Here is a 72,089-nt window from a genome sequence, read left to right on the forward strand (position 1 = left end):
GGCTAGACTGCAAAATACATGGAAGACATCGACATGAGGAACAGATGGAAAGGAGGAGGATGGCAGTTAGAAGATAAACATTTAAGCACCTACTGCATGCTAGTCACTATGCTAAGTGCTAGGGATATAAAGGCAAAAGAAAACTCTTACTCTTGAGGAACTCACAGTCTATTGAGTGAAACAACATGCTGACAACTTTATACAAACTATACATACAGGATAAATTGAAAATAATCAATAGAGGGTTTAAAGAGGATTACAAATGGCTTTCTGTAGAAGTGAGATTTTAGCTGGAACTTGAAGGAAGCCAAGGAGGCCAGGAGGCAGAGATGAGGAAGGAAGAGTATTTCAGGCATTGGGTGACATGCAGTGAAAATTCCTAGAGTCTAGAGACAGAAGCATCTTGTTAGAGAAACAACAAGGAGGTCCAGTGTCATTGGATGAAAGAGTACATGAAGGGATTGAAGTGTAAGAAGACAGAAAAGGTGGGGATGAGGGGGAAGACAGAATTAAAAAGGGCTTGAAAGCTAAAAAAATAGGATTTTATATTCCATCCAGGAGCACCAGATTATGTTGGCCTTGAGGCCTTGGCTGTCAGGTAAAAGAGTTGGAATTTATTCAGGAACAATAGAGAATGACTGGAGATTTTGGAACACAGTAAAAATACAATCTTATTCTAAATTATTAAATTAAAGTGAGTGACTCAGTCGATGTTCTCTATCTTCACAGAGACCACAAGAATACTCAATATGTACTATGTATATATGTATGTAAATATACACACATCCATATAGACACTATATGTAGACATATGCAGATGTATACATATATACAACATATATATACAGAATAATAATGACATTTTATATTTGCATAGCAAAGAATTCACCAGCCACAGAGGTAGCTCAGCACAGAAAACCTTTCTGGAAGAGGTTATGAAACCTCATTCCTTGATTACATTTTGAAGCAATATTTTAGTTGGCCACCACTCCATGATGGATTAGTATAGACAGCACTGTATTGCCACACATCTGGAGATGCATTTTTAAGCCTCTCCATGCTATGGTTCCCAGTCCAGAGGATTTCTATCCAAGGCAGAACCAGATGACAAAGTCGGTGACTTCGAGATGTGTTCTTTGAATGATCTGATAAATCAAGAATGCATGTACAAAGGATTTCTTAAAATCCCAGAAGAGAGCCAGAATTTCCACTAGCTCCATAATTTGTTACAGCTTCCTCGGTGTAATATCCAGTGGTTGGTTGGGAGGGGGGGAGGAGGATTTTTTTTTTCTTACTTAAAGGACTCATGATTTCAGCAGGGAGGGTCCTCCTTCCAAAGATGCACATCAAACCTCCTCTGTACCTGAGCAGACACTTTCCTTTAGTTCCTGTGGCTAAAACCAGACCCATATATCCTTCCCCTCTTTATTGTTCAGTGCACAAGTGCATACCTAATGATGACCCTCTCAGAATTTCCTAGGGCTAGTCCTCAAATGCAAGGCACAACTCAAAAGATTTCTAGCTTGTGAAGGACTTGGATCCTTCTGGGATGACCAAGGCCACAATGAGGCATCAGAATAAGACTTTTTGTGAAAGATTACTTTCACCCCTCCCCAACGGCCCCAATCCCACTTACTCAATAAATTCCATTGGCTCCATATTACCTCCAAGATCAAACACCAAATCTTCTGTTCATCGTCAGAGCCCTTCACAATCCAGTCCCCTCCAACCTTTTCTCAGCCTTCTTACAGCTTACTCTCCAATAGACTCTTCTATCCAGTGACACTGGCCCCTGGCTGTTTCACATACAAGACACTCCATCTCTCAGCTTGGAGCATTTTCTCTGGCCATCTCTCATTCCCTCCTCTGCTCTGACTACTGACCTCCCCAGATTTCTTTAACTCCCAACTGAAATCCCACCTTGTACAGGAAGCCTTCTCTAACCCCTCTTAATTCCAGTGCTTTCCCTCTTAATTATTTATTTATCCTGTGTGTGTCTCATATATGTGTATGTGTGTACATATATACATACATATTTGTTTGCATGTTGTCTTTCCCATTAAATTGTGAGCACCTTGAAGACAGGGACTGTTTTGTTTTGTTTTTTTAACTCTTGTATCCTCAGTGCTTAGCACAGTACCTGGGACAAAGTAGGAACTTAATAAATGTTTATTGCAATTACAATAGTATCATCTAAGATCACTGATCACAGATCACCATAACAGATATAATAATTATGAAAAAATTTGAGATATTGTGAGAATTACCAAAATGAGACACAGTGAGCATTGGAAAAATGGAGCCAATAGAACTTGCTTGACACAGGGTTGCCACAAACCCTCTATTTTTTTTTAACGCAGTGTCTGCAAGGCACAATCAAGTGGAACACAATAAAAATAAAAATAAATGTTTATTGACTGATTGGTAGTCATACATGTAGAGATAATTAAACTCATGAGAGTTTGAAGAGGTCACCAAGAAAGCCTACAGAACGCAGAGATTCAACCTCTAAGCTTCCCATATATCTGCTTCTTTCTCTCCAACTTGATTTGTTTCTACCTCCACAACATTTCTTTCACACACTACCTTCTTTCCATTCATATATAGCCACCACTAATTCAGTCTTTTATCCCCCCTTGCCCAGGCTATAATAATGATAATAATAGCTAGCATTTATATATAGGTTTACAAAAGGCTTTACAGATATTCTCACTTAATCCTCTCAACAACCCTGGGAGGTAGGTGATATTTTCCAGAAACTGAGGTTGAGTGAGGTTAAGTGACTTGCCCAAGGCCACACAGATAGTAATGCCTGAGGTTTGGATTTTAAACTCAGATCAATCTCACTCCTATTCCAACACTGTCCACAAGCCAATAGCCTGAGTTTAGCCCCCTTCCTCATTGCTGATCTAGACTTATAACAACCTCCTAATTTGGTTTCCCTGCCTCAAGCTTCTCTCCCTTTCCATTCTAATCTCTCCACAGATATCAAAGAGATATACTCAAAATGGTTTGCTATTACCTTTAGGATCCAATAAAAACTTCTCTGGGATTTCAAGCCTTTCACAATCTGGGTCCAGCCTTTCACACACTTCACACATTTCACACACTACATTGTCCTTTTTGCCATCCACCAGCTCTAAATGTCTCTGTGACTGAACAATCACCCATGACTGGAATGCATCCTCAGCCTCACCTCTGCATCTTAGAAACCTGTTTCCTTTGAATCTTAGCCCAAGGGCCATCTTCAACATGAGGCCTTGCCCCTTCTTTATCCCTACCTCAACCCCAGTTCAGTCATTCCCTCCCGAATTACATTGTATTATGATAAAGGATAAATTTACATGATGTATGTTTGCACTTATAGAATTCCATAAGGCCAAGGATTATTTCACTTTTGCCTTTGTATCCCCAGCATCTGGCACACAGTAGGTACTCAATAAATGTTTCCTAACATCTCTCTCCAGTTAATAATTATCATGGTTAATATTTACTTAGTGCTTACCATGCACTTGGCATTGTGCTAAGCACTTTACAATTATCATCTCATTTGGTCCTCACAACAACCTTCAGAGACAGATGCTATTACTTTTTATAGATGAGGAAACTGAGATAAAGGTTAAGTGACTTGCCCAGGGTCACATAGCTAGTTAAGTGTCTGAGGCTAGACTTGAATTCAAGTCTTTCTGACTCCAGGCCAAATGCTCTATCCATTGACTTGCCCTTCTCCTTTATTTATGTAATCTTTTAAATTTAGGTTATATATCCATTTGGACCTTATAGTTTATGATATGTCTTTCTGTAAAACTGCTTTCCAGTTTTCCCAGAAGTTCTTGTCAAATACAGGAACCCAACCCATACAGTTTCTGTTTAGGGGTTTCTCTAATGGTCTCATGTCATCCTTGTGGACAAGATAGAAAAATATGGGCTAGTAAGGTGGATTCAGTCATTAAAGGCCTTTGAAGGGGTTTGTGCTTGTCCCAGTGCTGTTTTAGCTTTTTTTTTTTTTTTGGTGAGGCAATTGAGGTTAAGTGACTTGCCCAGGGTCACACAGCTAGTATGTGTCAAGTGTCTAAGGCCAGATTGGAATTCAGGTCTTCCTGACTCCAGGGCCTGTGCTCTATCCAATGCACCACCTAGCTGCCCGTTTTAGCATTTTTATCAGTGATTTGGATAAAGGTATACAGGCCATGATTGTCAAATTAGCAGATGACACTAAGCTAGGAGGAGGGCCTACATATGCATGACAGAATTAGAAACCAAAAAGTCTTAGACATGAAAGCTGAGTTGAATGTGATAAATTCAATAGCAGTAGTATAAAAATCTTAGCCTTGGGTTCAAAAAAACCAACTTCACAAGTACAAGATGGAGAGGTTGGGCCAGACAAAGTTTGTCTGAAAAAGATCCAGGGGCTTTAGTACACAAGCTTAATAAATCAACAAAATAATATGGCAGTCAAAAGAACTGATTTTAGGTAGCACTGAGCAGCACTGTGAAGATCTGTGAAAGTGACATCTAATTCTGCTCTACTCAGACCACATCTAGTCCTGTGTTTAGATCTGGGTGCCCCAGTTTAGATAGGTTAGTGAAATATCTGAAAATACTGAGAAGCAAAATAGTAAAAATGCAATAATTTGTCTCAGGGGCTATTGGCTTCTACCTCATTGGAGGTACAAAGGTCTGATGACCCCTTATCCATTATGTTGTGGAGCAGTTCCTTGTTCCAGCAGGGGTCAGACTAAATGCCTCTGATAGCTCTCCCAAGTTGGAAAACTGTAACTAAATACAGGAGAAAGAGAAGAGAGCCTTTGCTGAATTGGCAAAGGTGAGGGAACGACTAGAGGATCCGAGATGCCAAGACAGAATACACCGAATACAAGAATATACTGTTTGAATTATAAAACAGCAGTGGAAAAAATAGCACCTTCCAGAGCTCCATGAGAAAAGAAAAACCGTATTGTAGAGGGATAGGGTAAAAGAAGATAGAAAATAGAGTAAATATCATGGGGAGGGAATAAGATGGAGGGAAACGGTTAATGGTTAACAATGATTGTGAAAAATTTGGATGCAGAAGCAAGCGTAATGTAAGATGATGATGATGGATTGATGGTTGGAGGAAGATGAGGATTAAGATTGATGAGGACTTGAATGAAGAAGGACTGACAATGAGGATTGATGGATGATTATTGATTGATGATAGCAAAATATGTGGTACTTTGCTGCACTATTGTGAAGAAAATTCTTTTGTCAGGTATAAGGTACTATGTAAATGTTATCTGTTACTGTTGTTGCAACAATCAATTTCATGGGTTTATTGTGAGGAAATCTCTTTAAAGTACTATATAAATGTATTTTACTTTTTTTTAAAAAAATGAGCAGGATGCTATCAGAAAGATCTTTAAGGACCTGCATGAGCTGATGCAAAGTGAAATGTACCGTATACAAAATAACAGCAAATTATGAGATGATCTGCTGTGAATGACTCAGTTATTTTCAGCAATGCAATAATCCAAGACAACTCAGATGGTCTTAAGAAAAATGCAATCCATCTACAGAAAGAACTGGTGGTATTTGAATATAGATTGAAGCATAACTTTTTTGTTAGTTTATCTGAAATTTTGTTTTTGTCTGTTTTCTTTCACAACCTAGCTAAGGTGGAAATGTTTTGCATGACTGCTCATGTATAGTTTATATTGAAAAAGTTCTGGGGTAGGGGGCAGAGAATTTGGAACACAAAGTTTTAAGAACTGATGTCAAAATTTGTATTTTACATGTAATTTGGGAAAATGAAATTCTAAACACAGAAAAGCAGTACTGTAGGTAGCAGCCACTGTTAACCCAGAACAGCTAGCTTGGTTACTGTCTACCTGCAGCGGGCTCAGTGTGGATGGGGAAGGAAGTGTGAAACAGGATGCTAGAATGTATAAGGAGAGCTTGTATATTGAAATGGCCATCAGAGAAACAACAGAAATACTAGATTAGGGAAATAGATCCTATGTGTCATTTAATTTCTAGATCTAGTCCCATTTTGGTTAAAGGAAATGGGGGGGCAGCTAGGTGGTGCAGTGGATAGAGCACTGGTCCTGGAGTCAGGAGGACCCGAGTTCAAATCCAGCCTCAGATTACTTCACACTTACTAGCTGTGTGACCTTGGGCAAGTCACTTAACCCTCATTGCCCAACCAAAAAATAAAATAAAATAAAGGAAATGGGTTTATTTTCACAGAGAAGACAGAGAAAACTAAATATTAATATTCAAGTAGCAATGGGTAACGTCTGTTTTCACTATAAAACAGTTCAGTTTTTAAAGTAACATTTAAATTTGACATTAGGAACACTTAATTCTAAGGATCATAAGCCAGAAGTAATGAAGTCTCTGGACATTTCAGAGAAAGGGATTTTTTCCTGGTGGGAGGAAGTCTTGTCTAGGCACCTCTCAGATCCTTTTTGCCCCCTGATCCTTTTGGCCTGTGATTCAAAGAAATAAGAGAGAGCAAGGGAGATGTATGTACCCAAATTCTAAAGTAAAAACATTTGATGGCCAAGTTCATAACCTTGGAAATGCATGTCAGACAGGTATCTTGCCATGTGTTTTTTTTTAAATGAGAAAAATGCAAGAAAGTATAAGAAAATACAATTGACTGCAATCTATAAAAAGCTTCAAGTTAGCTTTTGACAGATATTATTGAAAAAGATGTAAATTGAGCTGAATTTAAAATTTGCAGAGGGATTTTAAGGTTTGCAGAGCTCTTATTTTTCCTACCTCTCCAATACATACTGGAAATAGCATCCCCCATCTTATACAAGGAAACTGAGGCTGTTGTGACATGGTCATGTAGCTGATGTCTAAGCCATAATTTGAATACAGGTCCAACTCTAAACCTGCATTCTTCTATTTCACAGCATTATTGTAGAGAATCAAAAGAAATAACAAGTATATTTTGAAAAATGCAAACCCTTAAGCATTATTTAGCATTTTGTTGCAAAGGGTTCAAAATTCTTTAAGTTGTTCTTACGGTTGAGGTTTTCTCCATACCCCCAAGCAAACCAAAGAACCAAGGACACAAAGACCTTTTCTCTACTTGTACTTTTGCATTAGAACCAGTCAGGGTGGGTGGTTGTGCCAGAAAGTTCTAGTACAATTTTCCCCTAGCCAAAAAAGTACTTATTACTGATGGATAAGTGTGATTCACCAGTCAAGATAGAGTGCACATGGAATTCTGGCTCCCGGTCCAATAACCTTTCCATTAATTTATCCTGCTTCCCTTGTTCCTTGAACCAAGGTACATGGGAAATTTCAATACCTAAGCAACAAAGCTGAAGACAAAATAGATAAGGATGCTAAGTTTAAAATATTATTTAAAAGGTCAATTATACGATGAAAAGCATATGCCAAGGGAGCCTAACATCTATCTAAGGAGTGGTGAGGGGACCAAGTACTCCATATAGTTAAGTTATAGTTATGGTTTAGGAGATGATAGATGGGAAATCAACCCACAGATTCCACAGGACTTATACAGAACAGGGTTCCATTAAAAAAAAAAAAAAACAACCCACAAGACAGATGTCTCATCCATTCATTTTCAAATTGTCAAACTGGGATCACATAAACAGCACATTTCTCATTTTTATTTCAACATTTAAGATATTCACAGATGGAGTATTATATTCAGGGACATCTCCATGGCAGACAGTACCAAAGCATACAGACATTCCACAATGGTTGACAAACTGATTTTAGTTACCAGATTATACATTTGTAATTTGTGAATTTGCACCCCCTAGAGATAGCATTCTTATCATATTTTATCCAAACAATTTTTTTAGTTCTGAGTGTTTTGCTGGCCTCATTTCCATTAGAAGAAATACCTGAAAAGGAGTACAAGGTACAGGCATACACAAATTGCATTTACATTTTCCATTGATGATTTTCCACCCTATTTGGCATGTTTATCAGATATAAATCATACTGTACACATCAATGATAAACTATTAGACCAGTGTGAACCATAACCTATACCATGTAGTATATTCAGTCAATAGTTTAAACATTTTATTCTGATTTTATTTTGTATCACCAAATTCTAAATGTGGTTTCTGAGTTGTCAATCTACCACATTGATTTACCCAACTCTTTATTCTTTTGAACACTGGATTTTATTAATATTGTATAGCATTAATTTTTATGTGTTATATGTCAAATGCTCAAACCACCAAAGCACAATACACAACTGTCGAGGCACAATACTGCCTAAAAACTCAGTAAAACTGACAATGTGCATTAGTCACCAGCAACCTGTTTTTAGAGCTATTTCAAACACTTCCAGACTGCAAGGAATACTTCAGAAAACCGCTCACAATTTTACAAACCTCTTACATTTTGGAATAAGGTTACAAAGATATTTCTCTTTCTTCATTAGTATAAATATCCTTCAAACTTTTATATAAATACACTTTCATGGATTACAGAGCACTTTCCTTACAACCAGAAATGAACTATTATCATCTCCATTTTACAGGAGAGAAAACTGATAGACAAAGAGGTGACTTGCTCATGGTCAGTGTCAAAGCCCAAAACTGAACCCAGATTATAGGATCAAAGCTTTAGAAGGATTTCATAGTCATCATCTAGTTCAAGCCCCTCAATCTTGCAGATGAGAAAACTAATTCCACATCTAGCACTTTCTCCATTACAGGCTACTGCTTCTATTTAAAAAAAAAAAAAAAGGCTGAACATGATAGCATCTTTAAGAGCTGACATAGTAGGTGGTTTTCTCTAAAAGGCATTTTGTACTTATAAACCATAAAAGGATAATGCATCAGGGAATTTTTTGTTGCATTAATAATAGGTTCACACACTGGAGCAATAGTGCAATTTACTGAGGCCTAAATGTCAATACATCAGTTCTTTAAGTATCATACTTACTTACAGGGCCAAATTTTACTTGTCAGGAGATTTTACTTTGAAGAATATTTAATAAGGTAATGTTTCCCTTTAACTTGTCCCAACACCCTAACCCACACAAATGATAATAAAATTAACTATGTATTGAATACTTGGTTGGGTGTATTTGATGTATTAACAGATATCAAGTTATTACTAATATCAATGCAACTACTTGTATGTATAAGTATTTTAACAAGTGCTCAACTCTTAAATTACTGATAGATTTCAGCACCATCTTCACAATAGCAAAATATATTAATGTCTTAGCTTACAAATCCATTTAAAGCTTTGAAATACACCATCTCATTATTCCCTACCAACCAAACAAGTCTTTAGCTTTAACAACTCACTCTTGTTAGTCAGAAAGGAACAATTCTTTTAAATCTTATTTCAGATAAGTTAATAGGGTTAAATGCTTCCCTCCAAAAATTGGGCAAAATTTCCATCTAAGATGAATACAATTTGAATGTTTTGGTCTATTTCATAGGTAATATATAATTTCCTCATTCCCCCAAAGTATGTACTTAATCAAAATGTAACGCAAGGTACTATAAGAATTCGTCTAAAAAGTACAAAATCTTACTTTAAAAGAGTAATTGTTTATTGGCCAGATATTCTTTAAATTAAGCTCTTGACTAAGCTCTTCAATCTATTTTATAAAATGCTTTCTGGACTGCAAACCAAATGAATACACTTAATGGGGGGGGGGGGTGGCGCAGGGTCCTAGGCATTTGCAGAGAACCAATGAAACAATGTCAAATATCTAAGCCGGCTGATGGTGGCAGCCATTCAGGGTTTGCTACCAAATCCAAATCTACTTTATCAACAAGAATTTGTTCTTAAAACAATATATGTGAGTAAATCATGATAACATCGTTATACAAATTGATCTTAAAGTGCCACCACAGTAAAAGAATTTCATTTTTCATTGTCCTACCTGAATGTATTTTCTATCCTAAAAACATGACCAAGTTTGGATCATTCAAAATATAAGTATTTTTATCCCTAGTGGCCTTCAATCTAAAGCTAGATGACCATTAGTCTCCCCTTTTTTTCTAACTACTCATTTACATTTCCCTTTAACACACACAAGATTTTTCACAAGAATTGCATGGTTTCACACACACCCCTATCAATGCCCTCTTCAGATCTTAGAACTATTGTGTCCATTATCAAAGTGTTTGTGCATTTCCTATTGCACCATTGCTGTGCCTCCCTCTTCAGACACAAAAGGAGCTAAAAGCTAAGTGTAGGTCAATCAAACCCACTTAGGTGCATGTTGGCACTTAAGTGCATGGCCAAAACAGTATCATTCCCAACAAATTAATGTGGGAGAAATCCTAGAAAACAAGTATCAGCCTATTCTTAGAAAAGTTTACTATCATAATATAGCAACATGGCTATGTGTGATTATTTCTCTGATGACAAAGCTTACATACTATCGTACTCTCAGATGACAAAGTCTATATACTATCCATACTCTCTGTATCTAAAATAAAGTTAGGACCAGTAAACTTTCTGGATTTTTATTAAATCCTAGTCTGAGGTAATTTAACAATAATATCTGATTTTACAGACATCATCCTAAAATCTGTAAACATCATTTAAAAGTAAAGGCAAATTAAGATTTTTCATACGATTTTCTGCAGATTAAACAAGGTGGCTTGGCAACTACACAAAACTATGGGATAATTAACATACTTTCTTAGAGTACATATAAGCAATGTTCAATTTTAAGTATAAAGCACTATTTATTACAGTAAAATTAATTCTAAGGCTTCCATATACAGTGTTTAAAATTGACAATCAGTACCTTAATGAGTCATACCTTAGTATTTCAATACTACCAAAGTCTCTAAAAACTAATATTATATCAATTAAGGGAAAGAAGTGAAATTAAGTTTCAAAAAGTCAAGCCACTCTTAGGAAAAGATGAAAGAAATAAAGGGGGAGAGAAGTAAAATTATGACAGCTGAAAAAAAATTAAGTCAAATCAGTTTTGGATATTTGGATATTTTGAAGAAAAAAGATAAGCTCTAGCTTTCATAAATCAAATGTTTATTGTTAAATTCAATATTATTCAATGCCTCCTTAACATTAGTTGAGCTGAAACTAAAAGATCTACAAATTGTTAATATTGGCCTTACCGGTAACCAACACCTCTGATCAAAAAAGGCCACGACAGTTAGATTTTATTACTTGATTTTATTTTACACCAGGTGGTGGATGCAAAGCATTTCCTTTTTAATAAAGTATAGACAATTAGCTTCACTCAGAATACACTTTTAATGCACATTTAAAAAAAAGGTTTCATCTTACAAATTGTTTTGCAATCCAAATATACAATAGCCTGGAAAACAAATAGTTTAGAAAACAAAAGCCAATGTAAAAAGACTGATTAAACAACTAAAACAGTACAGGTTTCATATGGCTCTGATTTTACAGTTTTCTTACTGCATCATCAATATCAGAAATCTGTTCCTTCAGCTGGCTCCACTGTTCTGGATTTAAAGAAATACCTAAAACACGTTAAAAAAAATAGTTAAAATTTCTTTTCAGTGCAGATCTTTATAAATGAAATTTTATAACAAACATCACAATTTAAATTTTAAATTAAAAAAACAACTTTATTATTGCTATGTAGTACTCCACAAAGCCTTCTCTGGCCAGGCCAAACAGAGCATAATTGCTCTTACACACCAGCTCTACTTTGATGACTAGAATATCTTTCAATTTTTAAAAACATTCCTGTGCAATCCTGATAAGAAATCAGAGCAAATAATAATATGCAGCTATAGCACAGTCATCAGGAAATTAGCAAACCAAACAGGCATGCACAAATTTGCTGAGTAACAACCAAATCCAGTACCAAGCAAAGTTTTCTCCAAAGGTCCCTAGGAACCTGGGTGAATCATTTAGTTTTAGTTTAGTTAGCCCCTACAGTACCGGCCTCAGACCAGAACTCTTTGGACATCTCTGATGAAGCTTACTTCAGGCAGGGAGACCAGAAAGTGCAGGACACATTAAGTTGTATTTCTGAAAACTATATGACACAGTAAATAGTCACATTTCGCTAAGTTCTGAAGGCTACAAAACTTAGCAGTACAAATGAAGGGCCGGTAATCACCCTAGACAGATGGTAAGGAAAATAAACTTCATTTTTACTATCATATCTCCAGAAGTAGGGTAAGCCAATAAAAATATATGGTACACTAGCAAATTATCATATTTTCTATTAACTATCACCATGGATACAATTAACTATTAGAGCTATACATTTTCACCTTGTCTAAATTTGGATCAAGGCAAGTACATCTGTTTCCATCTTACTCTCCAAACCTCCAATGCTTAATGCATTAATTCTATGAGTAAATAAGTGAAGAAAAAAATGAATTCTTAAGACTTCTGTATACAGAGCAGAAATAACAAAACTGTGAAATGCATTAGGGAACTAGGGAAAGACTATTTAAACTATTCAAATAGTTTAACATTTGTAGCAACAAAAATTTTGACGGTAACATGTCAAACTGACTACTTGTGAAAGAAGAAAATGGAAAGAAGGCAAATGAGAACCAATGTTCAAGAGTTGATCTGAACAAAGAATTAAAGAGGAGGTGATAGATGTTATAGAAGAAGCAATACAGTTTAACAATACAGCATATGAGAGTGAAATTTTATATAAGGAGAGAAGACAGCAAGTGGAATGCTCCAAATGACAGGGAAGTGGGGTATATTGAGAAAATAAGCAGGATTCTGCCTCGAGCTAATATTTTGAGGCAGTCCAAATGGTTGTCCATATGTTCATGTGGCTGCTTTGTCAAGGTTCTCTAATTATCTGATATGTGCTACTTCTAGAAGAGAATAACTTTTACTTTGGATTCAGCAACTAACTCACCAAACACTACTGCTTTCATAACTTCTCTCTAATCACTCCTTATCAAGACCTTCATCCCCTTTCCAACATGTTATGGTTAAGTTCTCCCCAACTCCTGTCCTTGCCCCTCTTCTTTTCTTTGGCATTCTCTTCCCTATGTAAACTCACATGCTTAACTTCAAGAAAGCATTCTATGCAGGTAAATCTCAAATTTAAATCTCCAGCCTGCACTTCCCTTCTAATCTCCAGCCCTACCTCTCTACCTGCCTATACATAGGCACTACCTGGATGTCATTACCACTGATACTTCTACATCACTGTCCAAAACTAAGCTTATCTTCATCCCTAAACTTGTCCTTTCTAATCATTTCTCTCTTCGGCACAGCCACTTAGGGTCTCAATCTGAAGCCATGTGGTCATTCTTGACTCTCCCTCTTATTCATCTCTCCTATCCAACCAAAATGAGTCATTTCAATTCTATCTATAAAAGTCTCATAACTATCCGTACTTTTTAATTTCCTTTGCCGCCACATCATTCTTCAATACAAACCACTTGGGCCATTGTAATGGCCTCCTAATAAGAGTTTACTAATTCAATTCTTCCTCCTTCTAACTTTCAAGAACATATACACAAGGGTGGCTAGGAGTAACAGAATAAAGTTAATTTCATCATTCTTAGGATCTCATAAGTGAAAGTACTCTTTCCACTAATAATTCACAATTCCTCCATGCCTCAGTGGATAGTTTTATGAGTTTCTGTGCCCAAAAAATGCAACCACTTTGTAACCAACTTTCTGGTGACAGACTTGATGACCAAAGCCTGAAGCCTTTCCAGTATGGTAGTACACAACAGACCCCAATGGTATAGCCTAAAAGAAGTTAAGGTATATGGAAGGAGGCTTCAGAATAGGATTTTTTCTATCCTACACTAATATAAGTGCATAAAGATATTTAGTTAATTTTCATATTAATGATAAAGTTAGTCATTAGGTTTTAGGCAAATTCTAGAGGCAAGAACCCTTTATATTGTGTACTATATATTCTTTAGATACATTTAAATATGCAGTTATCTTTCAAAGAAGAAAAAGCCAACTCACCTTTTCTACCAGGTTTCATTTCACCTTCTTGATCCATCCAATATTCTCTAATATCAATTAGGACTTTTCCTTTAAAGTCCCGAACACTGACATATCTCATTTTTCCAATCTGCAAATAAAATAAGGTTGTAAAAGATTTTTATAGATATTTATTTGCACAGTGAATTGTGTACAGACTTAAACCACGTTAACCACTGAATATTTCACTAAAACTACCTGGTTCTATTATTTGGTTATGAAAAACTTCATTTGACTATTGTTCTCAATAAAGTCAAAGTGTTTACATAATAAAATTCAATAAAATTTATTTTTTTAATTTTCCAAACATTTTCAAAAATAGCTAGGTTAATAGATTCGGAAAAGGAAGCTTATCTTGTTTTTTTTAAAAATAAATCCTTATTGATATCTCATTTCCTACATCATAATTATCCCCAGTGTCCTCCCCAAATCCCTCTCAGAAAGTCACCCCACATAACAAGTAGTATTTAAAAAAAAAAAAAGGCACAATTTGACTGATACATGGAAAAAGTTCAAAAACACGTACAATGTTAACATCTGTGAACCTCCCACCTCCACAAAGGAATAGGTTGTGGGAATCCCCTCATGTATCTTCATTCCAGTCAGATTTGATCTTTATCCTTTGTTTTCTTGGCTCTGCTTATTTCATTCTGCACCAGTTCATATAGAACTTCCTATGCTTCTCTGTATTTATCCACATATTTCTAATGGCACAGTAATATTCTACTAGATTCATTATACCACAATATGATCAGCCATTCCCTAAAATCAATGGGCATCAACTTTGTTTCCAATTCTTTGCTATCATAAAAAATTCTGCTATAAATAACTTGGAGTATATGGGGTCTTTCTTCTCATTAATGGTTTCCTTAAACTATAAGCCCAGTAATGGAGTTTCTGATTAATTTGGATATAGACATTTTAATCACTTTATTTCTATAATTTCAAATTACTTTCCAAAATGGTTATACCATTTCACACATCCATTATCAATGGATTAGTGTGCCTATCATTCCACAACAACTTCAACATTGACCATTGACATTTTTTGTCATCTTTGACAAAGTGTAAAGTGTGAAATGAAAGAGTTGGTTTGGATTTTCATTTCTCTTGTGATTTTGAGTATTCTTTCATGTGGTTGTGACTGCTTTGCAATTCTTCTTTTGAGAACTGTTCATATCCTTCTGACTACTTACCTACTGGGAAATAGCTACTATTCATATATGCATGTGTATATATATATATATATATATGTATGTATACAATAAGTTTGTTAGTTATATATACATATTTATCAATTGTTTATATATGTTTAATATCAAACCTTTATCAAAGAGATTACACAGATTTTTTTTTCCCATTCAATCACTTCCTTTCTTATTTTAGGTGCATTAATTTTGTCTATGTAGGATCTTTTCAGATTGATATAAACAAAGTTATCTATTTTATATTTTATAATTGCCTCTCTTGCTTGGTTAAGAATACATCTCCTGTTTTTCCTTTTTACTCTGATTCTTCTCTTATAATATGACTAATGCAGAAATATGTTTAATGTTTTATATATATAACCTATATCAGATTACCAGCTGTCTAGGGGAGGGGGGAGGGAGGGAGAAAAATCTGAAATTGGAAATCTTATCTAAATAAATGTTGAAAACTAAAATAAATAAATAAATTAAGATTTTTAAAAAAGAATACATCAGGGCAGCTAGGTGGCGCAGTGGATAGAGCATCAGCCCTGGAGTCAGGAGTACCTGAGTTCAAATCCGGCCTCAGACACTTAATACTTAACTAGCTGTGTGACCCTGGGCAAGTCACTTAACCCCAACTGCCTCACTAAAAAAAAAAAAAAAAAAGAATACATCTCCTGAGGCAGCTAGGTGACACAGTAGATAAAGCACCGGCCCTGAATTCAGGAGGACCTGAGTTCATATCTGCCCTCAGACACTGCCTGACCAGCCATGTGACCGTGAGCAAGTCACTTAACCTTCATTGCCCCGACCCCCCCGCCCCCAAATACATCTCCTACACATAGCTTTGAGAGGCATATGATCTGTTTCTTAACTTTTTTATTGTATGATTTAAAAAAAAATGGGGGGGGGGCAGGGCAATGAGGGTTTAGTGACTGGCCCAGGGTCACACAGCTGGTAAGCGTCAAGTGTCTGAGGCCAGATTTGAACTCAGGTCCTCCTGAATCCAGGGCCAGTGCTTTATCTACTGCGCCACCTAGCTGCCCCTTATTGTATGATTTTTAATATTAGGGTCACATATCCATTAAGTGTAAGGTATTGGTCTAAACCTAATTTCTACCTGACTGTTTTCTAGTTTTCCCATCAATTTTTATCAATTAAAGATTTTTTCCTAAGTAATTTATGTTTTCCACTTTATCAAACAGTAGGTTATTGAGTTCCATTGTTTCTGATTCTCCCTTTTCTAGTATGTTCCAATGATCTATCAAAAATTTTAACCAATACCAGATGATTTTAATGACTAATGCTTTAGAATGGTTTAAGGTCTAGAAATGCTATTCCCCCTTCATCCCAAATGCTTTTCATCATTTCCTTCAATACGCTAGATCTTTCATTAATGAATTTTTATTACTTTATTAAGTCCTATAAAATATCCCCTTGGAAATTTGACTGGTATAGGAAACTATCATCTTTGAAAGAAAACCCTTTAGAATTCAAGCTACAAGGATATTTATTCCCATCAGACACTAAGTGATACAATGCACAAATTTAATGCTTTTTGTTTATCCAAATGCTAGTTCCAGAAGAGAGAGACAGCAATCAACAAACATTAAGGAACAATGTTAGTGACTAGGGATACCAAAACAAAAATAAAAGTCTCTTCCCTCAAGCAAATTACTTCCTATAGGAAAAGACCATATATACAACTTATAAAATATAATTATTACAAATTACATAAAAGGAATTGTATTTATAGTAACTGGGATGAAGAGAGTATTCACTACTGGAGGTAGGAGAATCAGAAAAGGTTTCTCGTAAGACTGCTTCTACTGACTTTTGAAGACAACTAGGGAGATTCTAAGAGGTAGTAGAGAGTATAGGTAAACAGAGCCAGTGTGAATTCATGAAAATAGAAAATGAGAATGTCACGTATGAGGAACAAAAAAGCCAGTATGACTGGACCAGAGTGCACAAAGAGGTTACTAAGGGTTTTAAATGCATTGGAGCAAAAGAAAGGTTTTCTTTTTAGACATCTTTTTACAGTTCTGATGATCACTACCACCTGTTTGGGGAGGAAATACAAATTTAAATGGATTACTAAAGTGATTAAGATAAAAGATAATTTATAGATACTACCATTTCTTGCAAAATGGAAGGTGGCATATGAAGAACAGAAATTAATGTGTTAAACAAGGACTAAAGTAATGGTTCATAAAATAGGCTGAAAAATTTGGAACCATGCCCAAAAGGCTATAAAACTGTGTATACCCTTTGACCCAGCAATACCACTAGGTTTGTATCCCAAAGAGATCATAAAAAAGGAAAAAGGTCCCACCTGTACAAAAATATTTACAGCTGCTCTTTTTGTGGTAGCAAAGAATTGGAAATTGAGGGGATGCCCATCAACTGGGGAATAACTGAACAAGTTGTGGTATATGAATGTAATGGAATACTATTGTGCTATAAGAAATAAGCAGATGGATTTCAGAAAAACCTGGAAAGACTTACATGAATTGATTCAGACTGAAATGAGCAGAACCAAGAGAACATTGTACACAGTATCAAAACATTGTATGATGATCAACTGTTATATAGACTTAACTCTTCTCAGCAATAGTGATCCAAGACAATGCCAAGACTCATGGTGGAAAATGCTCTCCATATTCAGAAAAAGAACTATGGAGTCTGAGTGCATATCAAAGCATTCTATTTTCACTTTTGTTGTTGCTTTTTGGTTATTGTTCTTGTTTATTCTTGAGGGTTTTTTTCCCTTTTGTTCTGATTCCTCTCTTACCACATGACTGATGTGGAAATATGTTTAACATTATTCTAATGTCTATATGAAATTGCGTGCTGGCCTCGGGAGGTGGAAGGGAAGGGAAAGTGGGAGAAAAATCTGGAACTCAAAAAAACATCTTTACATGTAATTGGGGGGAAAAAATTCAAATAAAATAGACTGGGGGGTGGCTAGGTGGCGCAATGGATAGAGCACTGGGCCTAGGGTGAGGAAGAATCATCTTCCTGAGTTCAAATCCCACCTCAGACACTTACTAGCTGTGTGACCCTGGGCAAGTCATTTAACCTCAGTTTCCTCATTTGCAAAATGAGCTGGAGAAGGAAATGGCAAACCATTCTAGTATATTTGCCAAGAAACTCACAAAGAGTTAGACATGACTAAAAAAATGACTGAACAACATATGGTCTAATGGTTTTCATTACTTTCTTCAATTTAAGTCTGAATTTTGCAATACAGAAGTCATGAGCCAAGCCATAGACAGCTCCAGGTCTTGTTTTAACTGTATAGAGCTTCACCTTTGGCTGCAAATATATATATATATAAAATCAATCTGATTTCTTTATTGACCACCTGGTGATGTCCATGTGTAGAATTGCCTTTTGGGTTGTTAAAAAAAGAGTGCTTGTTATAACCAGCAAGTTATCTTGACAAAATTCTATTAGTGTCTGCCCTAATTCATTTTATACTCCAAGGCCAAACAAGTCTGTTATTCCAACTATCTTTTGATTCCTTCTTTAGCATCCCAATCTCCTATGATGAATGTAACATCTTTTTTGGTGTTATTTCTAGATGATGTAGCTCTTCATAAAGCTAATCAATCTTGGCCTCTTTGGCATCAGTAGTTGGAGCATAGATTTGTATTACTATGATGTTGAACAGTGTGATTTGGATTCAAACAGATAACATTTGATCATTATTAGACATAACATATTTACTTAAAAACAGAAGTAATGGATCAATAGAGTTTATTCTGAATGACAGAGATAGTATTCCTATTTCACAGCTTAGACATTATTTTATGAGTTACTATGGTAAAAGAAATTATCTGGCGGCAATCTTCTAGCAACAGGCCTTTCCAAAATTAATCAGAAGGGGTCCTCACACAGCAAACTGCAGCCCAACCTGTATCCAAGCCTTTCCCAGCTTGCTTGCTACTTTCCAGATGTGTTATACTCCAGTGGCACAACCTTCAGAAAGCAAAGATCTGTGCCACAGATCATATTAGAATTATATTCAAAAATTCCCATCTATGTAACAATCTAACAAGAATGTTTTTCTTGCAGTAAAGCACCTATACAGGAATATCTTCCCAAGGAATCTGAAACATGTCTAAAATAGAACTTAAAACCTTTCTGATCAAACCCTCCTCTCTTCCAAACCACTCCATTTCTGTTACTACAATCTTTCTGTCATCTTCAATTCAGCATTTTCCATATCCCTAAAATACCTAATCAGCTGCCAAGTTTTATCATTTCTCCCTCCACAACAACTCTCCCTTTCACCCTCTTCTTCTCACCCAAAGGGCCAGACATTTATCACCTGCCATGCTTGTCAAATTTACATGTTAACACAAAGCTGGAAGAAATAACTAACACTGGACAAGGGAGTCAGGATTTTAAAATATATTGCCTATATAACCTATATCAGATTACCTGATGTCTACGGGAGAGGGGAAGGAAGAAAAAAATTGAAATTGGAAATCTTATAAAAACGAATGTTGAGGGGGCGGCTAGGTGGCGCAGTGGATAGAGCACCGGTCCTGGAATCAGGAGTACCTGAGTTCAAATCCGGCCTCGGACACTTAACACTTACTAGCTGTGTGACCCTGGGCAAGTCACTTAACCCCAATTGCCTCACTAAAAAAAAAAAAAAAAAAAAACACGAATGTTGAAAACTATCTCTACATGTAACTGGAAAATAATAAAATACTTCTATTCAAAGCCAGCTAGGTGGCGCAGTGGATAGAGCACCAGCCCTGGAGTCAGGAGTACCTGAGTTGAAATCCAGCCTCAGACACTTAACACTTACTAGCTGTGTGACCCTTGCCAAGTCACTTAACCCCAATTACACACACACACACACACACACACACAAGCAAGAACATTGGCTTAAAACTAATAAAATAAAAATAGGAATAAATGTCAAGTCTTAGACTTGGGTATCAAATATCAACTTCACTTGTACAGGATAGGAAAAACATGGTAACATTTTTTCTGAAAAAGATGTAGGTTTTAGTGGACTACAAACTCAATGTGAATGAGCAATGTGATGTGTTGATCAAAAAAAGTAAAATTAAAATCTTGATCTGTACATATGAAGAGATTCCTTTAAGAATAAGATGGGTGCATTAGATAATTGCTGATGCCCCTTTCAACTCTAAACTGTTACCAGATGACCTTTAAGGTCCTTTCCAGCTCTAAATCTACAACCCTGTTATCCTAAAATGAGATCTCATCACTCAACTAAAACTGTTCTCTCCAAAATTACCAATTATTTTTTTTTTTTTTGCGGGGCAATGGGGGTTAAGTGACTTGCCCAGGGTCACACAGCTAGTAAGTGTCAAGGGTCTGAGGCCAGATTTGAACTCAGGTTCTCCTGAATCCAGGACCAGTGCCCTATCCACTGCACCACCTAGCTGCCCCCCAATTATTTCTTAATCATCTAATCAGATGATCTTTTAGTCCTAGTTCTTCTGGACCTATCTGCTGTGTAATTTAAGAATCTGACACTGCTGACCACCCTCTCTTCCCAGAAAGTCTCTACTCTTCTGGGTTTTCGTGACATGACTCTTGCCTGGTTCTGCTCCTATTTCTCTCCTTCTCAATCTCTTTTGCTGGCTCTTTGTGTACATGACGTCTCCTAACAGTGGGCACTCTTCTGTCCAAGAACCTCCTCTCTTCTCCCTCTACATCCTCTTGTTAACCTCGCAGGCTTACATGGGTTTAGCTATCCTCTCTATGCAGATGATTCCCAAATCTATATAAGCAGCCCCAGTGTTTCTCATGTACCACAGACCAATATCAACAATATCCTTAGGGCAGCTAGGTGGCGCAGTGGGTAAAGCACTGGCCCTGGATTCAGGAGGACCTGAGTTCAAATTCAGTCTAGACACTTAACACTTACTAGCTGTGTGACCCTGGACAAGTCATTTAACCCTCACTGCCCCACAAAAACAAAAGAAAACAATATCCTTTAGGATATTTCAAAACGGATATCCTATGGTCATCTTAATAACTCAAGATGTCCAAAACTGAATCCATTATCTTTCCCCCTCCAAACTCTCTTCTCTTCCAAACTTCTCTACTTCTTCTGTTGAAGGCACCATCCTTTTAGTCTTCCAGGTTCAAAACTTCAGTATTATCCTGGACTCCTCACTCTCCCTCACCATTACCAAATCCTGTGATTTCTAACTTCCCATTTCTTACATATGGCCCCCTTTCTCTCCATTCACACAACTACTACCTCAATTCAGGCCCTTATCAATTCTTGCTTAGATTGTTGTAATCGCTCTGCCTCAAGTCTCTCCCTGCTTCAATTTCTACTACATGCCCCTGCCAAAGTAATTTTCCTTAAGCACAGATCTGATCACGTGACTCTCCAATTCAAATATCCCCAATGGCTTCCTAGGATAAAATGTAAATTTCTTTAACTTTTAAAACTTTTAAAAACCTGACCACCAACCTATCTTTCCAGACTCACTGGACATTTCTCCCCTTTCTGTACTCTGTGACCCATCAGACTGGTCTTCTTCCTGTTCCTCATGCACAGCACTTTGTCTTGTATCTCTACACCTTTGCACTGGCCAGTCCCCCATGCCTGGAATGCACTCCCTCCTTACCTCACCTCAGGTTCCCTATCTTTCTTGAAGATGCTGCTCAGGCACCACCTTTTACATCAAGTTTTTCCTGATATTTCCAACTGCTAGAGCCCTCTTTCCAAAACTATTTGTATTTATTAATTTTATATTTATGATGAATATATTTTATATGTACTACTTATCTCCTCCATTAGAATAGAGGCTCTTTGCAAGTAAGGACTATTTCATTCTTTATACTTGTATTCCCAGTACCTAAAATAGTGCCTGATACATAGTAGGTGCAAAAATAAGTATTTGACATCGACTAATAAGTACTAGAGTACTTTTTTTACATTTACTAAACAAATGTCAAGGAGAGAGCTCTGATACTATCATTTCAACAGTAGAATGGAAAAAAATCTGACTAACATCATGTATTTCAACTGTCAGAACCATGAGTGAATGTACCCTCATCCCCCACCTTTCCAAATGCCTTTACTCCATACTCTTTTACACCCACTCTGGCAAATATCTATGTACAGATTAGATTAGCAACAAGGAAGAATTACTTTTATTCTAAATTGCATATAAATATTACACAATCTCACAAAACACATTTCTAAACTTCAGGTCTATCAGGTAATCTTAGGTATGTTATTTTACCTTTTGCTTTGTTCATAGGCTGAAAAGATGGGAAAAATATGAAAAGTCTATCCCCCCCACACACATTAAAAAAAAGAAGGGCAAACTAGTTACTTATTATCTCTAAACAACTTTGATCAGCTCAGAGACATCACTAATAACTGACTTCAGCTTCACAAAGAGACCCTAAATACTCATAGGATCTATTTACTTGTCCCTAGAGACAGAATTCTAAACCATTAGAGGGGGATTTTCTTTTTTACAAGACTGCTTCAGTGAATTAAATCCTATAATAACCTTTGACTAACATTAATTGTACTTTAAGAAACTTTACAGTCATAAAGTCCTTATTTGTACCTAAGAGAAAATCTCCCTTGTTGTAATTTAAGATTATTGTCACTTGATTTATTCCCCCAGAACAGACCTTTTTCAGGGGTTGAGGGAATCCTTAAATTTTCTTCCAGGACAACAAAACTGCTCTGAATGATTAATGACTTCCTTTTTTTGCCAAATATAATCATCTTTTATGAATCCTTATTTCTCTCAACCTTTGGAAAGGTACCCTCAACACTTGGAGCGAACTAAATTAAAAATCTCACTTTAATACTAAACTAAAACTAGTATTAGTTGTATAAGCATGTAATCACTTGATATCCCTGAAGCTAAATAAATAGTCTCATGTATAAAATGACAATTGTAATTAATCTCTAGTCCTTATTTCACAGAACATTTATGAAGATCAAATATGACAACATACATAAAGTGCTCTGGAAACCTTACATAAAGGTCATCCATTATATTATTTCTAACACACCTAATATCTACCTCTTGAAACGCACATTCTTTTAGTCCTATGATACATTACCCTCCATATTTTCTTCCCTCTTAACCTATGTCTTCTTTGCTCTTTTACCTTCTAGCTACTGGCTCTAAGGTTTTATAGAAGCCTCAATACATACCCTCTAACATTTCTCTGTCTATATTCACTTCTTCAAAAAGCACATCCAATTTTAGGGTTCCTACTTTCACCTATGATTCCTAAAATCTACATTTCCAGCCACAACTTCTCATTTATTCTAGTACAAAATGCCTTCTTGTACACTCTAAGAAATGAAGACTATAAAAAATTCAAAGAAACCTGGGAACACAGAAGAACAAAAACAAGTACACCTGATGATCACGATAATTTAAAAGAAAACAACACTTAAAAAATGAGAATTCTAATCTATTGCCTTTAAGATTCCTTCCTTCTAGATGGATCAATCAAATATTTATTAAGCACCTACTAGGGATTCAACCACAAAAGAATAAAATAATCTCTATTCTTAAGGAGTTTACAATTTAACAAGGACAACAAGTGCTTATATAAGGACAAACAAAATATAAAGAGAATAAATATAAAGTAGAAAAATAAACTGTAGTTTGGAAGGGAGGACATGGCACTTGAGGGTATCAGGAAAAGCTTTATGTAGAAGATAATGCTTGAGTTGTGTTTTAAAGGAACAGAGAGGATTCTATGAAGAAGCTAAAGAAATAATAGTTTCTAAGCGTGGGGGAATAGCCAATGGAAAAGAATACTGTGAAGAAAAAACCAAGGGAAGGCCTATTTGATTGGATCTCAAAAATTCAGGGAGAGGGAATAACATAATAGAACTGGGAAAATAATCAGGGGTAGGGTGTTAAAAGCTAAAAAGAAAGTGTTGGAGAAGCTGTGGGAAAATTAGAACACTAATGCATTGTTGCTGGAGTTGTGAACTGATCCAACCATTCTGGAGAGCAATTTGCAACTATGTCCAAAAGGCACAACCACTAGGCCCATATCCCAAAGAGGTCATAAAAAAGGGAAAAGAATCCACATGTACAAAAATATTTATAGCAGCTCTCTTTATTGTGACAAAGAATTGGAAATCAAGGGAATGCCCTTCAATTGGAGAATGACTGAACAAGTTGTAGTATACGAATGTAATGGAATACTATTGTGCTGTAAGAAATGATGAGCAGGCAGATTTCAGAAAAACCTGGAAAGACTAATGCTGAGTGAAGTGTGCAGAACCAGGAGAACATTGTACACAGCAACAGCAACATTGTGGGATGATCAACTGTGGTAAACTTAACTTTTCTCAGCAATACAATGATCCAAGACAATTCCAAAGGGTTCATATTGGAAAATGCTCTCCACATAAAAAAAAAAGAACTGTGGAATCTAGATGCAGATTGAACCATACTATTTCTACTTTTTTTTGTCTTTTTGTCTTTTTTGAGGTTTTTCCTTTTTGTTCTGATTCTTCTTTCACAGCATGACTAATGCATAAAGGCTTAATGTGATTGTATACATATAACCTATATCAGATTGCTTTCTGTTTTGGGAAAGGAGGGAGAAAAATTTGGAACTCAAAATCTTATAAAAACAAACACTGAAATTATCTTTACATGTAACTGGAAAATAATAAAACACTTTAAAAAAAAACAACAAAAATAAAGCTAGAGAAATTTATCATAAGAGGCAATAGGGAGCCAATGAAGTTTGGTGAATATGGGAGTAACACAGTCAGATAAGTACTGTATGGGCATAGTGATGGGGAATACAAAATAGGTAGATACAAGATACATTTATGGCAGAAGGATATGGCATTCTAAGTGATCATTTTATCTAGCTATCATCTTGTCCCCCAACTCCAAGGAACAAACCATCCTATACACTAATGCCAGATTGCTCTTCCTAAAACAGCTTTCAACAAATCACTTCCCTGCTTAAGACTATTAAAAAACTCCCTATTGCTTATCAAAACAAGATCAAACTCTAGCATTCAGGGCCTACTGATGGGAGTATAACTTTGCCTAGGCATATGTTTCATACTAATCTATACTAATCCCTATCAGAATCAGGAAGGCCTCCTTATCATCTCCTTCATAAATTCATTCCTACTTCTGTCTTTGATTATTCAATTATGCCTGTTAAAATGGAGTCTTTTTGCTAATTAATAGTTTATCTATCCTTTAGAGCTCAGCTCAAGACTCACTTTCTTCAAAGACAAATGTCAGTCCACGATCTATCACTTTTAATTTCTATAACATTTCTATTGTGGGAATTGCTATCTAGCTGTTCCACAAATTGATTTTTTAAATCTGGCAATATACATACAATTTCAGGCACAATATTCCAGCTATTACCCTATGCTAATTCTCAGTATTCTCCAAACAATTATTTCACTTGAAAGAATAATTAAATGTTACATCCTTTCAATTAAAACAATGATGACTATACAAGAAAGTCATCAGAAAACAAATTTACTACAGAACCAAATTTATTACAGAGTAGTAAATACCAGTCAGAATTCAAAACCCAGTGCCATCACTCCAAATCAAATGTCCTTAAACTTCCCCTTTATTTCACGATCTTTAGCACGAAAACATATTAAGAATTATTCCAATTCTAAGAATTCAACTTTACCTGAAACATATGATCATCTCGGCTGCTGCTTTGCTTGGATGAAGCTGGTGCTTTAGAACTTTCTCCTGTCTTTTGCTTCTTTATGGGTTTTTCTGGAATTGCTTGCTTTTTCCTCTTTGCCTTAAAATTAAAATGTTAAGTAAGGTCAAAGTATGCAAACAGAAAATATATTTTCAAGTTTAGCATGATTCCACAGCTGATAAAACCACAAAGAACCAAAATCCAAGTGTGGGGCACTGTTTTCAAAGGAGGAACCTCATTTATTCATTAGAAACTTGGTCTTCGATCTATACATACAGTAAAAATGAGTACTAGGATTTTTTCCAATTTAAATGTAATACTTATACTTTTTTCTTTAAGATCACTGTCATTTTCAAACAACTTCCTGTGAGAATAAGACCCCTCCCTTACCACAAATAAGTACAAATCAAACAAAAGCAATCAGCAGGTTGGTCCACTGGCCAACTGTGACATTATACCAGTTCCATTGAGAGGTAGGAGACATTCATCAATAGTCCTTTGAAGTCGCTCTATTGGCAATACAGTTTGTTCTTTCTCTTTTTTTTTTGCAGGGCAATGAGGGTTAAGTGAATTGTCCAGGTTCACACAGCTAGTAAGTATCTGAGGCTGGATTTGAACTCAGGCCCTCCTGAATCCAGGACTGGTGCTTTATCCACTGCGCCATCTAGCTGCCCCAATACAGTTTGAATAAACACTAAAACCATGCCTGGAATTTGTGACCCATTAAGTTATGTTATTAAATTGTTTATTATTTATTTAGAGCAAACCACACAGGTATATAGTAAATAAACTAATGAGGAGGGACAATTTAGAAAATTCCTACCATATAGTGAATAAAACAAAATAAAGAAATATTTTGTGCTGGGCTCTTAAGGTTAACATCTTGGACTAGTATAGTGTATAAATACAGTAATATTGTGGAAATCATCAAAATAATGATGGCATTTTTCAATGTTATATTAAAAGTTTTCTAAATAGTCATGTTCTGAAAATTACCCAAACAGCCTTAATAGTATTTAACTAAAGGCCTACCCCAAATCAGTAGAGGGCAGTCATGACCCTTTACTGAAAAAAAAAATTACCTTTTTTATGGGGGAATGCCAGAGACACCAGACCAATAAAATTTCACCAGAACTAGAAATTCCTACCCAGAGAACAACTTCTACCAATAGGAATGACAACTGATCTGTGACCTACAGTCTTAGAGCACTGTATGCACTATATTCAGAGCATTTAGCACTGAAATATTATATAACCACTAAGTGTCAGAGAAATTAGACTTAAATACATAAAATTGTTTTCTTCACCTGTATCCACTAAACCTGTATCCATAAACCATGTCTCTCAATATATGAATAAAATTATTATATTTGGCATTTTGCTGGATATGATGAAAAAACTAAAAGACTAAAAAACTAAAGAAAACTGAAAAAGGAAAACAAAAAACTAAAAAGCTTCAGTGAAGCACAATCATGATTAGTAGTACCATTTAGAGATCTAAAAAAAATTAATTAAAAATTATGGGGCAGCTAGGTGGCGCAGTGGATAAAGCACTGGCCCTGGATTCAGGAGTACCTGAGTTCAAATCCAGCCTCAGACACTTGACACTTACTAGCTGTGTGACCCTGGGCAAGTCACTTAACCCCCATTGCCCTGCCAAAAAAAATAAATAAATAAAACAATTAAAATTTAAATTAGCTCATCATATAGAAACCTGTTAATGGGTAAAATAAAATCAAGAGTTTTCCTCTTTATTCCATCTTCTTGAATATAAAAACTTTGTTTAAGCATTGAGGGTAAAAAGATCTCTTAATATCTTTTTAAGGCTCTAAATAACTAAATACAGCTTATCCAAAATTCTTCCACTTTTCATTTAACAAACATAGATGCAATGGATGAAAAAAAAAAGTGAAAGTCAAAACACATAAGTCTACATATTTCATGAGCTTACAGGTTACCACAAACAAGTTCAGTCAGGTTACCTTTGTTGGAAATAAAATGCTTTCAGAAGAAATTGGCAACTAAGAAAATTCCAATCAGATATCTAATATAAGTTTGAAAAAACTTATTATTTTGTCAGGAATACAAAGGTTATTGTGTTCCTTGAGAAACCTGGTAGTTATCTCAACAAATAAAGAGTATGGTTACTGGAAAACTTGACCTATTCCATCATATTTGCTTACAAATAAAAAGTTCCATTCAAACTACACACAATGCAAAGTGTAGCAAATATAAAATTCAGTTAAATGTTATAGGAAAGATTAGCATAATAATGTTAAACAACAGTTTGGGAGTGGTAGTTAGGACTATCAAATTAGCCACAGGGTACAAAGAGTTCAAGGCTGTCTTGGTCTCATTACTGAATATAGGGCAAAATGGCAGAAAAGATAGAATGCTAAACTTAAAGAGTAAGGAAGACCTGGGTGCTAATCAACCTCTGCCACTTACTAGCTCTGTGAGAGTAGATAACTGACTTAAACTCTCTATGCATCAGGCAGTTCACTAAGAATTCTACTAAATTATAGAAAATAAAGGCAGTGATCTGTTCCCAAACCAATGAAATCACAGACCTTTGGTATACATACTGATATATCCTAACATTCTCTATAGCAAAGGAAAATTATTTCCTAAGATTTAGAACCAGGGCAAATAGTGGTTTTGCCCCACTCTTATTCCATTTTCCAATAGAGATATCCTTTAGTGTCATAGATTTGTGGTCAGAGGAAGACCCTGGTTCAAATCTTAGCTCTCCCACATCCTAACTTTTGTGGGGTTTTTTAATACGTCACTCGCTCATCTGTAAACTAGTGTTAAGGGCTAAAATTCTAGCTAAACTGTCTAAAATATCTAATGAGTGGTCGCCAATAAATTATAAGCTTTAGCAAGAGTTAGACTTTTAAGCATTTATTAAGAAGAATAAGAATTTGGTAAAGAGAGAGAAAGGCCTAGATTCCTATCTATTAAAGGGAGAGCACATTTCTAGCTCCGCTCTCCACCAGAGTCCAAAGGAAAAAAAGTGAGAGCGAGTGCCAGTCTCTTCCTTCCTCCTCCCATTAGCCCCCATCACTTCCTGACGCCAAAGAAAAGACTCCTGGTCTTGCCCTCAAAGACCTTCACTTCATGGGCAGAACTCTTCTACAGTAAGTCTCCAGCAGGTGGCGTCATTCCAATCGTTACAACTAGAGAACTATATGATCTTTACAATCACTTCTAATTCTGAAATCCTACAATTCTTAGTGCAAAAGAAGAAATATACCACACCACTTCTAGACAGATAAAACACCATAAACATTATGCAAATGAACTGTTTCAAATGATCACCTTTTTGTCAACTTCGCTGTCAGAATCACTCCCAGATGAGCTTGAAGAAACAAGTTCCTTTGATTTGGGCATCCTAGAAAGAAAATATACTGTAAGAATGTCTTATAAGTGAATTTTAAAATATTCTAATCATTTTAACTTTATTTCAAGCTGTAGAAGAGCCACAAGTCAAATTCTACTACAAATAACTATATTATGTCTACTACAAATAACTATTGATAGAGTGCTATAATACATTGCTAGAAATCACACTTCCGGTCTGTGTAAACTAAACAAAGAATAGCAATAAATTACCAACAGAAAAAAAGTATCCTGAACCCAAGGGGAACAAAGAGGGGAAAAATGAAATACAAACACCTAAATTTTTCTCCATGCTCCTGGATTTTTTTGAGCTTATTATTCAACTTAATTTAACAAATGTTAAACATTTGTTGTGAGATTAAAAATAAATTAAGACAAGGCCCCTGCCCTATTGGGAGATTGGGGAGGGAGATACATACACATAAAATTCATTACTGTGGTATAATGGAGAGTGCCAGATTTAGAGTCAAAGGAGCTGAGTTCAAATATTGGTTTTGCTACTAACCACCGTGGGCAAGTCACTATCTGGGACCCTCAACCTTAACAAGTCCCTCTCAGCTCTAAATCTATCATCCTATTATACATATTAAAGAGTTACAAAATAAAATGCTATGATAAGTACAAATGGAATAGTCTTAATATCAGGGAAAACTTCATAAAGTTGCATTTGGAACATTTAAAATAGGGAAAACAGTACAAAATTATGTTGAAAAATAGAGTGGACATCAAATTTAAGGGTGCGTTGAATGCCAAAGAAACCTAGACTCAATAAGCAATTCAAGGAACCACATAGCCTAAGAATAACAAAGTTTAGAAGATGGATTAGAGAAAAGAGAAGAAAAGCAGCAAAACCTGTAGGAGGTTTCTGTAATTGTCCAATGGGCTTAAATAAGGGCTTTGTAGTAAGATGGTAGTAGGGAAGATAGAGATTATGGGGAGGAAAGGAGTGAGGTGTTTAAAAGAACTGTGGGTTACTCAATTGGGCTCTGCTGTCCTACTTCCCACTAGGAAAGCAAAGAGCACACACACAATAAGTTATTTGTTAAGGAGAGATATAAGGATCAGAGAGAAAGCATTTGAAATTCAGGATTATTCACTGTATAATTATTTTAATCAACAAATATTGAGTGCCTACTATGTGCAAAATGGTCTTATAATATAAGACTGGCATGATTGCTGCTTTCAAGGAAATTATCAGGAGAGCAAAAAGGGGAAGAAAGCATATGGTGGGGAGAGATGACAAGTACACAAAGAACTACAACAAAAGAAGAATGTGATAAGTACCACAGAATACAGAGATGGTTACAGTGTAAAGCTATAGCTAACTGGCAAGGTGTGTAGAGCAATGCTAGCCCAGAAGTCAGAAAGACATGAGTTCAAAATCTCACCTCAGACACTTAACTAGCTATGTGACTCTCTAGTTGTCATTTAACCTGCATTTTCCTGTTTCCTCATCTGTAAAATGGGGACAATAATAACACCCATCTCTCAGCATTGTGAGGACAAAATTAGATATTTGTAAAGCACTTTGCAAATCTTTAAGTGCTATATAAATGCTAGCTTTTTAAAAAAGTAATCCCAGATTTGAAACTAACCTATTATGTGACCATTAAATAAGTCATTTCATCTCTGTCGGAGTCCAGTACATAGTTAACACTTGTTGATTGAAGAATGACAGCTAGAGGCCTTCTCCCCTTCTCTTGGAGCAATAAGGGTTAAGTGACTTGCCCAGGGTCACACAACTAGTAAGTGTGAAGTGTCAGAGTTCAGATTTGAACTCAGGTCCTCCTGAATCCAGGGCCGGTGCTTTATCCACTAAACAACTTAGCTGCCCCCTAACATTTTCTTCAACTCAAAGTGCGATAGGAACAAAGTGAGGAGAAATTATATACCATTGGGCAAGATCTCTTGAAACGCCTTATGAAGTAGGTGGCACTAGAGGTTCTGAATGTGTAAAATAGAGCCAGCACAGGCACAGTAAAGAGGAACAAAAGAGAAGGGAGATGAACTGAGTTAAGTCACTGTTGTGTGCCAGGCACTGTGCTAAACACTTTACAAGTAGAATCTCATTTGAACTTCACAACCACCCTGGGAGGTAGGTGCTATTATCCCCATTCTATAAATGAGGAAGCTGAGACTTAACCAGGGTCACAAAACTAATGCCTAAGGCTGGATTTGAATTTCGGTTTTTCGGACTCCAGGCCTAGCACTCTGAAATGTGCATGGCATCAGGAAGATGGGGGAAGGGGGGGCGGGGCGGGTATTTCTATTTGAATTGAGCCTCCTTTTCATGTAAGGTAGCAATAGGGAAATAAAGTTGATCCTACCCAGAGCATGGAGGTCGTGGAAAGCAAAGCTGAAGGCAATGGTGAACCATTAAAGCATTCTGAGCAAGAGTAATATGACTCTACTAACTTTTATATGCAGCTATATTTGTCACAACATTTCACATCAGTTTTAGTATCACATTCTTTATTTTCACATAGCATTAAGACAAAGCATTGTCTAGTAATCAACGTAACCTGTCACTTTTCTTTTCATACCTGGTGCTAACCCTGTACTAATTACAGGTTTTCACAATTCACAAAGTTATAAGTAATCAGTTCCTAAGACTATAATAAACCAGAACAATTACCTAACTACATTACACCCACTTCAAAATATTCCTACCCTTTGAAAACACTTCCTCTTGCCCTGACACTTCAAATTCTAATGCAGGATAGCCTTACTGGTACAAACCAAACTGGGTACTTTAGGAGTTCTACTTTTTTTCCCCCTTTCTAGAAAATCAAAGTAATGAAAACATCTTCAATTTTTTCCTCGTCAATCATTAGCAATCAGCTGCATATAGTTGAAAATGCATGAGAACTATGCTTCAATATGTTCCATATTAGGTCAAGGTAAAAATAAAAAAGTGGGCCATCCTATACTGGCAGCTTACTCCAAAAGTACATGCCATACTCTCAAAATAGTTCTGTCTATTTCAACTTAAAATCTTGAAGGTGAGGAGTAAAAAGGCAGGACACTAGAATTGTTCATATTCACCTACTTTAAGTGGTCAAACTCTTAAAACACACTATTTACCACCGCCCTGAATCAGTTGTCAACAGACTGGCTTCAAATTTCTACCCTAGAAGCCAGTACTCAGCAAGGAGGAAAAATGATGAATTAAACATAAGCCATTCTGATTCTTTTAACTACCAAAGCATAATCTCACCCAACTCCTTTGGAAAATACTTACTAATCATCACCACAAGTATTATCTCAAAACAGCAGTACAGATTTCATCTAGATTAAGAACTAGCTAAATAGTAAAGAAAGCAAACTCAAAATAACGAAAGTATTAACACAAAACCAGTTCAATTTACACTCATTCTGTCAAGACAGAATTTCTCAAAGAAACTAAGCTCCTTTTTAAAAATTTTCCTTAACGGTATCTACCCAACCTAAGACCTACCTAATTTAAGCAGGAGAAGAAGGTTGTCCTGGATAGGTTATACAAAGCAAGCAACGTGAAGAAAGGTGTCTTGTCTTTCAGGATGTATGGGGGCGGGCGAGAGGGAGTGAAGGGAGAAGAAAACTGAGGAGGAAGATGATGATAAATAAGGAAAACCAGCACAAGAAGGAAAAGAATCAAACAAGAAAAGGAGAAGAGAAATTGCAGACCGACGGAAGGTTAGGAAGGGCGACTTGGGGAGGAGAGGCGCGGTGCATCGAGCAGCTGCAAAGGGGCTCTAGCGGGGGACACTCGGGGTGGACGGGGCACGGCCGAGGGAATGTGGTGGTGGGAGGAGGAGGAGGAGGAGGAGGAGGAGGGGGGGGGCGGCCCAACAGGGTGGGATGGCTGGAGAGGAACGAAGGAGACTCTGTGTGTGGTAAGGGGAGGGACTTGCTCCAAGCGCCATTTTCTCCCTCTCTCCTCAATGCGTTTCCTTTCCCTGCCCCCCCCCGCCCAAGGCCAAGGCCAGCACCCCTCCCCCTCCCATCTCTAGGACCCCCACCCCCACCCCCCCGGCTCCAGCCCAGGCCGAGGCCGCGGTGCGAACCAAGGGCAGACGGAGGGAGCCCCGTGCTAGCCCGCGCCTCCCGCGCCGCCGCATTGTCCCTGCTCGGGGCAGAGCGCGCTGCAGCCCCAGCCCCGGCCCCTGCCCCCGGCCCGCGCCCCTTTCACTGCCGCCCTCGGGCCTGAGATTTCTTTCTAAGAGCCCCGCGCGGAGTCGGCAGCGGGGCCCGCCCCCGGAGGCGCCTACAGCGGCAGCCGCCACCGCCGCCGCCGCCTCCTAGTCCTCGGCCGCCCAGGGGGCACGAGGAGCGAGGGCGCGGGGTCCGCCTCCCTCGGGTGGGAGCCGCGAGGAGGTAAGGGACTCCGCCATTTCCCGCCCCGAGGCCCGAAGCGGTCGCTCAGCCCACAGCACGTACGGGCTCAGAGGGCGCCGAGCTCCCCCGGCCTTAGATGGGGCCCCGGCGCGGCGCGATCCGCGGAGGGAAGGGGAGGGAAGGGGAGGTAAGGGCAGGGCAGCAGGCGCCGGCCTCGATGACTTACGCTCCGTTCCTGCGGCCGCACACTCTGCTGGTAGCTCGGGAGTGACAGAGAGCCGGAAATGACGAGTGAAAAGAGTTGCCCCGCCCCTCCTCCCCTGGGGGGGGTGGGGAGAGGGATGTGTTAGGTATGGGGGCGTGTCGTCTCGAACGAACTCGAGGCCCTTTTCCAGGTGTTTAAAGGGACCGCGTCCTTTCTTGCAAGAAGGAAGGAGGAAAAGAGGTTGTACAGAGACAAGGAAGTTTTACCCCCAGAAGGGCAAGATAATGGTGTTTTATCCCACTACCCTCACTCCTGGCCAGGCTTCTTGCAAAGGACTGTGTTCCCCCCAAACCTAAGTGAATAACACCTCTGACACCGAAAGCAGAAAAATTATTTCTTTCAATAAATATTTATTGAGAACCTATCATAGAAAAAGACAGCTTGCAAGAGAGAACAAAGTGCTAAAACTGATAGGGTACCTGGGCTCAGCTAATTTACATGTGTGTGCCCTCAGGGAATTCACTTAACCTCTCTGGCTTCCATTTGGACTAGATCACCTCTAAAGTCCCATTAATAAATGCTTGTCGACTTTTCTTCTAACTTTAAATCCATGGTTCTATGTGACACATATAAAAATGTGTAGTATTGGGCAGCTAGGTAGCGCAGTGGATAAAGTCCTGGCCCGGGATTCAGGAGGACCTGAGTTCAAATCCAGCCTCAGACACTTGACACTTACTAGCTGTGTGACCCTAGGCAAGTCACTTAACCCTCATTGCCCCGCAAAAAAAAAAAAAGTGTAGTATTGTTCAATAGAAACTAAACACAGGAATTCAGTGGTGTACAGAACGGCCACGTGAAAAACCGTCCTCTCCGTGCAAATTGGCGTTGGAACTTAAAGCCTCAGATGCAAGAGCACTAAATGACGCAGGGTCCCATAAGGCTGTAATAGATGTGGAACTGGTTTCAAAACTAGCCCTCGATCCACTGTAGTACAGTTGGTCCACACCATGCCTCCTCTCCTACTTCTCATGCCATCATTATTGTTCCAGAAGAGCTATAATTGTACTGTCCCTGCCCTCAAGGAGGTTAGTTAAGCAAACAAGACATGCCCACGTAAGACAGTAAATAATTGCCCAATAGTTAAGTAACAGTTCCATTCAACAGTACAGTAATACCTTTGTTAAACGAAAGAATTTTTAAAATTCAAGGACATGATGTTTGAAAGAATTCTAAAAGCCTTGTAAATGTCAGGATTAATTGACAAGTAACTTTTCTGGGAAAGATAGGAACTCCGAGGAATATATCCCAGAATGAGGATTCCTTCCCTTGGCCCTTTTTCCTCCATCCTTTCCTAATCGAGCGGACTGCATGTCTAAAGCTTGTCGTTCAAAAGGTGTCTCTGCTTCTCTTAGAACAGTCCCGCCCACTGATCTCTAGGATGCCAAGTGCTGCAGGCAGTCAGAGAAGCACCTCCCCCACCAGAATGTAAGTGGGCCACGCAAATCCTGGGAGTCTGACAGGTACCTAATAACCATGCTACAGTGCTTCTTCATTAGCTTCTCAACTACCAATCTATGCCAGAATTCCCCCCCCCCCCCGCCGACTCCCTCCACGCCCAGATCAATATTTTTAAATGAATCAGCGTTCCCAGATGATTTTTTTTTTAATGGAAGCATGCGAGATATCACAAAACACTGTTAATAGTTCTATTCGAGTTCTGAGAGAAGAGAGCTCATTATGGGCTAGTGTGTTCCGGAAAGGCATCATGGAAAAGGTGGGCATAGAAAAGCTATGCATTAAAAGGTGGGTAGAATTTGTTTAGCAATTGTAATGGGCATAATGAGGGGAATGGGCCACTTTTGGTGGAACAACTCGAGGTAGGGGGCATAATGAGTCAAAAAAAATGGAGAAAAGCCTGCTTCCCCCTCTTAGGAATCAGACTCCCTAGGACTAAATTCAAATCAAGTAAGTCTAGAGCAAAGACTCCTTGTGAGAAAGGGGTGCCCACTTGGCTGCAGGTCACATAATATGGGAGGCTGCTTTTTAGCAATGGGCCAAAGTACACGTCTCTCTATCCTCTTTTGACTCTGGAGATTGTCAGTTACACCCTGTTATAACAATTAGCTCATTTTTTAGTGTAAGTAATGACCCCTCAGGTCCACATGGGCTCCTCCTCTACTACTTCATGGAGTTTATATTAAATTAAAAATTAGGAGTGCAATCTGGTGGTTTTACCTCTAGTATGGCTTTTACTATATGTTGTATGGATCTAGATATTGCCTATAAATAAATTCATGGTATTTCAAGGTAGTGGGTTAGAAAGGTGTCATCAACCATGCTGCTTATATGACTAACTAGGTTTTGACTGCCAATGCTGTCCCCTTCTTAACCAATTTCATAAACGTAGCCATGCTTTAGGGATAGGGAGAGAAATAGAAAAAGGAGATTCTTCAATCAACCTCCACACTATTATGGTGTCAAGGAGGCCAGGAAAGAAAAGAGTTTCAAAGAGAATGAAGTCAACCATGTCAAATGCTGATGAGAGATCAAGAAAAATGAGAACTGAAAAGAGGTTAATGGATATGCAAATAAGATGTTACTGGTGCCTTCGAGAGAAGTTTGAGCAAAGTAGTAGGTACCTTAAACAGGAGTGTAAGAAAACTGTAGTGTATGTATTTATTAACTTTATATTTATGCAGTATATATGTGTGTGTGTGTGTGTGTGTGTGTGTGTGTGTGTGTGTGTGTGTGTACTTGTCTCCCCTATTAGAAGGAAAGTTCCTTTGAGAGTAGGGATTGTTTTATTCTTATTGATTCTATCATCTGGGTACACACTCACTGAGAGAGGGAGGGGGATGGGGAGGGGGAGGAGGGAGGGAAGCTCTATGCAGGTTTGAAACAAGAAAGAAAGCTGGTTTAGAAAGAGATTGGACATACTTAGGTGAGGACACGAAGAAGTTAAGTTTCAAAGGATTTTGGAGGAGATAGAATTCTGAGCACAGGTAGAGATAATAGCTAGTATTTACATATTTATATAGTGCTTTAAGGTTTGCAATTATCTCATTTGGTGCTTACAACAATGCTAGGAGGTAGGTATTATTATCATCCCCTTTTAACAAATGGGGAAATTTAAACTACATGGCTTGTCCAGGGTTATACAGCTAATAAATATCTGAATCAGGCTTTGGACATAGTTTCTGAAGAGGGTCAGCATTTCATTCACTGTATCATATAGCTGCCTATGTGTTAGGAATATTTTTTCTGAAATTCTTAAAATTCTTTGAATATAAATGGCGTCTTTTTTCCCCTCATGCACTTTTTCCTCTGATCACATATCTTTCTGAAAAGAAAAGAAAAAAGGCCACACTTATGGTCCAATTTTTCATCAATAGAATATGGCAACCAAGATGGCAGAATAGGGAAGGAACCCTCTGAATCTCTCCCACATTCCCCTCCAAACAACAAGAAAATTACATCAAAATTGATCTAGGTGGGGGCAGCTAGGTGGCACAGTGGATAGTGTACTGGCCCTGGATTCAGGGGGGCCTTAGTTCAAATCTGACTTCAGTCCCTTGACACTTACTAGCTATGTGACTCTGGGTAAGTCACTTAACCCCAATTGCCTCACCAAAAAAAAAATGGATCCAGGGCCAGCCTACTAGCCCAGCAGGAAAAGTCTGTCTTACCAAGATGGAAGAAGATCAAGGCCTAAGAGCATGTGAAAAAATAATTATTAAGAATGGATTTTGGGGGGCGACTAGGTGGCGCAGTGGATGGAGCACCGGCCCTGTATTCAGGAGTACCTGAGTTCAAATCCGGCCTCAGACACTTGACATTTACTAGCTGTGTGACCCTGGGCAAGTCACTTAACCCCCATTGCCCCGCAAAAAAAAAAAAGAATGGATTTTGGGGGAGACCCAGTGACCCCACCTTCACTCAGGAATTCTGGCTGGTTTCTCAGAGCTAGTCCCAAAGGTGCATTAGAGAGCAGACTAGAGACAATAGAAACCATGCAAAACCATGCAAACCAGCAACTCCCTAATCAAGTGAGCAGTCTGTATAGCACAAGGTCCCACCCCAGAGACATTGACCCCACTGCTAACCAGTAATGAAGACTGACCCTAGAGCTGGGCAGAAGTGAAACCCCTCAATCCCTAGGGCCTATGAATAGAGGTGCCTTGTTTTCTAGTAACCCAGCAGCAGGGTCCCACCTTTAGGGCAGATTAGCAATAAAATAACTCCTACAGGGCTAACTACTAGAAAGACTCTGTTACTATACCAACCCGGTAGACCAGCAGCTAAACCCCACACAAAGAGAGGTCCCATTCTCAGTACAAGCCAAAAGGGAAGCCTACCTTCCAGAGAAGCAGCAAAGACCTGAAGCCCAATAAAAAGCCACAAATAAAACCAGAGTCCCAGCAAAAAAAAAAAAAAAGCTTGGGACAGTGCAGGGGCAGAGCCCATCTCTCTCTCACACACACAAAACAACAATAACAAAAACAAACAAAATAAAGAATTATCAATACTAAATGTGTATGCGCCAAGTGGTATAGCATCCAAATTCTTAGAGGAGAAGTTAAATGAGTTACAAAAGGAAATAGACAGTAATACTATACTAGTGGGGGATCTGAATCTTCCCATCTCAGAATTAGACAAATCTAGCCACAAAATAAATAAGAAAGAAGTTAAAGAGGTGAATAAAATGTCAGAAAAGTTAGACATGATAGATGTCTGGAGAAAATTGAATGGGGATAGAAAGGAATATACCTTTTTCCCACCAGTACATGGCACATATTCAAAAATTGACTATGTATTAGGACACAAAAACCTCATAGCCAAATGTACATAGGCAAAAATAGTAAATACATCCTTCTCAGATCATGATGCAATAAAATTTACATATAATAAAGAGCTATGGAAAGGTAGACTGAAAATTAATTGGAAAATAAATAATTTCATTCTAAAGAATGAGTGGGTCAAACAACAAATCATAGAAACAATCAATAACTTTATCCAAGAGAATGACAATAATGAGACAACATGCCAAAATCTATGGGATGCAGCCAAAGCAGTATTTAGGGGAAATTTTATATCTCTAGCTGCTTACATCAATAAAAAAAAGAGAAAGAGGAGATAAATGAATTGGGCATGAAAATTAAAAAGCTAGAAAAAGAACAAATTAAAAATCCCCAATTAAATACTAAATTAGAAATCCTAAAAATTAAAGAAAAACTTAGGGCAGCTAGGTGGCGCAGTGGATAGAGCACCGGCCCTGGAGTCAGGAGTACCTGAGTTCAAATCCGGCCTCAGACACTTAACACTTACTAGCTGTGTGACCCTGGGCAAGTCACTTAACCCCAATTGCCTCACTAAAAAAAAAAAAAGAGAGAGAAACTTAATCAGATTTAATCAATAAAAGTAAGAGCTGGTTTTATGGAAAAAAACAATAAAATTTAAATAAAATTTTAAAAATTTAAAAGCCATTGGTTAATTTAATTCAAAAAAAAAAAGAAAGAAGAAAACCAAATTACCAGTATCAATAATGAAAGGGAAAAAAATAATGAAAGGAGTGATTTTACCACCAATGAAGTGGAAATTAAAACAATAATTAAGAACTATTTTGCCTAACTGTATGCCAATAAATTTGACAATCTAAATGAAATGGAGAAATATTTACAAAAATAAGAAGTGCACAAGCTAACTGAAGAGGAAATAAAATCATTAAATAAGTCCATATTCAAAAAGCAATTCCCTAAGAAAAATTCCCTAAGAAAAAATCTCCAGGACCAGATGGGTTTACAAGTGAATTCTACCAAACATTTAAAGAACAATTCATTCCAATAATATATAAATAAAACGAAAATAGGTGAGAAGGAGTTCTACCAAATTCGTTTTATGACACAAATATGGTGGAGCAAAAACAGAGAAAGAAAATTATAGACCAATTTCCCTAATGAATATTGATGCAAAAATCTTAAGATATTAGCAAGAAGATTACAGCAGTTGATCATCAGGATAATATACTATGACCAGTTGGGATTTATACCAGGAATGCAAGGCTAGTTCAACATTAGGAAAACTGTTAACATAATCAACCACATCAATAAGAAAACTAACCAAAATCATATGATTATCTCAATAGATCAGAGAAAGCTTTTGACAAAGTACAACACCCATTCTTAATAAAATCACTGGAGAGTTTAGGAATAGGTGGTGCTTTCCTTAAAATAATAAGCAGTCTCTACCTAAAACCATCAGCAAGCATTATATATAATGGAGATAAGTTAGAGGCCTTCCCAATAAGATCAGGGGTGAAACAGATCCCTGTCCGTTATCACCTCTATTGTACTAGAAATGATATGTTAGTATACTAAGAGAATCCTAGAGAATCAACTCAAAAATTACTTGAAACAATTAACAACTTTAGCAAAGTAGCAGGATATAAAATAAAATCCACATAAATTATCAGCATTTCTATATATGACCAACAAAGTCCAGCAGCAAGAGATAGAAAGAGAAATTCCATTTAAAACAACAGTAGACAATATAAAATATTTGGGAGTCTACTTGCCAAGACAAACCCAGGAACTCTATGAACACAATAACAAAACACTTTTCACACAAATCAAATCAGATTTAAATAATTGGAAAAAAATATCAAGTGCTCATGGATAGGCCGAGCTAATATAATAAAAATGACAATACCACCTAAATTAATTTACTTATTCAGTGCCTTACCAATAAGACTACCTAAAATTGTTTTATAGAGCTAGAAAAAATAATAACAAAATTTATCTGGAAAAACAAAAGATCAAGAATATCAAGGGAAATCATGAAAAAAAAAAAATGCACAGGAAGGTGGGTTAGCTGTACCAAATCTGAAGCTCTACTAATAAAGCAGCAGTCATCAAAATTATTTGGTACTGGCTAAGAAATAGAGTGGAGGATCAATGGAATAGGCTAGGCACAGGAGACACAGTAGTAAATTACTTTAGTAATGTAATGTTTGATAAACCCAAAGACTCCAGCTTCTGGGATAGGAATTCAGTATTTGACAAAAATTGCTGGGAAAACTGGAAGATAGTATGGCAGAAATTAGGCATAGACCAACATCTGACACCTTATACTAAAATAAGATCAAAATGGGTACATGATTTAGATATGAGGTGATACCATAGGTAAATTGGGAGAGGAAGAAATAGTTTACCTTTCAAATCTTTGGAAAGGAGAACAGTTTATGACCAAACAAGAGATAGAGAATATTATTAAATGCAAAGTGGATGATTTTGATTACATTAAATTAAAAAGGTTTTGTACAAACAGAAGCAATGTATCCAAAATTAGAAGGGAGGCACAAAGCTGGGAAACAATTTTTATTGCCAGTACTTCTGATAAAGGCCTCATTTCTAAAATATATCATGAACTAAATCAAACTTATAAGAATCCAAGTCATTCCCCAATTATGAAATGGTCAAAGGATATGGACAGGCAGTTTTCTGATTAAGAAATCAAAGCAATCTATTGCCATATGAAAAAAAATTCTCTAAATCTAAATCTATTAGCTAATATGACAAAAAAGGAAAATAATAAATGTTGGAGAAGCTGTGGAAAAATTGGAACACTAATGCATTGTTGGTGGATCTGTGCACTGATTCAACCATTCTGAAGAGCAATTTGGAATTATGCCCAAAGGTCTATAAAGCTGTGCATGCCCTTTGACCCAGCAATACTACTTTGGGTTTTTTTTCTCAAAGAGATCATAAAAAAGGGGAAAGGACCCACATATACAAAGATATTTATAGCTGCTCTTTATGTGGTGGAAAGGAATTGGAAATTGAGGGGCTGCCCATCAATTAGGGAATGGCTAAACAAATTGTGGTATATGAATGTAATGGAATTCTATTGTGCTGTGAGAAATAATGAGCAGGAGTTCAAAGAAACGTGAAAGGACTTGTATGAACTGGTGATGAGAGAGATGAGCAGAGCCAGGAGAACATTGTACACAGTATCATCAACAATATCTGTTGATTAACTGTGATAGACTTGGTTCTTCTCACCAATACAATGGTACAAGTAAGTTCCAAAGGACTCATAAAAAAAAAAACAACTGTGGAATATGGATGCTGATTTTACCGTACTATTTCTTTTGTTTTTGATGCTGTTGTTTTTATTTTTTGAGGTTTTTCCTTTTTGCTCTGATTCTTCTCTTATAACATGACTAATGCAGAAATATGTTTAATATTATTGTACATATATAACCTATATCAGATTATCTGCTGTCTTGAGGAGGGGGGAAGTAGGATGGGGAGGGAAAAATTTGAAATTAGAAATCTTATAAAAACAAATGTTGAAAATTATCTCTACATGTAACTGGAAAATAATAAAATACTTTTATAATTAAAAAAATAATTGACAATGGAAAGAGATGTCAAAAATTAATTGGAAATTAAATAAACTAATCCTAAAAACAAACAAATATGTGGGTCAAAGAAACAATTGATAATTTCATGAAAGAAAATGACAACAATGAGACTACATAACAAAATTTATGGGATGCAACAAAAACAGTATTTAGGGGAAATTTTATACCCTTAATTGCTTGCATCAGTAAAATAGGGGAAAATAAATTAAAGAATTGGTCATGCAACTAATACAATTAGAAAAAAAGAACAAATTAATTTCAAATTAAAGACAAAATTGCAAAGCTGAAAATCTAAAGACAGACCAATAAAAGTGAAAGTAAGAAATCCATTGAACTAATAAATAAAACTAAAAGCTGGTTTTATGGGGAATAAATAAATAAAATAGATAATCAACTGGTTAATTTGATTCAAGAAACAAAAGAAGAAACCAAATTATTGGTATCATAAATGAAAGGGGTAAATTCTCCACTAATGAAGAGAAAATTTAATTAATTGATAGGACCTATTTTTCCTGGTATATACTAACTGTGTAATTTAAGATTCTAAATGTGGATTCTAATGTGTTCCCCCAGTTTGGGGGAAACTGACTAAAAATGACTGATAAAACCAGTTTAGGTTTTTAAGGGTTTATTGGAAAATAGAAAGAAAAAGATTGAGAACAGAATTCTAACAGCCTGGCATTCCTATCTTTCCTCAAATTTCCTGTGAAGTCCTCTGCCGCCACCACCATCAAGTCCGGAAGCCAAAAAGGCCAGCGCTCTCTGCGCAGGCTCCCTTTCCTCCTTCCTGTCTCCTCCCAGACCATAGGAGGCTCCTCCAGTTGATTGGCTGGTAGACTTGATAGACAGCACCCATGAGCAAACGTCATTTCCTGACGCCAAGGAAAAGCCACAATGCCTCTGAGGCATTTTCCTCATGGTGGAGCTCTCCACAGCAAGTCTCCAGTAGGTGGCATCATTCCAATCATTACAGTCCCCCCTTTTGTTCCTCAAGAAACAAAATGTTTCCTTGACGGAACAGTAAAAAGAATATAATAACTAATGCTAACTAATAATATGTGAACAACAATATAGAAAAGGAAGAGAGGAAAGTTTTGTCCAGAGGGGCGATTTTTTTTTTCCTCATGAACCGACGCTTTGACATTAGTCTTGCAAAGGGAGGGCCTCTGCATAGGGTACATGTTACAGATGATGTATATTATAACAGAAAGGAGATAGTAAAAACTAACAAAGCAAAACAGTTCATATAAAGTCTCTGAGTTCTCTTGTCTTCTTGAAGTGGTAAGATGTCATCAGGAGGAAACTGGATTCTGGTCTGGAAAACTGGATTCTGGACTCTGGTCTGGATTCTGGATTCTGGACTCTGGTCTGGAAAGCTGGATTCTCTTCTTTAACTGTTTGAATTGCTGTATTTTTACTAAACCTTAGCATAGCATTGTCAATGATCAAATTAGTAAATTCCATTACATTCCCTTCTTTATATCCTTAGACTTCCAATAGAGGGTTGAGGTAGTTTTGCAATCAGTAACACTTTTTACCACCATGTGTCTGGATCAAAGCCAAATTTAGTATGTGTTCATGACACCTGAAAATGTTATGGAAAGGTTATCATACCATATCTTATGGTTCCGAGACAGCCAGTGATTGTGCTAGGCCACAGGTGAGTTCAACAGAGTGAGATAAAAAGATAAATAAGTTCAGTTGAATTAGGTTAAATTAGGAGGGAGAGAGGATGAATACTGGACTGTGCCTAGTAATTGTACTCTACATAGTCACCATCATAAGCAAACCATGGACTTACGTATACCTGTCTCTCCTTTTGTTGCACATATATTCTCTCCAGGGCCTGCATCAGAGTTCACAACAAGTTAGTCTCTGAAATGATAAGTTTCCATATTTCTGAAATCTCATTAATTTTACCAAAGACGGTATGATGGTAAAAATGCGTGCTATGCTGCATAACTGAGAATATATTAGTGATATTTACAATAATTCCAAACCATACCCAGAGTATAATGACATATAAATAATAAACGAATGTAAATAGCTGATTATATTAGGCATTATTACATAATCTTCTTTTAGCAAGTAAACCACATCATCTTATACATGAATTCTCTAGTATAACAGTAGCAGATACTTAAAGTGGTGATTAATTTTTCAAAAAGAAATAAGATTTCAATATTCAATGTTTTCAGTGAGGTATCAAGCAATAGGGTTCAATAACCCTTTCTGGTCTTTTTTAGTTAAACAGAACAACATAAAAGAGAAAGGAGAAAAGAAAAAAAAACTCATTAGAACTCATGGTTCTCTAAAAAAGAAAGAGTAAAAAAAAAAAAATTCTGGTAGCTTCTGAGGCCCGATGGCCTCACCGACAGCATATACTTAAAATGTCTCTGAATAATCACTTAGTTTACAAAATTTAGTTTTAAAGAAAAGCAAAAGAAACAAAAGTCAAAAAAAAACAAACAAAGCAAAACCAAAAACCAAAAATAAAAAGCAAAAGATTTGCTAAGCACCCTTTTGTGCTCGTAAAGAACTTAAAGGTGTGGTGAATTCCAGGTTTTTTTAGTGCCTTTCAAAAGTCAAAACAAAACAAAAACAAAAACAAAAAGGATTTAAAAAAAATAGGTATAGGGTAGGGAAAGGGTGGGAGAAATTGAGGTGGGCCAGAAAACTAGGTCATGTGCTTCAGTGCTTTTGCCTGTGGAAGGAAATGCTTGTTAAATTTTAAGGTATTTAAGCTGCTAGAGTTTGGGGTATGCCACATTGTTTTAACTGGTTCCCCAATTCTCTGCAAGCCAAAGTGGCAGGGGTTTCTGAATTGTCATTGATCTTTCTAATGCTGTCATAATGTTCTTTATGGTAGAAAATGTGGAGTTCTCTAGCATCAGTTTTGTCTGTGCCACTGATTTTCAATAAAGGCTGATTTAATTGATGAACCACAACATTCAGCTGATGCTGCTTAGCAAATGCTACAATTGTATCATTTCCTCCCCACTTTCCAAATTTCTTTAATTCATCAACATATTCTTCAAAAGGGGAGTCATTTACTCTAAAAGACTCAAACTCTTGTCTATGGTTAATCATATAAGAAGCAGCTTCTTGTCTATGTCTGAGATGATTTCTACAATGACCTTCTAGCTGGTCTGCTAAAGCCCTAAAAAGGCAATTTCCGTCTCCTGATACTTTACGAAGACTGAGTCCCAAAGCATTTAACTGATCAGTGAGATTATCAAATGGGAACTGCCTATTTCCTCTGAACTCTCTTTGCTCTTTAACAGTTGCTATCGTTAGGGTTTTTAGCTTTTTAGCGTCTACCTCAGGTCTATCTGAAATCTCTTCACCTATGAATGGTGCAGGCTTTACATGAGAGCAATGAATCCATGAGTCTTTTTCACCAATTTTAATGGCAGTAGGAGTTGTCAATAATACCTGAAAAGGTCCTTCCCAGGCAGGTTGGGTTCCACTGGTTCTCTGAAAATTCTTTACATATATTTTATCTCCTGGGTTGAAGTTATGCAATGAAAAGTCTAATGGGCCTGCCTGGACCACAGCTCCTGCCTCATGGAGTTCACGTAGCCTGGTCTGTAATTCCTGTATATAGGAGGCAACAGAAGTATCACCTCCCACCAATGATGTATAAACTGGGGAAAAAGTTTTAGCTTGGATAGGAGGGTGACCAAAAAGCATTTCATAAGGAGATATATGAAGTTCTCCCCTTGGTCTACTTCGTAGATAGAATAATGCCAATGGTAGAACATCAGGCCATTTCAAATGGGTTTCAGTACATAATTTGCCAATCATGCTCTTAAGCTCTTTATTCATACGTTCAACTTGGCCTGAACTTTGTGGATGGTAGGGCGTGTGGAATTTTGGAGTCACTCCCAAGAAAGAGTAGATTTGGGATAAAATCGAATCAGTGAAATGTGTGCCTTTGTCAGAATCGATGCGGGCTGGTGGGCCAAAACGAGGTACTATCTCTTTAAGAAGAATTTTGGCAACAAAGGCAGCTGTGGCTCGGGGGCTGGGAAAGGCCTCCACCCACCAAATGAGCTGATCAACTATAACAAGGCAAAATTTATAATGTCCTGCTTTTGGCATAGTAATATAATCAATTTGTAAGTGCTCAAAAGGTGTATATGCTAGGGGACGCCCTCCATAAGCTTTGGCCTTAAAAGCATACTGATTATAAGATTGACATGTGGAACAGCCCAAGCAGATTCGAGATGCTGTATTAGTCACACCTGGTGCTATCCAGGTTCTCTTAATAGAGTCTACAATGCCTTGTGTACCAAAATGGCCTTTTCTGTGAATAGAGAGGCATACCTGGTGGTAGAATTTCCAGGGAAGAAATGGCTTACCTTCCAGAGACACCCAGATGCCATTGATCTGTTTCGCCTTAAATTTCTTTTTCCACTTTTCTACTTCAGAATCGTCATAGGTTAGGTTGGAAGGAATATCCTCAGAAGATGAAAGGTTAAATACATGTTCAGGAGCTTCTAATGCAGCAAGCTTGGCTGCAGAATCAGCTTGTGCATTTCCCTTTGAAACAGGATCACTATTCCCTGTGTGGGCAGGGAAATGTACAATGGCTAGGGAAGAAGGCAGTTTCAGGGCATCTAAGAGGTCCTTGATAAGGTCCCCATTGGCAATAGCCTTGCCCGAGGATGTTAGAAAGCCTCGTTGATGCCAAATCATACCAATAAAGTGGCATATGCCAAAGCCATATTTCAAGTCAGTAAAAATAGTGGCACTCTTACCTTTGGCTACATTACAGGCCTGTGTAAGAGCCACAAGTTCAGCAGCCTGTGCACTAAAATGGGAAGGCAGAGAAGCTGCCCAGAGGGTGTCATAATCAGAAACTACAGCAGCTCCAGTAAAACGGGTTCCCTCTCTCATAAATGAGGAACCATCTGTATAGAGGACAAGATCAGGATTTTCTAAAGGTGTATCAAAAAGATCATCATGGGGTTTTTCAGCCATATCAACTAAAGAAGCACAGTCATGCAACAGTTCCCCCGAGAATGGTAAGTTAGGGAGTAGTGTTGCTGGATTGAGAACTGTGCAGCGTTTTAAAGTGATATTCTCATTACCTAACAGGGTTATTTCATACTTAGCCAGCCTTTGATCTGAAAAGGCTTGTGTCCTGTGACGTAGTAAGAGAGCCTCCACTTCGTGAGGGCATTGCACAGTTAGAAGGTTACCTAGGACCAAATCAGAGGCTTTTTCTACCAAAAGGGCTGTGGCCGCCACTGCTCTAAGGCAAGGTGGCGCTCCAGCTGCTACAGGGTCCAGCTGAATTGAATAGTAGGCTATAGGGCGTTGGTTAGGCCCCAGTGACTGAGTCAGGACTCCAGAAGCCACCCCCCTTTGTTCATTCACAAAGAGAGTGAAAGGCTTACTATAATCTGGTAGTCCTAGGGCAGGTGCTGATAACAAGGCCCATTTTAATTCTTTTATGGCTGAGAGATGCAGGGGATCCAACTGTAAAATGTCTGGAACAGAACTTTTTGTAAGAGCTATGAGAGGTTTAGTAATTTCACCAAAAGAGGGTATCCATTGTCTACAGTACCCAACTGCTCCCAGAATGGCTCTTAATTGCTTCTTAGTAGAGGGGGCAGAAAGTTGTTGAATGGCGTGGACTCTCTTAGAAGAGACAGAGCGAGTTCCAGCAGCCAAAATGAATCCTAAATATTCTACCTGGGGCAAACACCATTGTACCTTTGTCTTGGAAACCTTGTGTCCTCTCTTGTGCAGCTCCAGCAGTAAGTGACGGCTATCTTCCTGACAAATTTCAGCATTAGGAGAGGCCAAAAGTAAGTCATCTACATATTGTACTAGTGTGGAGCCTTTAAAGGTAATAGAGGCCAGATCCTGCTGTAAAATTTGGGAAAATAATGTAGGACTGTCTACAAATCCCTGTGGGAGTCTAGTCCAGGTCCACTGTCTATTTTTCCAGGTAAAAGCAAATAAATATTGGAAGTCCTCATGTACTGGTATGGAGAAAAAGGCAGAGCAGAGGTCTACCACTGTGAAACATGTAGATTCATAGGGAATGGAAGAAAGTATGGTAGAAGGGGAAGCCACTATAGCATGTCTAGGGATAACATAATTATTAATTGCTCTAAGATCTTGCACAAAACGATAAACAGGTTTACCATCTGGCCCAGGCTTGGGTTTTTTAACTGGCAAAATGGGAGAATTACATGGAGAGTGATGACATGGAATAATAATACCCTGGCTTTTCAAAGCCTCAATTATAGGGGTGATCCCTTCTATTGCTTCCCTAGACAATGGATACTGTGGAATGGAGGGGGGTGGTCCCCCCTTAACTTTAAAGGTAACAGGCATGGCAGACTTAAGGAGCCCCACCTCATTAGGGGATGAGGCCCATAAAGACTCAGGAATGCCAGAGGGGATTTTGGATACCTCCCCTGCTGTTCCTTGAGCTTCTGTAAGTAAAATTGGTAATAAATGAACAGTATCCTCTGGCAATTGTAGGGAGACAGCCCCATCTGGAGCACAAGATATGGTTGCTCTAAGCTTGCAAAGGAGATCACGACCTAATAAATTTACAGGGGCATCAGGCATGAGTAAGAACGAATGTTCCACTGTTAAGGGCCCCATAGATACCATGCGAGGATTCAATTTTGCCACTCTCTGGCTCTTTCCTGAGACTCCCACTACATTCAAAAATCCTACAGGTCTACACCCAGCATCTGGTTTGCTTATTAATACTGATTTAGAAGCTCCTGTGTCTAGTAAACAGTCATAATACGTGTCCCCTACTTTGAGGGTCACATGAGGTTCATTACTCTGGGGAGGTGAATGAACTGGCACAAGTGCATTCAAAAAATCCAGATCTGGGAATATGTTGCTTTCATTATCTTTGTTCCATTCCTCCCCTTCCTCTTGTCAATCCTGTGCCCCCCTTTGAGGGAGTCCATGGTTACCCTGATTCTGGTTCTGTCCTTCTGTTCCTCCCTGATAGGGTCTACGGTTATTCTGATACTGTCTCTTTGTATCCCCCTGAAAAGATTTATATCCATTTTGATTCTGCCTGTAATAAGGGTTATAATTACTCTGGTTGTTTCCTTTCTGATAAAAGTTTCCAAAATTATTTCGATTTCCCCCAAAGAATTCCTCAAGGCTCTCAGTCATTGTCCTCTTAAGGTCTTGTTTTCTAGTTCTACATTCCCTCAAGAAGTGTCCTTGTTTTTTGCAGTACTCACAAAATTTAGGGGGTTGATAACGATTTTCAATTTTCCAGTTTCTCTGCCCTGTTGTTTCCTGTACTGGAGCTAAAACGTCCTGTCTGTTCCTTTCTTCTCTCTCATTTCCTTCGTAAATATATGTTGCTATTTCTTTAAGTCTGTCAGGACTCAAACTATTCCACCCAGGACATTGCTTTTTAAAATATTTCCGAATTTCTGGTAATGACTGGTTTACAAAATGAGAGCAGATAATATGGGCGTCTCTACTGTCTAATGGGTCTAGTCTAGCATATTGCCTGGCATACTTACACAGCCTGTCATAAAATCTATTAGGTCTCTCATCAGGTCCCTGAACTATATCTATAAATTTTTGCCAGTTATCAGTCTTTCTAATACAGGATTCCATTGCCTTCAGCAAAGTTTCCCTTGCATCTTTCAACATATCAAAATGCTCAGGGTTATTGGGGTCCCAGTCAGGGTCTTGAATAGGCCACCCAATATCAACCTTTCCCGTGGCTTCCAGGCTGTTTGCTGCAGCTACTATATCTGCTCTTTCTCCTGGTGACAATATTATTTCCATAAGGTCAGTAACATCATTCCAAGTGGGCTGATATGCTCTAAAAATTGCTCTAAACTGCCTGATAACTGCTGTGGGATCTTCATCAAATTTAGGAGTGCTTTGTCCCCATAAAGCCAAATCCTTGGGTGTAAAAGGTGTGTATTGTCTGAGCTTACGTATAGTACCTTTTTGACCATGGGCGAGGATCTCTTGAAGGGGAAAAATTTTTACTTTTTCTGTCTCCTCTACAGGGGAATCATTTCTTTCTTTCTTTATTTGTTTGTTTGGCATGGAGGAAGTAGAGGGTGAGGGAATAAGAGTTGGGTTATTTGGAATTTCAGTCTGAATGGCCTTGGATTTAGTTGTACTATTGGGCGTTTCGGTTTGGCAGGCCATGTCTGTCTGCCAGTCTATCGTTTCAGTTTGGGTGGCAGACTCAGATGTAAACTGGGGCCTGGATTTTCCTCGTTTTATATTTTTAGTATGATAATTTTCACTTGCTCTGGCCCAGATTTTCCAATAACATAAATGTTCAGGTAGACATCTACTTAGGGTTCTTTGCAAATGCCTCAGTGTTTGGGGATCAAATGACCCATATTTGGGCCATTCTTCCTGTAATTCCTCATGCCACATAAAACACAGTCTGATAAGCTCTCCTCTGGTCATGGTTGTATTTAGTCTAAGTTTTCCCTCATTCCAATCCATAAGTAGCTTTCCTAATGGGGAATCCCAGGGAATCATCTTTATTCTAACATTATCTAGGGCATGCCAAATTTTCCATACCACACCACAAAGCCCTACAAAACCACAAAGAGTAATAAAAATATATTCAAATTCAAGCTGGCCAACATCTTTGATTAGTGAAGGTAAAGCTAGAAAAGGGGTACTTAGGATGTTTAAAAGATCCATTTGAAATTTAAAATAGCCTATACTTGGTAGTTCTTTCCAATTTAAGGGGACAAGGGAGGGGAAATCTTACCCAATCAGAAGATCAGAAGATGAACGTTCGGTTTATCCCTTCGTGGTCACCAAACTGTGTAATTTAAGATTCTAAATGTGGATTCTAATGTGTTCCCCCAGTTTGGGGGAAACTGACTAAAAATGACTGATAAAACCAGTTTAGGTTTTTAAGGGTTTATTGGAAAATAGAAAGAAAAAGATTGAGAACAGAATTCTAACAGCCTGGCATTCCTATCTTTCCTCAAATTTCCTGTGAAGTCCTCTGCCGCCACCACCATCAAGTCCGGAAGCCAAAAAGGCCAGCGCTCTCTGCGCAGGCTCCCTTTCCTCCTTCCTGTCTCCTCCCAGACCATAGGAGGCTCCTCCAGTTGATTGGCTGGTAGACTTGATAGACAGCACCCATGAGCAAACGTCATTTCCTGACGCCAAGGAAAAGCCACAATGCCTCTGAGGCATTTTCCTCATGGTGGAGCTCTCCACAGCAAGTCTCCAGTAGGTGGCGTCATTCCAATCATTACATAATAAAATTTAAAATCTGAGTGATATAGAAGGATACCTACAAAAATAGAAATTACCCAAAGTAACATAATTGGGAATATAATATTCATGTAACTCAATATTAGATAAAGAAATTTAAAAGGCCAAAGAAAAATTTTTTTTCCAAAGGAAAAAAAAATTCCAGAATAAGATGGATTTACAAGTGAATTCTACAAAACTTTTAAAGAACATTTAAAGAATCTATATACTATATAACCTATTTGGAAACATAGGTGCAGAAGAAGTCCTACCAAATTCCTTCTATGACACAAATATGAAGAGACAAAACCGAAAAAGTCCCTAATGAATATTGAAGCAAACCATTTAAATAAAATACTAGCGGGGTGGCTAGGTGGCACAGTGGATAAAACACCGGCCCTGGATTCAGGAGTACCTGAGTTCAAATCCGGCCTCGGACACTTACTAGCTGTGTGACCCTGGGCAAGTCACTTAATCCCCATTGCCCCGCAAAAAATAAAATAAAATAAAATACTAGCAACGTGATTATAGTCATAAATCACAAGGATAATACACCATACACTATTACCAGGTGGTATTTATACCAGTAATGCAGGGAAGGTTCAATATTAGGATAACAATAAACATTGTGAGAAGGGGACACAGGATGAAGTAGGGTATTAGGAAGCAGGCTATGTTTTCCCACTAAACACATGATATTGCATAAAAAAGAGAAGTTTCTCAGGTGAAGGGATTTCACCGTGGGGAAAGGTCTTGATGAAGCTCAGCTGCACTGTCATCCCCGAGCCCCCCACCCCCAGCCTAGATGACTTTGTGTTATGAATGAGGGTGTTGTTTTTTTAAAAACCATCACTACCATAATCGAGGCCTTACCATATTGTCCAAATTCTTTGGAAGGACTATCCTCACCTCTTTCTTAAATATAAGGGGGGGGAGAGCTAGAGATCCAAGGAAGAGAAAGGTGATACCACATGGAAATAAGGTTCAAGATGTTACTAATCAAGGGTGTGTCGGGGCGGGAAGGGAAGGGAGAGGGAAAGGGGGGAGGGAGGGAGAGAGGGGGAGAGAAGAATTAGGTGACCTAAAGAGTGGGACCTCAGATGAGAGGTTTTAGCATTAAATGACTGAGGGTTGATAAGGGCATGATGGTTAGGATAAAACTCAGCTTCTCAGATTTTTCTCACTGTTCAAGATCTGTTCCATTCCCATTTCCAGATTTTGGAAAGATGAAGGGAGACAGAGAAGGGTGGCAGATAGGGAACCATTAAGGAAGGAGTAAAAGATACCACTGAGATTTTGATCATGAGTATAATGATGGGTTTGGGGGGGGGGCGCGGTGGGAGGTGGTGGTGGTGGTAAAGGGTTCCAAGGGGAAATCTTGAGGCAGCTTTGGGTTCCCCCAAAGAAGATAAGTTTAGTTTAATACACAATAAACTTGAGCCAATGGCACCCCCCCCCCACCATTATCGTCTGACTAAAAGCTTTATGAGTTTGATTTCTCCCCTTGCGCCCTTGGAATGGCTGTATTTTTGAAGATCTAGGAATCAACGCTAGGGGATCCATCTACTGAGACTTTGATAGAGGTCTAGTCAGAAGGCTTGGGAATCAGCTATAGAGCCAAGGGATCCTGTGTTTCCAGAGCTTTTAACACTCAGGGTGGTCTAACTCATGGCAGCTAGGCCAGGCTTATCTCAGGTGGATTTGGAAGCCGAGAAAAAATGGGCCTTGTCTGGGCCCATTCAGGTAAATGGAAAGAACAGAAAAGGACCACTTCAGCCAGGTTTAATGGCCTATTCTCAGTCATTTCAGGCAGATTTGGGGTCCCAGCCTAGGCCATTTCAGTCAGGTTTAGAGACTTGGGCTAGGCCACAAAAGGCAAACTTGAGGCCCTACCTAGAACACCAGGGACAAGCTCCAGGGTTATCTCTGATATATCTGGAGCAGATCCCAGAAAAAGCTCATTAGTCAGTGCTGAGCTAGTTATTGGAACCAAGTTTTCCTTTCCTTTAAGTACTTCAGCCTAAAGAATCAGTGGGGATAGTCCAGACTGGGTTCCACAGATGTGTGGAACAAGGAATGGGAGAGAGTCAAAGGGGCTCCCAAGCTACTTCTCCTCCCCAGGAGCCACCCTCAAATAATGAAAAGCAAAGAGTGTTCCTTTTCCCTCTGAAGGTTATGGAGATTCCAATCAAGATATCACAGGTCAAGCAATTTTTTAAAAGAAAGAAGGGTAAGAAAACCAAGCCTGGACCAGCAAAAAGAAAGACCAGAAGCAGTGTTGGCAGCTTCAGAGTTTGACAAAGGGGACCCAGACTGAAAGCCCACCTCCTGGGAGCCTTTGATGTTTAGCAACTGAGCAATTATTGTCAGGACAAGGTAGCCCCAACTCCGAAGGTGTGAAGGGGAGAAGCACAGCCCTTCCTGTTTACATTTCCTATATGAAGACCTTATGAACAAAGGTGCCACAGTGAACGTGATATTAAGCACAGACTGATAAAGGAGGGACAAATTTTATATGTGTGTGACCAGTTCTTGATGGGCAGTTGTCAGAAGGGCAGCAATAGCCCAGGCTACCACACCGTGCTCTCCTTCCACTGGCAGTCTCTACATAAAGAAGACAACTCCTGGCATAGCATCCCTCTGGGTTCTCAGCTGCACTTGGAAATGCTCTTTACTAATCCCAAGAAGACCATGGTGATCCTCTTCTATGGGTGAGTGCAATTTGAAGGATACCACTTCTAAAAAGGAGGGCACAAGTGAGGAAAGGTGGGAAGGGAGGTCCAGAACTTATCAGAGGAAAAGCTGCTGGATGATTGGAAGTGACTGGCAATGGAAACAGCAGTGGAAAAGGTACATAAAGTAGGGGAGAGTCAGGCAAGAGTTCAGATCCTGTCCTGGGCATTTGTTAACTGTGTGTCTTTGGGCAGTCACTTAACCTCTTATCTTTGGTTTCCCCATTTAGGAAATGGATATGATTATATCATTTAATTTCACAGAGTTGTGAAGATCAAATGAGATAATCTATTTAAAGTGTTTTGCACACCTTAAAACCCATCTGAATTTTAGGATTATTATCTATAGGCTTAATTTTGTCAGTGATTAGCTTTGTGACCTCAAGCAAGTGCTTTCTTTGGACCTTAGTTTCCTCATATGTTAAAAGAGGTAGGGATGGGGCAAAGATTCCTTAAGAGCCACTTTTGGGGGGGCGGGGCAATGAGGGTTAAGTGACTTGCCCAGGGTCACACAGCTAGTAAGTGTCAAGTGTATGAGGCCAAATTTGAACTCAAGTCCTTCTGAATCCAGGGTTGGTGCTTTATCCACTGCACCACCTAGCTGCCCCCAAGAGCCACTTTTAATATTCCATGATTCCAAACTTTTTCTATGAGTTCTGAGAAGGGAGTAATCATTATGTGTTGAAATGGACTGGAGGAAGGATTTGAAATTGGTCTTAAAGCCTTTCTATAGCTAAGTGGGGGGGGGGGCGGGAAACTCACTCTGGGAGAATGGAAGCAGAGGTCTGGCATTTAGACAGTTTGAAGTTTGTTCAAAGAGAAACCAGTTAAAGGATGAATAGGAGAGAGAGGCTAGAAAGTAGAGGAGCTACCATTTGTGGAGGAGCTGGAAGTAGCCACAGGGAAGTGGCACTAGGGAAATAATATTTTAGAAAAATCAAATTTCCAGATTTTGGAAAGATGAAGGGAGACAGAGAAGGGTGGCAGATAGGGAACCATTAAGGAAGGAGTAAAAGATACCACTGAGATTTTGATCATGAGTATAATGATGGGTTTTGGGGGGGGGCACGGTGGGAGGTGGTGGTGGTGGTAAAGGGTTCCAAGGGGAAATCTTGAGGCAGCTTTGGGTTCCCCCAAAGAAGATAAGTTTAGTTTAATACACAATAAACTTGAGCCAATGGCACATCCAATGAAGATATCCTCCAATGGGCCATTGGAGATTTGGAAAGAATATTTGAGAGAGACCCTGACATAAAAGATATCAGATCTAGCTACAGTAGAAATGATGGCAGTGATGCCAAATGATTTAGAGATGTCTAAAGCTGAGATTATAGAGAGGAAAGAACAGGGGGTCCACATTTGGAGAGTGAGAATTTATAGTCATTTCTCAGACAATGCATACCCACTTTTTCTCCCAATTTATTGCAAACACATGCACACACGTGTACACACTCTGTGATGACTATCTTGGGGCTTTCTCCCCCTCCCCTTGAGATATATAATAGGATTTCTAGAGAAAATTTTAATGAATTAAAAATATATCACGAACTTTAAACATCAAGAAACACATTCCGGCATATGAAGAACAAAAGGATGATATATAAAACAAAATAGTTTATAAAAGATTTGATTCAACAAACTTGTGTCCATTCTAAATTATTTTATTTTCTTTTGATTAGAAGTTTGAATAGAGAAAAAGAAAATAATAAAGAAAAAATTCTTTTTAATAATGAAGTCTTTTTAATTTTTAGGATTTCTATCACTTTCCACCAATTCACCAATTCATCTTACCCTTAATAGTCTCCTCTTATAGTAAATTACATTATAATCAAGGAAAACCAAATCGATACATTTCATTTATTTTTTGTTTGTTACATCTTATAGTACATTTACATCTTATATATTTACATCTTCCATTTATATAGTCCAACTTAACCATTCATCAGTCGATAAGTATATTGCCTTCTCTCCTCTGATGCTGTAACCATTCTAATATGGGGGTCTAATGTCTTCATGCCTCAGTTATTTCAATAGTCTGCTTATGGGTCAGCCTGCCACAGATCCTTCATCCATCCAAAGAATTTTTCCTAAAGCACAGGACCAACCAGGTCACCCCTCCATTCAGTAAAAAAAAAAAAAAAAAATGGCTTCTCTATCATCTTTAGCATCACTTTTTTATGGTTTTCTTTTGGCCGGCTTCTTTTATAACATGACTAATATGGAAACGTTTTACATGATTGCACATACATTATTAGATTCAGAATCTGTTTAGAGGATTGATTTAATGTTCTTTTTGAGGGAACTGAAGGAGAGCTCAGGCAGCTTGCTGTCTTCTCTCTGCCATCTTGGCTCTGCCCCCCTCCTCCTATAAACAGTGCTGACTTACTAACAACTATCAAAATTATCTACTCCTATTTTGTGGTCTTTCAGACCCAGCTTTATGGAGCAGGATGGGAAGGAAGAAGCTTGAGCTCAAACTCAATCCGCAAGGTAAGATACATGCCATTCACATGCCATTCGCCGTGTACGTGCATGTGCACTTCACCACTCGACTTCACCTGCCTTGTATAGTGCCCTATATAGTATAGAGGGATGGGAGAAAATGAGTCTGTCCTCCTGTAAATATTGCTGACTTACTACTCCTATTTTGTGGTCTTTCAGACCCAGCTCTGCAGAGCAGGATGGGAAGGAAGAAGCCTGAACTCATCACCAAATATACAGACCATTTATGTGCCATCACATGCTGCCACCACGTCATGCGCCACACATCACATGCAACACTCAAAAATCTCAAAAAAAGGAAAAAAAAGGTAGAAATACTATGGTTCAAGCTTCATTCAAAATCAAAAAATTATTTTCTGGATATGGAAAACATTTTCCATCATGAGTTCTTTGGAATTCTTTTGGATCATTGTATGGCTGAGAAGAGCTAAGTTTATCACAGTTGATCATCACACAATGTTGCTGTTACTGTATATAATGTTCAACTGGTTCTGCTCACTTCACTCAGCATCAATTAAGTCCTTCCAGGTTTTTCTAAAATCTGCCTGTTCATTATTTCTTACAGCACAATAGTATTCCATTACATTCATATACCACAACTTGTTCAGCCATTCCCTAACTGATGGGCATTCCCTCAATTTACAATTCTTTACCACCACAAAGAGAGCTGCTATAAATATTGTTTGTACATCTGGGTCCTTTTCCCTTTTGTATTATCTTGTTGGGTATAGGTCAAATGGTATGTATGGTCCCATAGCCCTTTGGGCATAGTTCCAAACTTATTTTTTCTTACTATTAAAAAAACTGTCTTTCTTCCTGCTATATGAAATACCTTTTTTTTTTCTCCTATGGTATCCTCCCTGTGGCCTCACAGTATTTTAATAAAACTTAGGAAACTGAGTCACTGAGTCTTGTAATTCTTTTGGGATGCCTCATGATCAATTTGATCAATTAAATCCATCCCTGCTATTACTACTACTTCAATTCTATTTTGGGTGTGCATGGTGGTAGTAGAAAGGGAGTAGTCAAATAATTCTTTTTAATTTCAAGAATGATTGTGCCCTGAACATTAATAATGAAGTTCAAAAGAAATTTATTTTGAGGAAATAAGTAAGTTTTTATAATTAAGAAGAAATACATGCAATAATATTCTGTTATAAAATATATTTATGATAAAAATTAATAAGCAGCATTGCTTTTACCTACAGTTAAATGCTGATGAAATAAGCTGTGTTTCATTCTCTTACACTGAAAAACAAATTTAGAATTGCAAATTTTCCTTCTGTTTACATCTAAGTCCTTAAAGTGAGTTGCTTAGGAAGCTAAGGGGAAATTACCAAATCCATCTGGAACAAGAAAAGGTTAAGAATTTCAAGGCATATAATTAAAAAAAATGGGAAGGAAGGAGACCTAGAGGCACCAGATTTCAGACTATAAACAGTTATCAAAATAATTTAGCACTTATTATGAAATAGAGAGGTCAATCAGGGGAATAGAGTAGGTATACAGCATACAGCAGCAAATGGATAAAATAAATTCATATTTCATAAATCACAAGATTCCAGCTTCTGGGGTTAGAACTCAAACTAAACTACAGAGAAAGGTAGAAAATGGCCTGAAAGAATTCACAAATGATAATCATGGTCAAATTGATATTAGACTGGTAAACTCCATAGCATTTAAGAAAAAAGTAAAACAAAACAAAAATAAAAACAAAAACATGTTCAGTGTTTTAGTACTAAGCCTGGAAGCCTCAAATGATATAATAGTTGAATACTGGAAACCCTACTCGGTTTGTAAGGGATTTGGGATAAAGGACTCTGAGCATTGTTCCATTTATATATTTTTATATTTATAATTGTTTCTAATTAGCTATTATTTTGTCTATCCATTGTTTTTGTATCTGTGGCAATAAAGGTGTCCCTGAATACAAAACATAGAACCAGGATTTATTTAACAAAAACCATGAAATGAGCAAAAGAACTATGAAAAGAGTAGTTTTAAAATGTAGTTGGCACAATGATGAGACATGTCTTGGGAGTAGGAGGGACCTTGAGTTCAGATCAGCTCACTTGAGCTTATTTGATGTAAGGAATTAATTGTGATTTGGGGTTTCCATGACCACATCTTTGCTTCATTATGGTCATGCTGAAAAGATGTAATCTTAAAAGCCATGCCACTTGCAGCTGTAGAGCCGCCTATTAGTTCTGTCGATCAAAGCTACCAGCCAATTAGCTTGTTTTGCAGGAGGCTTTGGGAGGAAGCCTGAGAGGAGAGCATTCATTTTTTTCATCTGGGAGTGAGGGATAGAGTAGCTGGGGAGTTGAGCTTCAGAACAAGCCAGGAAAAACTGCACAGCTGAGCTGTAGATTCCAGGTGGTGGTGATTTTGTATTGTAATTTTGTTCCCATTAATAAACCCTGATTTGTTTGGGGAAAAGAGGCTATTAATCTCCTTTCTTATCAGTCTGAGAGAAATAACTAAACAAAGGCATTTAACTCTGGACCTAGAGGTCTCTCATATTTTTCCGAACCCCAATATTACATCGAGCCACCCAATTAACTCTCCCCATACTAAATTTGGCCGTTATACTGATCTGGGTTCTGTCTCAGTTCCTCTTTTATAAAATGGAAATTATAAAAGCATTTACCTTCCAGGTTTTTGAGGATAAAAGGAGAACATACTTTTAAAGTGAACTTAAACCACTACATAATAGCTAGGTGTTATTACTTTGATTGTCATTAAGATATAGGCATTTTTAAGTAAATATGGTAAATATTCCATGAAATTTTTACTTAATTTCATATGACCACAATGGAAAAAATCTTGGCACATCTTTCTAAATAATTTTGAGATTCCCTGGGGGGAAGGGGACAAAGAAGGACTACTTATTCTCTAGGCTATAGTTTTTAGTTTAATTTTATCAAAATATATCAGGTGAAATTGCTTGTTTTTCTCATTAATAAGAGAAAAAAATGATTTCCAGGGGAGGAGCCAACATGGTGGAGAGAAGCCAGGAATTTGCCTGAGTTCTCCTGAGTTTCCCTCAAAAAAAAAAAAAAACCCAACATGTTGAATCAAGCATCTAAACATATTCTGAAACTACAGAATCTACAAGAAGACAGAAATACACAATATTCCAACTTAAGATAATTTAGAAGACTTTAGGAAAGGTCAGTTTCACTTGGGTAAAAAGGGAATGCAGTGAAATTCAGCACAGTCCATCTTAGTGTAGTGCAGCTCAGCATGGAAAGGGTCCAAGCAAGTCAACAGGATGCTCTTGGCCACAGCACAGAAACTGAGGTCCCTTGGTCCTGACTCATCAGGTTGGTGACAGAGCAGGCCAATTGTGAGAAGTGTCAGCATTGGCTGAGAGGGCAAACAGCCACCTGATTCCGCAGGACAGGAGGAATTTGGCCAAGCCATCCCAACTTAGGGAGCAAGCCCAGAATGGTGAGGAGTTCAAAAGTCACAGAGGCCTCAGAACAGAAAGCAAGTAACCAGTATCCCATCCCCAAGCAAAAGAAGATTGCAGATGGGGCAGAGCCAAGATGGTGAAGGAAAGACATTAAATGCACAGAGCTCCTGATACAATTACCCCCAAAACAGCAATAAAAGAACCCCTGGAGCAGAAAACCCCACAAAAATACGGGCTGAGATTATTTTCCAGCCATAGACAGATTAAAGGGGGCCATGTTGAGCTACAGGTAAAGTCCAACCCCACAATCACGCCAACAGAGACCCCAGGTGTGCCACACCAGAGGAACTTAACCCCCAAGCCTCCATCATCTTCTGGAATTAAGCCTGTAGTCGGGTGAGAGGGCTGAAAGGCTGTCCAGGGAGGGAAAGTGCAAGGGTGTCAGCCGGACCTAGGGAGGAATTCAGCTGTCCCTCCCCAGTGGGGAACCAGGAAGAAATCCCAAGTGCCGGGAGGCCCAGGTGGGGGATGGGCACAGGCATGTTGAAGCTAAGAACCACACCACAAAAAGCTTTGCTGGTTGGTTGTTTAGTAAGTAGGCGAGGTTATCTTCAGACCAGAGAACAGGCCAGGCAAGAGAAAAACCTACCCTCTCTCAAACCAAAATACCTGGGACCCTCTGAAGCTGGAAACAGTAGTGTAGCCTAGAAGAAGGGCCCCCCAGTGGGGAGTTAAAAGTCAAGTAGAAGAAAGCAAGATGAGCAAGCAAAGAAAGTTTAGAACTATAAAAAGTTTCTTCAGCAACAAGGAAGATTAAGGTATACCCTCAGAAGAAGATAACAACCTCAGGGCCCTTACATCCAAAGGTTCCAAGGAAAATATGAACTGGTCTCAGGCCATAGAAGCTCTCAAAGGGGACTTTGAAGAGAAAGTAGGAGAGATGGAGGGAAGATTTAGAGAAAGGAAGGAAAGAATGGAAAGAGAAATGAGAGCGATGCAGGAAAGTCATGAGAAAAAAGTCAACAGCTTGAAAAACCAAATGGAAAAGGAGATACAAAAGCTCTCTGAAGAAAATTATTGCCTAAGAATTAGGATTTAACAAATAGAAGCTAGTGACTTTAAGAGAAATCAAGACACAGTAAAGCAAATCCAAATGAATAAAAAAATAGAGGGCAACATGGACTATCTCCTTGGAAAAACAGCTGACCTGGAAAATAAATCCAGGAGAGATCATTTGAAAATCATTGGACTACCTAAAAACCAGGACCAAAATAAGAGCCTAGACATCATCTTCCAAGAAATTGTAAGGGAAAATTGCCCTGATATTCTAGAAGCAGAAGGTAAAATAGAAATTGAAAGAATCCACTGATCACCTCCTGAAAGAGATCCAAAAAGAAAAACCTCCAGGAATATTATAGCCAAATTCCAGAGTTCCCAGATCAAGGAGAAAATACTGAAAGCAGCTAGAAAAAAAGGAATTCAAATATTGTGGAGCTCCAATAAGGATAAAACATCTACATTAAAGGCCCAGAGAACATGGAATATGATATTCCAGAGGGCAAAGGAACTTGGACTACAGCCAAGAATCACGTACGCAGCAAAACTGAGGAAAAAATTAAGGTTGCTCCAGGAAGTTACCTACTAGATCTAGATGAAGGAATAATTTATGACCAAATAAGAGATAAAGCATTTCATAAGAAATATAATTAATTAATAATCTTCTTGTTTTTTGGTGGGGCAATGAGGGTTAAGTGAAGTCACTTAACTTAACCTGGGCAAGTGCCCGGGGTCACACAGCTCGTAAATGTCAAGTGTCTAAGACTAGATTTGAACTCAGGTCCTCTTGAATACAGGGCCAGTGCTTTATCCACTGCACCACTTAGCTAGCCCCTATAATTAATAATTTTGATTACATCCAATCAATGCTTCTATACTGACAAAAGTAATTCAAAGAAAAACTGAAATATGAAAAAAAATTATTTGCAACATTTTCTCTTGTATTGGTTCATTTAAATGTTTGGAAAGAACTGAATCAAATTTATAAGAATAAGAGTCATTCCGCAATTGCTAAATAGTCAAAGGTTCTTATAAGAGGAATAAATTAAAGTTATCATTAGCCATATGAAAAAAAAAACCATTAAATCACTAGCAATCAGAGAAATATAATTTGAAACAATTCTGAGGTACTATTTAACACTCAACAGATTGGCTCAGATGACTAACAAATGTTGAAGGGAATATTAAAAAAACTTATACTAATGCGTTATTATTGGAGTTGTGAAAGAGTGCTACCATTTTATAAAGCATTCTCCCCAAGCTATTTAAATATACATACCCTTCAACCCAGTGATACTTCTCCTAAGTCTATATCCTAAAAAGATTTTTAAAAAGAGAGAGAAAAAGATGCATATGAAAAAATATTTATAGCAGCTATTTATATTTATATTTATATTTACTGCTATATTTATAGCAGTACCAAAGAATTGAAAAGTGATGGGATACGCATCATTTGGGGAATGGATGAACAATGAATTTTATATCAATTTGATGGGATAATATTAGTATGCTGTTGGCAATTGTGAAGGGGATATTTTTTTAAAACCTGAAGATTTTTTTATGAAATGAGGTAAAGTGAAGTGAGCAGAACCAGAACAACTTATATACCAACAGCAATATTGTAAAACTAATCCACTGTCAGACTCAATGAAACATACTATCCTCCTATGGATTGAGAACTGACAGACTAAAAGTGAAAACTAAAGCATATTTCCTTCTACATTTTTCATTTTCTTGCTTTTCTTAACATGACTAATAAAAAAAAAACCTTTATCATATGATGAAATAAGAAACATAAAAATGAATGATAAAGCTTTTAACAGTCAGTTAGGGCACCAGTTTTTGAAGGACCACCCTTTTGGGGAGGAGACCGTGACGAGCCGCCCGTGCGTCTCCTAAGCACTCCACTTCCGGGGTGCAAGCTTAAAGGCAAGGAGAGAACAGAAGTGATGGCTCTTTTTCTGCTCTCCTCTCCGGCTGGCTTGCTCTGCACACACAGACACTGACTCAGGTTCGACTCAGCCCAGTTCTCCGTAACAGCACGTGCTTGACTCAGTTCTCAGCCTCAGAGGTGGCCTTGGGTTTTTGGTGAGTTCTATACGGAATATAGACTAAGCTTAGATCTAAGACTATTTATTTGTATTTCTACTTTCCTATCTCTCTAATCAACATCACCTTGTTTTGCTGGCTAAGTAATTCCCAAACAATAAAAGCTCTAACTAAAGCTCAGAGGCTTTTTTCACTTATTGGTCTGGGAGATATATAAGGGAAAGGTTAAAAGAGAGTTTAATGCTCTTGTATCCAATTTTAAATCTCACATGATAAAGGCCTCATTTCTCAAATATATAGAGAACTGAGTCAAATGTATAAGAATACAAGCCATTCTCCAATTGAGAAATGGTCAAAGGCTAATAACAGGCAGTTTTCAGACAAAGAAATTAAAACTATCAATAGGCATATGAGGGAGTGCTCTAAATTACATTTAACTAGAAAAATGCAAATTAAAACTACTCTGAAGTACTGCCTTACACCCATCAGATTGGACAATATGACAGAAAAGGAAAATGATAAATGGAGCATTGAGCTCCATTTAGGGTTCATTTATATTATTGTTGTCTACTTTTTTAGGACAGCGAGGTGGCACAGTAGATAGAGTGCCTGGCCTGGAGTCAGGAAGACTCATCTCCCTGAGTTCAATTCTGGTCTCAGATACTTACTAGCCATGTGATCCTGGGCAAGTCACTTAACCCTGTTTGCCTCAGTTTCCTCATCTGTAAGAGATGTGGAGAAGGAAACCACAAACTTCTCCAGCATCTTTGTCAAAGAAAACTCCAAGTGGGGTCATGGAGATTCAGGCACCACTGAATAACAACAAAAGTCAATTTTCTTTACTTTATCACAGCTGCTTCTTGGAGTTAGGAAACCTAATCTCAGCCATGTTAGGTGGCCTCTTTTAATATTCTGAGCTATTTACTGAGTTCTTCTTCCCCTCCTGAACAAACTGCCATTGACAAATTTACTCAAGGTAATTTTTATAGTCTTCACTATAGTCATAGAAAGTAGCTACGGAAGAAAGTCTAATTCTTTTAAGATATAAGAATAATGCACCTTCTCCAAGATAAATAGAGTGAGTAAATCATTTGAAATAACCAATACAAAATGGCTTCATATGTAAACCTGACTTTTCTTGGAAAACCTGTGATAAGCAAAAAAATCATTTGCACCTGCAACTATCAGTCTCAACTGACTCCAACTCCACCAATGACACATCCTGTCAAAAGATGCCAGATATTAGAAGTAGACTTTCAAAGCTGGAGAGCAGAACCCTGACACCTGTAATAGGAAGTTATGAATAGTCTATTTTTGTGGCTTATCATTTTCAGTTTGACTCACTTTCCTTTTTATCTAAAAATTGTAAGAAATCCATTATTGCCTCTCCCCTGGACTATTGCAACAGCTTCCTTGATGGCCTTCACCTACTTCTCAATTCCTGCTCCAGTTAATGAGCATTTGTTAAGCAATTACTGTGTGCCAGGGCAGCTAGGTAGCACAGTGGGTAAAGCACCAGGATTCAGGAGTACCTGAGTTCAAGTTCAGCCTCAGACACTTGACACTTATTAGCTGTGTGACCCTTAACCCTCATTGCCCCACAAAAAAAAACCCCCAAAACCCCAAAAATCCAAAAATCAATTGCTATGTGCCACATCCAAACAAAAAAAGACAGTCCATGCCTTCAAAAGAATGTCCTTTCTAAATAGGGAAGACAACACATAAAAGAAAGTTGAAAAGCTGGAGAGGTTTAGGAGAGCTGCTGCTGCTGCTGCTGCTGGTAAGAGGAGTGGAGTAGGGGCAGCTAGGTGGCGCAGCGGATAGAGCACCAGCCCTGGATTCAGGAGGACCTGAGTTCAAATCTGGACTCAGACACTTAATAATTACTAGCTGTGTGACCCTGGGCAAGTCACTTAACCCCAATTGTCTCACACACACACAAAGAGCAGTGGAGTAAGTATGGCTAATCTGGGCACTTCCTTAAAAAGAAATCTGAAAGGAAGTGACCAATCAGAGGAAGGATCCATGTGGACAGGGGTTTTCCAAGGTGAGAAAATTGTGGAGAAAGAAGTCCAGAGAGTCAGGAGCAGAGTCAGATTAATCTTTCTAATGGACATGCCTAATCAAGTCCTCCAATCAATTCAAAGCAAGTCAGCAAACATTTATATATTTTATACCTTCTTTATGCTAGCCACTCTCATAGGTGTTAGGAATGCAAAGATAAAAACAGATTAGTCCCTATCCTCAAGAAGTCTACATCCTATCTGAAGAAATAATTCTTACGTAGATAAGTTAATATAAAACATACATTTCCTTCTCCAGTGTGACCCCATTTTATAGATGAGGTATTGAGGCAAATAGGGGTTAAGTGACTTGCCCAGAGTCACATAACTAGTAAGTGTCTAAGGCCAGATTTGAACTCAGATCTTCCTGACTTCAAGCCCAGTGCTCTAGCTACTGTCCCACCTAGCTGCCCAGTGTAAGTGCAATGCACTTACATGTTCTAATTTGGTTCATTTCTAATTTGTATAATTTCTTTTTGGATGTTGAGAACATTTTCTCTTATGAAGTTCTTTGAAATTATTTTGGAGCATTTCAATGCTAAAAAAATCTAGTTTGTATAATTTTATCTCTATATACATACCTTATCACCTCTATAAAACCGTAAACAATCCCAGAATATTTTGCTTTTTAAAATTTTATTTGTGATATGTAATTATATTTTGTACATATATCACACATAGATATAATATACACAAAGACACATATATGACATATATAATGTAAATTTTCTACATCATTACATTTAGATATACATAGATATATTCTAACACATATAGCTTAGTATTTTAATTCCTTAAATAACTGTTTTATAAATAACAAATACGTATCAATTTATATAAATAATTTCTATGACAAATTTGTTTAAATATAATTACTATATAAATAATGCCTAAATAACTCATAAATGCACAACATCTATATATGGGTGTGTATATAAATACATATATACCTCCTGTACCCTACCCAGCACACCTCTCCATCACCTTTCCAGATTAAACATATTTATATTTTTCAAACCACTCCAGTGTCTTTGCCAAGAAAACCCCATATGGTATCAAGAAGAGTCAGACATGCCTGAAACAACTGAACAACATATGTATGCATGTATGTATATGTATATATATGTATGTTTTGTGTATATCATATCTGTGTTTGATATATGTATAAAATATAATTATATATCACAATATTTTGCTTGTTTCCCCAGTAACAAGCTAAAATCCTTTATCACCCAAGCACAATACATTGCACCCAGGAAGAAGGGAGGGAAAAGAAATAAATATTTATATGGTACCTATTGTGTTCCAACAACTATGCTAAGCACTTTCTAAATATTAATTTATTTTCCCCTCGCAACAACCCTGGGAGGAAGGTGCTATTATTATCACCATTTTGCAGTTGTAAATCCTGAAGCAGACCAATAATTTGTTGAAACAAATTATCCAGGGTCACACAGCTAGTGTCTGAGGCTGAATTTGAACTCAGGTTTTCCTTATGCACTTGTTCAGTCCAGCCCAGTATCCATTGTGCCACCTATCTAGAAGTACTTAATAAATATTAGTTGAATGAATGAATTTAAGTAGTCCAATTTATGCAATACCCTGAAATGAGCAGACTAATCTATCTTTCTAGGCATCACCTAAACCATCAAACTGAGTGGATTGGTTCCTTTAGAGGAATTCATAGAAATTTGAGGCAATTTGTTTAGCACAGTGCCTGAAACATGGAAGACTCTTAATAAAGGTTCATTATTGCCTGGTTGAGCTTCAAATCACCAACACCTGTGGAGGGAGTTTCCACACTGGGAGTTCCCTACATAAATGAAATTACAGGACTGGAAATATAAAAGAAAAAAATTATAAAGATTTGGGGAGATAGAATTGGCCAAGCTCTGGTCTCAAGTACCTTAATGTAGGATTTCTCTAGTATAATGATCCTGATGTCTTTTATACATATATTAAAGGATTATAGCTTGTTACTGGGGAAACAAGCAGTTTCTTTGGCTCCTACAGAAAAGTCTAAATGACTCTACCACTGGAAAGAGCAATAAATCTAAGGAGAAATTGGGGGTTCATGTGGGAAATGGAAGACATAGAGACAAAAAAGATGTTGTAGCTCAGGCAAAACTGGGGACCAGAAAAGACATGCATGTTTCAAGGGGCTCCCTAGGGAAACAAAGCAAGGGCATTGGCTTGAACAAAAGAAATATCATGATAGAGTTGTCAGACAGAAGTTATTAGTCTAGACCAGGAATAGAAATGAAAAGAAAAGATTTGTTTCTGATCAAACCAGGCAAAAGGAACTTGGACCACAAATGGACTAGATTCCCGGCAGGATAATGATGATGATAATAATAGCTAGAGCTTACATAATACCGACCATGTCCCCGGCCCTATGCTAAGCACTTTACAAATATATCATTTGATCCTCACAACAACCTTTGGAAGTTGGTGCTATGATTATCCCCATTTTACAACTGAGGAAACTGAGGCAAATGGAGGTGAACTGACTTGCCCAAGGTTATGCAGCTAGCAAGTATCTGAGACTGGTTTTGAAGTCAGGTCTTTTTGACTCCAGGCTCAGTTCTCTATCTACTGGACCACCTAAAAATGTAAGCCTGGTGAAGGTAAGAACTGTTTGTTGTTGTTGCTTTTTAAATTTGTCTTTGTATCCCCAGCACCTAGCATAATGCTTTGCACAAAGCAGGCACTTGTTGAATTGACCTGAATTAAGTCCTGTTCAAGGGGCCTTTGTAAGATAGATGGAGAGAGGGATAATTTAGGTGGCACAGTGGATAAAGCACTGGCCCTGGATTCAGGAGGACCTGAGTTCAAATCCAGCCTCAGATACTTGACACTTACTAGCTGTGTGACCCTGGGCAAGTCACTTAACCCTCATTGCCCCACAAAGAAAAAAAAAAGATGGATGGAGAAAGATGGATGTAATTGGATTCTGTCTCTAATCTTTATGTTTGTGATATTTGTATGAAAGAGATTGAACCAGGTTATGAAGGGTTTTAAATGCCAAACAGCGGAGTTTATATCTGATCCTGGAAATATAATTGCAAGTTACAATAAAATAGTGATCAAAATACTTGTGCTACCTAGCTTTGGGGCCTATTATGAGAAAAGTACTTTATAAACCAAAAGTATGAATTATCTTTTTTTTTTTTTTTTTTTGCTGGGCAATGGGGGTTAAGTGACTTGCCCAGGGTCACACAGCTAGTAAGTGTTAGGTGTCTGAGGCCGGATTTGAACTCAGGTACTCCTGAATCCAGGGCCAGTGCTTTAATCCACTGAGCCACCGAGCTGCCCCATGAATTATCTTTTAAAAAAAATTTGTGGCTCGGTGAGTCTCTCCTTCAAGATTCATAAGTCAATGACAACCTCCAGTTCACTATCATAAGACAGGGGGTCTTTTTCACACGACAACTACTCTGCATTAAGACATCAAATTTCACCTGCTCCTGTCTGTCTCCTAGTTCCCAACTCCTGTTTTCCATCCTTTCTATCAATGGTTTTGTCTGAGTCAGATGGCACAGTGGATAGAGGACTGTACTTGGAGTCAGGAAGACTTGAATTAAAATTCTGCCTCAGCCACTTAATAGCTGCATGGCCCTGGACAGGTTACTTAATGTCTGTCTGCCTCAGTTTCTATATGTGTAAAATGGGGGTAATAGAACCCTCCTAGGATTGTTGTAAGGACAGAATGAGATGATATTTGTAACATGCTTTTAGAACCTTAAATCATTATTTAAATGCTAATTATTGTTGCTAACATTATTATTATTAGAAAGTGCTTCTCTTGAGAGATCTTATTTCAACTTGGCTAACATTTTAGTTTCAGCTTCCTATTTACTCACCAGTTCTGGATTTCCTTGTTCTGTCTTTGTTCACTGAACCTCCTGCTCATAGCAAGGCTCCCATTAGCTCCTGAGAGAGCTCTTTCCCCACTACAATTCTCCAGACTGTGGCACAAGGACTGTGCTGGCTGTTACTCTGTCAATACCGGCTGGACAACAGTGGGGCTTTGACCAAACTGTGTATGACTTAAGGTCATATAGTCTTCCACATCAGGTAGATGTACAGCCAGATAGTATGCCCAGCAGATGTTGTAATGACCACTACAGAGGTATCAAACTAAAGGCCAACACATAGTCATCATGCAGCCCCAAGCTCTGAACCAGATAAAAATGTTAACAAAATAAACAAAAATGGAGTACAACACAGATAATGTTAGCTTGTGGTTTTCTGAGTCAATGTGCTGCCCAGAGGGACCAGTTTCTATTTGAGTTTGACACCACTGTTCTATAATGTTCTAATGTTTTAAAATATCTTGGGAATGGATTGAATAATCGAAGAAAAATATTTCATATCTGATAATTTACATAAACTTCCTCTGCTGAGTCAATCTCCTTTTCTATCAAGTACTCCCTTGTGACTCTTTTGTGTTATTGTTGTTTAGTCATTTTTTAGTCATGTCCAATTCTTTGTTACCCCATTTGGGGATTTCCTGGCAGAGCACTGGAGTGCTTTGCCATTTCCTTCTCCAGCTCAATTTGCAGATGAGGAAATGGAGGCAAATAGAGTTGGGGTCACACAGCTAGTAAGTGTCTGAGACAAGATTTAAACTCAGGAACATGAGTCTTCCTGACTCCAGGCCTGACACTCTATGCACTATGGCACCTCCTAGCTGCCCAAAGTCAGGAGACCTGGGTTCAAATCCCACCCTCAATTCTTCCTGTCTGTGCGACTTTGAACAAGTTACTTAACCTCCTTGGCTTTGATTTTGTCACATATCTAATGAAGGGTTTGGACACAATGGCCTCTGAGGGCTGTTCCAGCTCTACATCTATGACCCTGTGATATATAGTTCTTTGTGATATCTAAATGTCAATCCTTACGATTTTACAAGAGGAAGACACTGAGGCTTAGAGAGGTTAAGCAGCTTGCCTATAGACATACAAGGAAAGAGGAAATAAGCATTTATTTAGCATCAACTATATGGGAGGCACTGCACTAATCACTTTACAAATATTATTATCTTATTTAATCCTTAAAACAACCCTTTGGGGGGGGCAGCTAGGTGGCAGTGGATAAAGCACTGGCCCTGGATTCAGGAAGACCTGAATTCAAATCCTGCCTCAGACACTTGACACTTACTAGCTATGTGACCCTGGGCAAGTCACTTAACTCTCATTGCCCTGCAAAAAAAAAAAAAAAAAGAAGAAGAAGAAGCAAAAAAAACCCCTTTGAGGTGGGTGCTATTAATATACCCATTTTATAGCTGAGGAAACTGAGGCAGAGGTTGTGATTTGCCCAGGATCACATAAACAGTAAGCATCAAAGATGGGGTTTGAACTTGATTCTTCCTGATTCCAGGCCCAGGTCTCTATTTACTATGACCCCTAGGTGCCACACAGCTAGTAAGCATCAGAATTAGAACTCAAACCTAGGTCTCTTGACTTTTTCTAGTCTAGTTCTCTTTCACTGTACCAGAGAGCTAGCAATAATGTTAATAGCATGATTCCCAATGCATACTGCTCTCATGCTGGTCACACAGATATCTTCTGGATAACTGCCCCAGACAGAGAGACACCTCACTAGATGAACAAAATTTGGCAAAAGGTCTATGTGAGTCTCCTAGCTGTTTCTGGCCTTTATATCTTACCACCTGGGAAATCAGGGTTATAGTTTTTCTTAAACGAAAGCCATCTTTCCTCAGGGCTGTTTTCCACTGGTGCTGCCTGCCACTGTGGTTGTCACTTTATTAGGAACATCAATATTTCATCATCTCAAGCTGTGTTTCTCCATGTCCTTGAAGAGTCTCTTATATTTGCCTCATGTACAAGCAGCTCAATGACCAAGAACAAAGATGGAGTATTCATTCTCAACTTGTTCTGAGTTTCAAGAATTACCAGCCCCATGAATGTCATATATTTTTCCCCAATTATATGTAAAGACAATTTTTAACATTCATGTTTTAATAAAATTTTGAGTTCCGAATTTGTTGCCTTCCTCTCTCTCCCCTGCCTAAGACTGTAAGCAATTTGATACAGGTTATATATGTGCAATCATGTAAAACATATTTCCGTATTAGTCATGTTGTGAAAGAAGAAACAGAACAAAAGGAAAAAAATCCACCAAAAATAAAGTAAAAATTAGTATGCTTTGATTCCATTCAGATTCTATCAGTTCTTTCTCTAGATGTGGATAGCATTTTTCATCTTGAGTTTTTTGGAATTTTCTTGGATCATTGTATTAATGAGAAGAGCTGAGTCAATCATAGTTGATCATTGAGCATTGTTGCTATTAACAATTTTTTCCTGGTTCTACTCACTTTACTTTGCATCAGTTCATCTAAGTCTTTCCATGTCTTTCTGAAATCTACCTATGAATATCATATATATGTATGTGTATGCATATATATTTAGAGACAGAGATATTGAGAGAGACAAGAGACAGAGAGACATACATACAGAGATAGCAGCAGCATCCTGAATTCAAATCTGACCTCAGACACTTACTAGCTGTGTGACCCTGGGCAAGTCACTTAACCCTGTTTGCCTCAGGTTCCTTATCTGTAAAATGAGCTGGAGAAGGAAATGGCAAATCACTCCAGTGTCTTTGCCAAGAAAACCCCATATGGCAACATGAAGTTAGACGTGCCTGAAACAACACATATGTGTATATTGTATATGTATATTTGTGTATGTGTATATATGTATATGTAAATATACATTTATTTATTTATTATGATTGGGAAAGGGAAAAGAGTAAGAAGTTGCAAGGAAGGGGAGGAGTTTGTAAGTGGGCAATAAAAAGGACTAATATTTTGC

The 72,089-nt window shown here is 38.0% G+C and overlaps 1 protein-coding gene and 1 long non-coding RNA gene across 4 annotated transcripts; one reads left to right on the forward strand and one right to left on the reverse strand.

The window, feature by feature from the left end:
• Positions 1–7,601: 7,601 nt before the first annotated feature.
• Positions 7,602–33,871, reverse strand: SUB1 (SUB1 regulator of transcription). Of its 3 annotated transcripts, none has more exons than XM_043970157.1 (5): positions 33,778–33,871; positions 29,154–29,226; positions 25,812–25,931; positions 13,918–14,026; positions 7,602–11,465 (listed from the first exon to the last, which is right to left on the reverse strand). In XM_043970157.1, exons 2-5 carry the CDS (start codon positions 29,223–29,225, stop codon positions 11,386–11,388), a joined length of 381 nt encoding a protein of 126 aa, XP_043826092.1. In that variant the 5' UTR covers position 29,226; positions 33,778–33,871; the 3' UTR covers positions 7,602–11,385. The 3 variants fall into 3 exon arrangements, with proteins under 3 accessions (XP_043826092.1, XP_043826110.1, XP_043826101.1); XM_043970175.1 differs by lacking the exon at positions 33,778–33,871 and adding an exon at positions 33,654–33,699; XM_043970166.1 differs by lacking the exon at positions 33,778–33,871 and adding an exon at positions 32,692–32,799.
• A 1,568-nt stretch (positions 33,872–35,439) lies between these two features.
• On the forward strand, positions 35,440–56,950 carry LOC122742912. The gene is made up of 3 exons (XR_006354961.1): positions 35,440–35,559; positions 56,593–56,652; positions 56,824–56,950. It is a non-coding gene; the product is annotated as an uncharacterized LOC122742912 (long non-coding RNA).
• The last annotated feature ends 15,139 nt before the right edge of the window (positions 56,951–72,089 follow it).

The sequence above is a fragment of the Dromiciops gliroides genome, chromosome 1 (assembly GCF_019393635.1).
Source record: "Dromiciops gliroides isolate mDroGli1 chromosome 1, mDroGli1.pri, whole genome shotgun sequence".
NCBI lineage: Eukaryota > Metazoa > Chordata > Mammalia > Microbiotheria > Microbiotheriidae > Dromiciops > Dromiciops gliroides.

Excerpts from the sequence above, each read along its gene's own strand:
- SUB1 (XM_043970157.1), bottom strand. The coding sequence starts at position 29,225 with ATGCCCAAATCAAAGGAACTTGTTTCTTCAAGCTCATCTGGGAGTGAT. Across the intron at positions 25,932-29,153 it reads ACAGCGAAGTTGACAAAAAG|GCAAAGAGGAAAAAGCAAGC; the intron begins GTGATCATTTGA and ends TTTAATTTTAAG. Across the intron at positions 11,466-13,917 it reads AATGAAACCTGGTAGAAAAG|GTATTTCTTTAAATCCAGAA; the intron begins GTGAGTTGGCTT and ends AACGTGTTTTAG.